Raw genomic sequence first — 56,865 nt, 5'->3', positions numbered from 1 at the left:
GAGAGATCTGTGGCCCCGCCAGGAGCCACACAGCTAGGCTTTACCACGGTCAAGCCACTCTTTACCTGGGTCACCTGTGCAGGAGCAGACTGGGATCTCTGTCACCAACCACCCAGCAGGGCCTGGCTCCGTGCACTTAGCCAGCTCAGGGTGAGATGGGTGGATCTGTCCCATGGCCCAGTAATCTGGTGAGGGGGCAAGTCTTGTTCATCCCAAGACCACCACACCTGGCCCATGGCTGGCAGCACAGTGGATGACGGCAAGGCTGGCTAGGCAATGTCCTCTCCTTACTGCCTGTCTCTGTCTTGGTCTCTTAAGGCTGCTGTAACAAAAGGCCAGGGTAAGTGGTTAAGTAACCTGAGCTGATCACTTCCAGTTCGGGGGCTGGAGTGCAAGTTGAAAGTGCTGGCAGATGAGGCATCAGGCAAGGCCTCTCAAGGGTGCAGATGGCAGGCTTTCTGCTGAACGCCCAGCTCTAATATTTTCTTGTAGGGGCTCTAATCTCCCACCTGTGACCTCATCTAAACCTCTCACCTCCTGGAAGCCACCTCTGACTGGGGGTTAGGGCTTCAACAGATAATTTGGGGGGACACAAAGATGCAGTCTGTAACATGGCTGTCATGGAGACAGGTCCCAGGGCTTTTTAAATTTTATGTATTTATTTGTTTATTTACTTCGGTACAGGGTCTGGCTATGCAATTCATTCAAAGTTATCTTCCTGTCTCAGCCTCCCCAGCACTGGGATTACAGGTGTGTGCCACCACAGCCATTTTGGTGGCTGGCACAGTCTGCCTGGGGCTCCGGGGCCAGCACAGCATGCAGTACTAGGGATTGAACTCAGGTCCTTGCACTCACCAGGCAGGCGCTTAGACCACTGAGCTACCTCCCAGCCCAGGTCACAGGTTTAACATCCCACTCCTGAGGGATCTGACAGGGACAGAGCCCTACCCAGAGCTGCTGTGGGGCAGAAGTTCTTAGCTCCACATCTCCACAGGGGCCTCTGGGCAGGGCCCAGGGATCCCTCCTCTCTTAATGCCACCACTGCACCCTCAGAGGCCTCTCTGCTTAAATAACAAAGACATCTACCCTGTCCACCCAGGTCGTGGTGCTTCTCACTGTCTGACCACTGACATTTAAGGCTTGAGAACCCTGTTCCCACTTCCAGGCCAGCGTGGTGAACATTGCGGGTGCTGAGCAAGTGGCTCTGCTTGCTATTCAGCCCTCCGCCTATCCCTCATGGATTCATGCTGAGCCACGCCAGAGGTCCATCTAATCCTGACACTTGTTCCCAGAAACCCCGCCTGTATCCCCCCGCCCCCCGACACACACACAAAGCTCTTTTGTGTATCAGGACACACAATGTGCCTGTGGCGTCTCAGAGCAGCCGGGTGCTCCCACAGATGTCCCAGGGGTGCACCTTGGTTTGGCCAAACTTGGCTGCCCTCCTCCATCCATGGGACAAGCACCGTGGTCTCCCACACTCCTTGCTACAGACAGTGGCTTGCCCTATGGAATGATGCGCCCTCATAGACGGCCCGCACCAGGGCATGTCTGCCGCTGTACCCAACAGGAACTCCAGGCTCCCTCAGGCATGGGGCATCTGCCTCCCACTAGCTGCCATCTGCAGAAGACCAGGCAGGCCAGGCAGAGTAGGCCCCAGTGCTCTAAACACTAACTCCCGGGCCAAAGACCCTCACAGCGCACCTACCTGTCCGACAGGTGAGTGGGTGCCTGGCCTCCGTGTTCCACCTGGCACTCCAGAGTTACAAGCTGCTTGTCCTACCTGAGAAGAGCCGCACTATGGAGTCCCAACCTCCCAGCACACTGAACCCCCTCCCTAGACTCTTGCGGCAGCACCGGCAGGTGCAACCCTCAGCCAGCTGACTAGAGAGCATACTGAGAACGGAGACTCCTTGAGACCCCAGAGAGCAGTGGCCAGCTCCACCCCGGCACTCCCGAGGACCCCCTCGGGGTGCTGCTATCCCAACCTTCAGGAAGCTGGGCTCAGCACTCGTACACAGATCTCTCAGGATGTGGCCTGCAGTATTCTCAATGACACTACAGCAGGTCTTTTACAAGTGCATGGGAAGTGTCTGTAGGGAGAAGGGACCATAGAATGTGGGCCACCTCCTAGGGCCTTCCACTAGCAGCAAACACACACCATGTCCTAGCTGCTGGGAGGCACCCAAAGGTGAGCAGGGTTGGGTTCTACAATTAGGGAGCAGCCAGGGATTCTAAGGGGACTGCATGCAGAACCTGCCAGTAGGATATGGGGTTTGCTTTAGGCCACTGTAAGCCGTGGGGCAACTCAGTTGGGCTCCCGGGTAAGAAGGGAAAGCATTTAAATGGGACCAGGCATCTCACTCTGCTCTAGGGAAGTCAGGGGCTTCCCGAAAGCCTTCCTTGCACTGTAGGCAAGGGGGAGACGGGGCCCCACCAGATGTCCCAGCACCTGGCACAGTAGGTCCATAACACTGGAGACTCTGAGGCTAACCCATCCTGCAGTTAAGAGCTTCTAGAAGCTGGTCACAAGGACAAATGTGTTTAGAGGGCACAGGAGGCTCTGGAAGGAACCTAGAAGGTAGCAGGGACAGGTGTGCTTGTGGGGCACCTGGGCCCAGGTGAGCAGCAGTTCTGGGCCTCCACAGTACACACACACCTGACGTCCTGTAGAGTACCCCCAGATACCCATTCAGTGTTGGGGAGGCAGGGTGTAGGGTCCGGGTCCTACTCCTCCAAGAAACCTCAGGAGAGCACAAAGGATCAGCTGGAGGGGCTGCTCCCCCAGCTGGTTCTGAAAGGAGGGGTGCTCTGAAGCCAGGCATGATTCTGACCAGTCAGAATACAGCCCACTAAACAGGAGCAAGTCATGAGGGAAAGAGCTGGTCCTCAGAGGGGCACAGACCATGCACAAGCGACCGGCAGCACTGCCAGAGCTCCAGCAGTCCCACCGCCCCCTTTCTGAGGGCACACATCCCATCTTGTGGGTATATCTGTCCTTCTGTGCTGCCAGCTATCAGTGACCCTGACCTCTGACCTCTGGCAGCACCTCAAGCAGCTGCAATTCACATCTGTGTTGAGAGCCACAAATGTCACAAAGTACAGTGTGTGGGGGTATGAGCTTGGACATGGGAAGCAAATGTTGGGGCAGCAGCACGACCTGAGGCAGCGAGGCCCAAAGAACCAGCACAAAATCTTTGAGATCGGATGTTTATAGTCTTCACACATGCCTTTAGAGCAAGAAACACACATGGCCACCAGTACTACGGAGGCGATGACCACGGCCTCAGTGTCTGGACACACGGAAAAGGCAAACATGCTCCCCTAAGGCCCCTTGGTTCTCACAGGATCCTGGGAGCAAAAGCCTTGGTGGAACAATTAGCAAATGCTGGAGAGAAAACCACGTGCCGATTCAGCTGCCATGACCTGAATCTAACAGGGAGTGGAGTTTGGGGAAACCAGTGAAAGAACATAGAAAAATACAACTATTTCGTGTACATTCAGAGATACTAATGACCATGGACAAAGGGCCTTCTGGAACCACAGGTACAGGTGCTAGGGAGCCTAAAATAGGAGGCTACAAATCAGCTACGTGGTCTGCGGGAATCGTTGACTGCATCCTTCCACAAAGGCCTCTGTAAAAACCAATGATGTGGACATGCCTTTCCTGGGAGTACCACTAACCTGTTACCAGCTGAGGATGAGTGCTCCGACACCGCTGGGGCAACCAGCAGCCTGTTTTAGCATGCTCAGTGCAAACTCAGGACTAACGTCTGAATGCCTCATCAAGCTCTCGCATCATGAAGGCTGCAACCAGGAAACGCGGTGAGAGTATATGAACTCTGTGCTGGCCTCTGAACCACAGGCTGAAAACACTGCAGTATCCATCATTTCTAGGAATGAGAGGACCTGGCCAACTAGCCATACAAGAAGTCACCTCACATCAGCGCAGTATGGCTTGGGCCTGAGCTGGGGGCCTGCTGGCCACAGGGGACACTAGTCTCTTTAGGACCATGGCTTACGTAGGCACCTGGAAGAGGGTGACTTGTCTATTGCTGTGCAGCCATGAGTGGGCTACATTGGGCATGATGAACTGAGTCATGGTCACTGGTAACTTGCTCTCATGTACCAGGCTCGGGGTCCACCCCACGCAGGAATGCCCACCCTCCCAATCCACCAACCTTTGGAGGCCTGCATGGTGTTCTTCTCTTGGGCAGACATACCCTGCCGTTGACACATATGGCCTAGCCTGGCTATAGCTACAGAAGATGGGGTGAGGGGGGTCTCCTTGCAGGTCTCCTCCCATTTAGGTCACATGGCCAGTTACACTGAAAAACCCTGGTCAGCTGGCACACATGGGGCCAGGCCCTCCTGAGTAACACAGCAGTTGGAGAAAGCTCTGGGTGTTGGAGCGTGCCCACCCTAGGGAGCCCAGAGCTGCAGGGTGTTATCACTGATCACCTGCTGCAGACGAGCAGGGCAAGGGGGAGCGGGTTGAGCGGGTTGGGGCTGCGCTCCCAGCAGGGCACTCCTGGAGAGCCTCAATTTTGACCACTGCTCTCAAAGCAATCTGCTGCTGCCTCAGCTGCCACTGTCGCCTGAATGCAAAGTGCAGCTGGTGCAGCTGCCCCACCTCCTGCACGGTGAAGCAGGGCTGCCATTCAGCAAAACGCACAACAGCCTCAAAGGACGCTGCCGCCTGCTCCCAGGCTGCCTCATCATTCTCGTCGCAGCCTCGCTTCCCTTCTTCTGCATGCCCATCTGCCCGGGCTAGTAACACAGCAGGGTGCGCCTCACCTAGCTCCCTCCCAGCTGTGCCCTGCTCCTCTGCCTCAAGGCTCTGAAGCCTGCTGCCTGGGCAGGAGGGGCCCTCTTTCACCAGCTCAAGGATGTGTGCGAAAGTCTTATGGTGAGGCTTAGAGGTGCAGTGCTCTGCTGCCACTTCCTCCTCTTCAGATGAGCCTTCAGTGAAGGCACCTGCAGGCCACAGCTTCCTCCAGGCCCGCCTGAACACCTGGCTGGGCACAGCATTCCATGCACAGGCCACGTTGAAAATGGTATCGTTCATGCTGTAGCGGGAATGGAAGCCCTGCAGGGAGACGGGAGGGCTAATGAAGTGCCTCATGAAGTCTCTTCGAATACCTTGCTCCATGGGCTGAATTAAGGAGGTCACACTGGCAGGCAGGAAAATGGTGAAGATGTTATCAGACACCAACTCAGACTCCTGAGGGTGAGCCCGGGAGCTGTCCAGCAACAGAATGGCCTTGCTGTCTTCCGGCAAGCCTATCGTTCTGAAGTGCTCTCGCACCGAGGGAACAAAGATGTGATGGAACCAATCTGAGAAAATTTCCTTGTCCACCCAGGCATTGCCCTGGGCCTTATAGGCAACAGGTAGGTGCTGGATGCCCCTGAAAGCCCTGGGGCCACACTTTCCAATGGCCAAGGGTTTGATTCTGTGGGAGCCTGCGGCATTGGCACACATCAGGACAGTCAGTCTGTCCTTGCCCTGCTTGAGGCTGGGCATGGCCCCACCATCTGGGGTGGGATTTGGCAAGCACCGCCAGAAAAGGCCAGTCTCATCGGCACTGTAAACCTGTTCAGGGGACAACCCATGCTCAGCAGTCAAGCTCCTAAAAAAGCCACAGAACTGCTCCGCTGCTTGGTGGTCGGCTACCTGCTTCTCACTGGATGCATCTAGCTTTTTAATGCCATGCCTGGCTTTAAAGCGCCAAAGCCATCCTCCAGAAAACACGCAGGGCTCAGTCAGCTGCATCTGCTCGTAGAAGTCCTTGGCCTTCTCAATAAGCATGGGGCCTGACACGGGGACACCCTCAGCGCGCTTTACCAGGAACCACTCATACAGCACCCGATCCAGGTGCTCGAGCTTTGGCGTGTGCAGAGTGCGCCGCTGCTCCAGCGCCTGTCTGGAGTCTGAGTTGGCAAAGAACCTGAGCAGCTGGGCCTTGTGAGCCTTGATGTCATACAGGGTGGACATGCCCACATTGTACTCCTGCATCAGGGCCTTCCTGCTCTCTCCCCGCTCTAGGCGCGTGCAGATGTCAATCTTCTCCTTCAGGGTCAGCACCACCCGCTTCCGCTTTTCCCCTCTGCCCTTTGCAGCATTCTGCTTGGAGGCCATGGGGCAGAGGGTGGCCTGATGTAGCAGTACTCCTTCCCTGCCTCACTCTTTCGCTCTCCCCTCTGTTCTGGCTGATCTGCTGATTCCAGGTTCAAGCCCAGTGCCTCATTGGCTCTGCCTTCCACTTGCGGCTCCGCTTGCCTCAGCCTTCCCTCAGTGTCTGGACTTCAGCAAGCTCAGGAGTTGGCTCTTAGCAACATGGTCTGTTACCAGGTCTCTGCAGGACAGGTGGCCTGTGTCAGGTGACCAGCGTCACACTGCATGGACTGCTCCACGGCTAGACCCTGGATCCTCTCTGCAGACAGCAACAAAGCTCCCTCAAACAGTGCCAGCTTTCAGGTTAATGGAGCTTTTGCAGTAAGAGCTGGGAATGCCTCTCCAGGGTCAACAATAGTGTCTCACCCACAGCCCTTCAGAAACTGGAAAGAAGAGAAAAAAAAAAAGTTACGAGAGGAGCCCACGATATTCCTACTAGAAAGCGTCACAAGGAACAAGAGATCTGTTCTGTGTGGTGGATAACTCAGAGACCACAGGGGCAGAATTCCACAGAAGCAGCAGTACCAGAGATCTTATCACATGTGCATTACATGCGCATCAGACGACTCTCAGCAGCTCAACCCCTCCTAAGCCTTATCTGGTTGATTCATCCAACTTCCAGCAGTCCTGAGGCCAGAGTGTTAGCTATATGTACAGCACATGGATGAGCACATCACAAGAGAAATGAGACATTTATTCACACATTGTAAGCGCTCCAAAGACATAAGCCAGGCTTGTCACCAGTCAGTTTAGTTGGGGAGGGTTCCTTCCTGAGTCAGCCTCCGTATCTGCAAAAGTCAGTGGTCCTGACGGACAAAATTCCATTTACTGAATGGGAAGGGTAGCGTATATACTGCCTAGCACTGAACACAGTATGGTATATGCACATCACTGTGGGGAACAGAAGGGAAGCCAAGGTTACACTGCACCCTTGAAGGGATTTTTCAAATGAAACAAGGGAGATAAGACATGGAATTCCACAGGACCTTGTGAGGCTGACAAGCTTCCTGGAGAGATCTGGCCCCAGAAATGGGCTCACTGTGGGCATCTCTTCATGCTTGGGATGCAGATAGGTGTCCGGTGACAGACATGGCTGAAAACCCTGTTGTTCGGCTTGCAAGACTACACATTTACTTCAGGAGTGAAATTCAGATGCTTAAAAACAAATCTCTCAGCAAATGGATAACATGGCGCAGTAAGTCAAGCGGTTTCTTGCCTGGCAGTTCCCAGGGAAGCACTGACACCCTAAGGCCATGCAACCACTACTGACTTAAAAGTATTATTTGCCTGTGTCCAAAGGGTAGGCAACAGACTGGGAGGACTAAGAGGTCAGAGTTGGGGCCAAAGCACTGGGGTTCTGGGAGAACGGTGGGAGTCCTTTTGCCCAGAGAGAAATATCGGGGTCAGCATGAGCCGGGCCAGACGAGGGTGTCAACGGGCAGTGGGAGTTTACATCCACCCGATTCCGGAAGGAGGGAATCCAAAGAGGGACTGACCGGTCCCCGCGGGGCTTGTGAAAGCAGCTCCCTTCTGGGACCACGATCGGTGCTGGACCTGGGAAAGCCAGACAGGAAAACTACAAGGGCGAAGCCTCATTTCTCCTCGGGGCTAGGCCCCCGGGGGACGAGACCCTGTGCAGGAGGAGGGAACCCCGGTCAGGGCCGGCGGATGCGCGCCTCCGGGAGGGCGCTGCAGACTGTTCGACGCGGAGCAGCGGGATCAGGGTCGTGGACCCGAGGCCGGGCCTGCAAGCCCGCGACACGCGCGGCTGCATCAACTTGGCCGGCCCGCGGGAGGCGTCGCCACCAGCCTACCTCGCACCAGCCTCCACTTACCTGAGTGCACCGGGCCGCCGCAGCCGGCCGGAAGTGCTGCCCTCCGCCGGTCCGCGCCTCCAGGGCTTCCCCAGGTCACTTCCGGGGCGCTCTAGGCAGGGCGGAGGACTCGGCCTCGATGGTGTGTGGGAGGGGCGCCCAGGCTCAGCCGGAGGGATCGGCGGGCGGGGTGGGACGTAGCGGCCTGGTCTTCCCTTCGGTGGGCCTTTATCCAGAACCCCGGTGTATAAGGAGTGGAAATCCTGTGCTGAGCGAGGTTCGCTAGCCAGAGAAGGGTCAGCGCGGAAGGCCAAGCGCGCCCAGGGCCGCGCCACCGCCGGGTTCCCGACCTCTCCTGCCTCCCCTTCCTCCATCCATTCTTCGCCTGGCTCCCAGAACCGTGCACTGCCTGCTTCTCTCTCCTCATTGCCTTGCAGGTGTCCGGCCAGGAGACCCGCGCCTGAGCTGCGTTTGCTCTGTGGCTGGCACCCTCGCCCTCCCTCCCCCTATGATCTTCAGTATCAGGGCTTTAGTACCAGGAAGGGTTCCTGGCCCCCAGATTCACATCTCCTGCCAGAAATCCAAAGTGCCGTCCCGTCCACACCCCACACAGCCTCCCAGCAGCACCCCAGAGGCGGGACAACGTTCCGCTCTCACGTCTGTTAGAGGTAACTCCACCTTCTCACTCTGTTGGGCCAGAAAAGCCAGAATCTCCCTGCGTGAGAGGAAGTAAATTTCCGCTGAAAAAGCCCTGAGGAATTTGAGAGAAGTATGCAAAAAGCGACCTTTCTGTTATTGGGTTTTGGCAGTCCATAGGAAAGGGAGGCATCAGGAAGAGAGTGAGGAGAGAGAGAGAGAGAGAGAGAGAGAGAGAGAGAGACAGAGACAGAGACAGAGAGACACAGACAGAGAGAGACACACAGAGTCAGAGAAAGAGACAGAAAGAGGGACAGACAGAGACTGAAACTGAGAGACTGGACAAAAGAATTGAAGAGCCCTGGGAGAGGATGGGAGGCCTTTTTCCCCCGGACAGAGATTTCGGGGTGAGCATGCACAGGGCTCCTGGACTCTTTCCCTCATATTCAATGTCCAGTCAGCCAGAAGCTCTGATTATCTGTCCATGAACCCCTTCTTTTTTGCCTCTCAAGCTGCTGACCCCTCATGCATACTCCCGGAATCTGACCCTTGGCTCTTTCCTGTCCCCCTTTTCTGTATTCTGGGGCTCAGCTGTCAGCTGTTGCATACCAAAGCACTCCAAAACTTATTGCTCTGAAGCATCCCCCACTGCATTTAACACGTGGTTTCAGGACTGCACACTAAAGCTGAATGTGTTTGGCAAAGGAGGAAACAGTTGAGAAGCACAGCAAGTGTGTGGAATCCAGAAGCCCTGGAGAAGCTTCTGCAGCTGGGACCCAGGTACAACCAGGTTCCCCAAGGCTGGCCTTACTCTGATGTCTGGCGCTGTGCTGCCGCCCTGTGGACCTGGAATTGAGTGCACCTTCCAGACAGGGCTGGTGATGGCAGGGGTTGGGGTCTGGCGTAGAACAAAGCCTCCAGCCTCACTCTGCAAAGCTCAGGCTTCCTCTTAAGGGTGATGTTCACCTCGGCAGTGCAGAGGAGGTCAGAAAGAGGGAAAGAAGGAAGAAATACAGAGGTGTCCCTTGGAGCCCGCCCCAGAGCTTCCCTCCTTAGCCATGCCCTAGTACACAGGGTCACAAGCCCAGACCAAACCTGTGCCACTCTAGCAGCCTCCTTGCTGAGCCGATCCCATGGCCACTGCCAGCAGTAGCCTTGGGAATGTCTGGGTGATCACTGTCATTCCCAAATAAAGCCCAGGTCTTCTCAGCTGTGAGGCCATGTACAGTGGGCCTCCTGCAGTCCATGGGCTGACCCTGCCATGTAGCTGTGCCCTCTGTCTGCATCTGTTTGCCTGGAAGGGGGCCTGAGCCCTGGTAGCACCCCTTGTCCAGGTTCTGGGCAGCCTAAGTGAGGAATTGTCAGCCATGCATCCTTCCAGAAGAATTTTGGGTGGCTATCCCAGGCAGAGCGGCTTTGGAAAGCCCACAGCCCAGTGATAGAGAGAGGAAATTGTCCAGGAGGCATCTGAGGTCCCTCTGGATCACCAGCCCCATCCAGGAGGGAGGACAGGGCGTGAAGAACATGGAAAGGCAGAGGAGCTGCTGGTGGAGCTGAGGGCTGGGTATGGGGGCACTGTGAGAAGCACAGGATCATGTGGTAGGATTAGAACCCAGGACCCTTGGGCTTGGGGCAGGATTACCCATAGTGCTTGGTGAGACCAGGAAGAGCTGTCTCTTCTGAGTAAATAGGGGTCTTGGGAGAATGAGAGGTGAGGTGGTAGTGTGCCCTGTTGAGATTCAGTCCTCTAGTGCAAACCTCCCCAAGTGTACACTGATAAAACCTGGTGGGGACAGCCCGCCTAAGACACAACTGGAAGGACAAGTGCCTGGCTATTCCTCTTTTGAGGCCACCAAAACCTGAGCAAGGCCTAGGCACCCTTCCAGGCAAAGGACTACAATTGGAGAGCTCAGCTACATGGCATGGTCGGCCCAGGGGCTTGGAAGAGGACTGCAGAAGGCCAGCCACACACACCCTTGTGACTGGGCAGACCTGGGCTTCACTTGGGAGGGCAGAGATCTGTGGAGAATGACGCACACTTGCCCTCACCCAACATCCACACCACACCCTCGTCCCTTTGCACTGATGCACACCTTCCCATGTGGCACATCTCAGCATCATGCACAGAGAGCCTGTAGAACATGACCTTGGGAGGCAGGCTCAGAGGGGGCCCCCAACACTCATGATCCGGCTACACAGGTGCCACGTGCTTCACCTGCCGGTGGTGCATCCTTCCGAAGGGAAATACGTACACCTGTGTAAACAGAAGTCAGTTGTGGTTTTGCATGGATGTGTTGTCTTACTTTTAAAAACTAGCTCTATATGAAAGAAAACATCCAGTCAAATGTGGTGTGTGTGGCCAAGCATGGGGCCTTGTGATCTGTTGGCAGGGACTTCCTGCCCGAGCTCTATACCCAGGGAGCAGCAGCTCCAGCGCTATGTGAACAGGCCGGATCTCCCAGGAGCCTGGCGGGTTTGGCTGAACTTCCAGGTGGGTGGGTAGAGAGCTGAGAGAACAGGAAAATCTGGAGTCTCAAGAGATGGCTGGGGTACAGGGTACCAAGGCTAAGGGTGAATCATGTGGATGCCACACCCACCCTGTCCTTGCCCAGGGACCGCCCGGTGCCCTGCCTCTTTGTGACAGGCCTTCCCAGGGACCTGGGCCAACAGAGGATCTAGGCTCAGTTTAGGCTCAGAGGCTGCATTCGGTGGTGCCTAAAGCATGCGTGATGAGAAAGTGGGGTCAGGGTGACCATGGTCAGCACCCCTGTATGGTCAAGATCAGGGCTCAGTGTGTGACCAGGGTCAGGGACCAGGCCTTGGCCATGATCTTGGCTTATTTGGGAGCCAGGGGTAGAGCTCAGAGTGACCAGAGTGTGGACTTCGTGTTGGGCTGACTCCAGGGTTCAGTCTGGTCAGGATGGGGCTGCGTGGCACTCACAGTCACGTCTCCAGTGTGTGTGCTGTGGCCAGTAGGACAGCTCCCACCCTTGGCTCTGCTGACCCTGGGCGCTGGGGATGCTGTGAGGGTTGCCCTGCGTGAGGCAGGGTGCCAAGTAGAACCTGGGCCTGGGCCTACTCCACCCAGGGCTAGTAGCACCTCAAGTTGGGACAACCAGAAATGGCCCCAGGGTTTGCCAAATACTCTGAGGAGGGGCGGAACTGCCTATTCAGGAGCCACTGCCCTGCAGTACTGACTTGCTATCAAATCAAATCGGCAAACACTTACACACCTGTAAATATTTGGAGAATGAATGTTCAGGCTGGTGCCGGGTGCTGGGTGCCTCCAGTACAGAGACAGATAAGGGTCCTGGATGGCGAGTCTCGGGGGATTGGGCTTGGGCAGGATGAGGGGTCAGACAGGCAGCAGCCACACGCACAAGCGGCCAAGCCTCAGCACCTGACTCTGGCTCGTGCAACCTGCCCTGGGCTGCAGGAGAACTTCAGAGAGAAGTTCTGGAGTGGAGAAAGGGCACGACAGTGTACTAGGGAGGCCACACTTACCCCATGTGACCTTCACTAAGGGCTTTCCTCCTCTGCAAAAGAAGAGGGCTTCCTGGGAAAGGAACGCAACCTGTGGAGTGCCAGGAAGCTGGGAAGGGGAGATCCCCAGGCTTGGAGCTGCCTGGCCCTAGGCGGAATCCCACAGGCTGGTTAGTGCCAGGGTTGGGATAGGGGTCTTATGTTACCCTTGACTCCCACCAGCCATGTTATCTCCATATGGGGACTCTTGGGAGCTGCTGTATCTCAGGCCCCAGGATACATGGGCCTCTTGGCCTTCCTGGACTGTCCAGAAGGCTGAAGTGGTGGGCTCCTGAGGCGCTCCCTCCCTGCCACCCCCTCATCACTAGAATGCCCCCAGAGCCCCTCTCAAGGGACACATGGGGGAGGAGGAATGTTTGGAAAACCAGCAGGGACAGGAGAGTCTCAGGACACCAGGGGATGTCCCTCAGCCGGAGCAAGCGTGCAGTGCTCTGGCTGGTGCTTCTGTCTATTGGCATCCAGCCATAGGGCTCAAAGGCAGAGTATGACAGAGGTGCACAGAGAAGCTCATGTTGATGCAGAAAACAGGGACAACAAATTGCCCCAAAGCCCGCAGCAGCAGGGAGCCACTGGTGTCCCCTGGGCCTGGCAGAAAAATGGAAGGAACTGTGACCTGAGGCTGGCTTGGGAAGACTAATCTGCAGGACCTGGTGGCCTTTTTGGAGAGACACAGCCACCACCACTATGGCCAGGCATCAGGGTGCTGGAGCCAGAGGTGGCTGGGCCTCGCCCTTTACTGCTGTGGCCAAGGAGGCCAGGTCAGCCTGCTGGGGCCCAGAACCAGGTGCAGAGTAGGGCTGGACAGTGGGGCACATCTGCAGGGCCAGGGCTCCTGCCTCCTCCTTCGGCTCAGCAGCTGTAGAAACTTGTACATTTCCATGGTGCTCTTGTGGCTAGTGTTCCAGGATTACTAAGGCCCTGCGGATAAAGCCTGAGGCCAGGATGGCGCCCACGGCTCCAGAAAGGTGAGCCTGCAGCTGTCCACCACATTCTGCATCAGGCCCCCAGGTCCCTCCCCAGGAAGGGCATCCCAGGACAGCCCCACCCTGGACCCCTCTAGGTGCCAAGGCAGCACCCATGACTGTCAGCTGGGATCCTCTCACGGAAGCCTGTCAGCCGATGGCCCAGGGGCCCCAGGAGAGCAGCACAGCACACGCGGAGCACAGAGGCCTGAGGAGGCCCCTGGTCCTCTGCTAAATGAGTGGGCGGGGTGCTGGAGAGGGTGGTCTCCCCCCTCCTGCCTCCCAAGGCAGGAGGCAAGAGCTATAATCCGAAGCCTGGGGACTTGCCAGTCCTCATCCTACAGGGGAAGTGCCCCACCCTAGGCAAGACCTGCCCTCCAGAGGCAGAGAAAGGACAAAGCAGGAAGGAGGGGCAGCCTGGGAGGGAAGGAGGGCTGAGTTTGAGATGTGGCCTGAGGAGCCTGTGCTGACTGGCCAGGGTGGCTTCCCCTCCCGGCTGCGGCTATATAAAGTCCTCCTGCATCCTGCTCCCTGCCCGCGACGTGCCACCATGAAGGCTGTCCTTGCGCTACTGGCCATTGCCTTGGCCCTGCAGCCAGGTGAGTCCTTGGCCACCGTGGACATGGGGCTGCAAGGGATAAGAGCAGGAGGCTAGAGGGGGCCTCACAGAGGGGGAAGAGGAAGGAGAGATTTGTCCCACCTGGTACCTTGGGGAAGCTGTTGACACACCCAGGATAACTGAACTTGTCCCCTGGTGTCGTAAGGCTCTGGGGGTGGCATGAGGCTACTTTCTACCCTTTGGCAGCACTGGCTCCCAGGGGGACAACCAGATGGACTGGATGCTACCAAATAGCCTAGGAGGTTGGGGCCAAGGGTCTCAAGCTCAAGCGCCCCAGAAGGAAGGTGGCAAGAAAGGAATGCGGGCCTGAAGGTCACCGAGCCCTTCCCTGGCTTCTGCTCCTCTAGCTGGGGCAGTGGCCCCCCAGCCTGTGACCTGCCTTGCTCTGTCTGGGCCCTCCTGCCAGATGTCCCTGGGCGCTTCACCAATGCCCTTAGAACCTCAGCTTAGTCTTCTGATTATGTGGATGGCCGCTGAGACCCTTGGAGACCTAAAGAGGGAGATGTTTGGGTGTAGTGAGGGCACAGCCCGAGGGATGCAAGGCATGTTTGCACAAGAGTGACTCGGATCCAGCTTTGTCCTTGTTTTGAAGGGAGATCACTTAATCAGGACACCCTGGCGGGTGGGGTGCCCACCACAGAGACAGTGGGACATGGCCTGGGGGCTCACGCACAGCATGTAGGAGGCCTAGAAGGGGCTGAGAAGCCAGCTGTGGCTAGGGGACAAGGACAGGTGAGCCCTGGTGGCAGGAGGGTCTCTTGACCCGCCAGCAGGCCTCTCCAGGTGCTATTGGTAAGTCCCCTGGAACTCTCACCCCTCCCTCCAGGGAGCACAGGGGCAGTGGTGCTTCAGTGCTGTGGGGCAGGCAGCAGTGAGGCTGGACAAGGAGGTACATGGACCTCTGTAAAGGTGGCCCGGCCTCAGAGGGCTCTCCTCCCCTCAGGTCTGGAGGGGCCTGGTGGAAGTGCTCTGAAAGAGGCGAGCAGCATCTGGGGACCCCTTGCCCAGCAGGGGTCAGCCCAGGGCATAGCTTGGCACCCTCTGAGTAGCTGCCTTCCACCCGCAGGGGCTGCTCTGCAGTGCTACTCCTGCACCGCCCAGGTGAGCAACCGGGACTGCCAGAACGTGGAGAACTGCAGCCAGACAGACACCTACTGCTGGACGTCGCGTGTCCGTGAGTCCTCTGCTGTGCTCCTCCCTTCCATGGGCAGCTGCTGTAGGACCTGGGCCTCGCGTCCACACCGTCCAGCCCCTGCCCTCTGCTCACCTGCCCCTCTGTCCCCATGTGCCTGCTCAGCTTCCTGTCACCTCCCCCTCCTGCACTCAGGCTCCTGGTCTTGGGCAGCTTGGGTCTCATGACCAGCCCAGGGGTGGGGGAGCTGGAGCTCCAGTTTAGAGGAGGAAGAGGCTAGGAGCAGGGGCATGCCTGGACCTGTCCTCAGCTCCTGGTCGCCATCCCTCCAGGTGCCATCGGAGTCCTGAAGCTCATCAGCAAGGGCTGCACCTCTGAGTGTGTGGATGACGCAGACAACTACTACGTGGGCAAGAAAAACATCACCTGCTGCTCCACCGACCTGTGCAATGTCAGCAGGGCCTATGGCCTGCAGCCGGCCACCACCCTAGGGCTGCTCACTGTACTCATTGGCCTGCTACTGTGGGGCTCTGGGCAGTTGTAGGCTCCAGGAACCGTGGGCCCCTAGTTCTGGCCTTCCTGGCTCAGGTCCTGAACACACTTCACACAGCTCTGCCCTGACCTGCCCCTCGGGGGACCCCCTCCAGGACTCCACTCAGTGTCCACCCATCCTAGAGACAGGAACAGTCTGCAGCTTCCCAGTGCCCCAATGGGCCCTTCATCTCTGGTCAGGTGTCTCCTTCCTCAGGATGCCTTTCTCCCCACCCTCTCCAGGAGCTGGAGCCAAGTCTGTGTGGGATGGTTGAGAAGAAAGAGGTTGGGCAGCAGTGGAGGCTGGGTGTGAGGTCCTGGAAGAGACCTGGGGGACAGCAGCCCCAACACAGTGGCCTTAATAAACACCTCTTGGGTAAGTGGGAGAGAGCCTCTGTTCTTCCCACAGGCCATGATAGGGGTCAGGTTGGGGCCGAGGCTGCGTCTGCTGTGGATGCACCTTTGATGTCAGAGCTGTAGTGCTGGCCTTGATGGAGCAAAGGTGTGGCTGGCAAAAGGAGAACGCCCACTGGAGACCAATGGGAGACCGGGGCTCCCAGCCCTTGGTATGCAGCCTTGAACGCAGTTCATCTGTGTTCTCCCTGCTGTGAAGTGGGTCCCAGAAATCTTCCTGGGTTGAGGAGCTTCTGTTAGGAGGTGAGTTGCTCGCTTTCCTGTGGGCAGCCGCTAGAGCTGAAATTGGTCCTGTGAGCACCTCATTCTGCCTCCCGACACCTCCCGTCACTAAGGCCCTGTACTTGACACCCTACAATGTAGAGGAGCAGAGGTCTAATCTGACTTAGCGTTTCCAAGAATGCAGTCCATGGCTGACTAGCCTCAATCCAGAAATACCTCAGCAGAGGTGCAGAGCAGAACAATGGCGTTCAGTTCACCATGGCCCAGAAGCAGAGCAAGGGGACAGCCCCAGAGAGGAATGGGCTCGCCCAGACACACCCAGCAGGGTGGCTCCCAACACAATCACGGTGACAGTTAAGCTTAGCCATCACTGCACTACTCCCTCAGACCTTGGTGAGCCTGTTTTTCAAAACTTTTGTTCTGAGAGCTGCGGATCCATAGTAAACACTCAGATGCTACAAAAGGACTCCCATAACAGGCTACCGCTCCCGCACTGACACCAGGGCCCAACCCTCAACCCTGCCTTAGGCTGCCTTGTTCCACCTCCTGGGTTCCTTTGGTTAAGTCTACCCATGTCCTTAGGCTCTGGAGGCCTGGGGGATGATGTGCCATGCCTTCCTTTCCTAGTCCTGGTACTTGGCCTGCCTGTGCTGGGGGCCGAATGGGGACCTGCAGCGCGGCCCCTCCAGGGAAATGGGGAACCACAGAGGCTCAGAGAAGGGAGGAGTTTGCTGTTTGTATCGTGAACTGAGCCAGGGTCAGAACTTGGTCCCGGGGGGGGGGGGGGGGGTTCTGGGGTGGTAGAGGGGAGCCCGGCAGCTGTGGAGCACAAGTCATGCTGCAGATGAGCCAAGCCAGGGGCCCCAAGGGTTTAAGCCAGTGCCCACCTGCGTGGGGATGGGGAGGGTAAGGCTTGCTCAGGCCAGTGTGAGAGTGACCCTGAATACTGACTACTCCCCCCTCCCAACACCCCTCCCATCTGCCTGACTCCCTCCTATGGGGGATCCCTGACTGACTGCAAGCCTCCTGAAGCCTGCCACCTCCCACTCCAGCCCAAGGCATGTTCTGCACACATCTCTGGCTTCCCAGGGCCTGGCATAGGCCTCTGCTCTTAAGAGTACATTGGAGAGTCAGGGGTCTGCCAGCCCTTCACACCCACTGGGACTGCTCAGACTGGTGCTGCCCGAGGCACTGTGTCTCTGCAAGCTGCTGGTCAAGGCTTGATCAGCTTCTCTGATGAGCCTCCCTGGCACAGCCTGGCACCCTAGTGCCCTGCTGTGTCTCCGCTGCTCAGAGTATAGACCCAAACACCTGTTAGGTTCCAGGTGCTGCCCTTGGTATTCCGCATAACAGGGAGTCACCCAGGCTTGGCTGGGTTCCGCCCAGCCCTCCTGGACACCCTACAGCAGTGATAGAAAACTTTTTAGTGACATGAACTTTTTAGTGTTTAGTGTCTGAAACTTTTTAGTTTCAGTGGTATAAACGTCCCACTGCCCACGTGCATCATAAGTTCACATCCACTTACCCCAAGCTGTGGAATTTACAGGGCAGTGCAGAAGACTGAGATAAAAAGGATAAATACATTAAAAAGAGGTGGGAGGACATCATCAAGCCAGGGAGGAGGATCCAAATGGTGGCACAGCCAGGAAGGTTTCCTGGAGAACTGGCACCCCAAAAGGATGGTCACCCTTGTTGAGGGTCCACATATAACTACACTCTGAAAGAGAATCCTTCTCCTTGGGGCTGACAGTGCACCCAGGGCTGAGCCCACCCAGGTCCTGCAGGGTGAGGAGCCCAGGGTGAGTGGGTGTTACCACATTGGGCATTACAGGGACAAGTGTGAGCAGTGTTTGGGGAAGGCCCTGGTAGGCCATGAGCTTTCTGTCCCTAGAGCTATCCAAGGAGACCCAGGGACTCAGGAAAGCCAGATCCTGCCCTGCCATAGCTGCAGGTCCCAGAAGTAGATGGACGAATGGTAGTAAAACCCCACCATAGGACATCGTTTGTTAGTTTTACACTGAATTGCAATTATCTTGAGCAGGGTGAGAGGAAGCAGGAAAGGCAGTCGGATCCTAAAAGTGGGAGGCCAGGTCGGGGGCCCAGGCTGGGGAGGAACATCCTTAGCTTCTAGGATCTTGCACCTCACCCAGCCCAGTGGGGTCCTGTGGCTGGCCGGGCCTCTGCTGCTCCACTGCCCAAGCTAGCTGGGTAGTCCCTGAACCTGTTCGACAGCCCCCTGGCCGAAGTGCCACTGTGTGCAGTGGGAAAGGCTCAGACACCCAGGCACAGGCCTTAGAAGGGGCTTCCAGGTCCAGGGACCAGGAGTCTCCCACCTGACTTAGACTCCTTCAAGTCCTCCAGTAAACTGCTGATAACCCAGCCCAAGGCGCCCTATCCTCCTGAGCAAGTAGCACGGCCATATTGACAGACAGAAAGGCAAAGGTCCCTCAAGCATTGAAGAGCATGGAGCCCCCGTGTAGTAAAGGCCTGGGCCCCTGCGATCAGCAGGTGCTGTGACTCTAAGGCCCAGCCGCGTAGAAGCAGGCTTGTGTAATCACACCTGCATCACCCAGACGTCAGCATGTCCAGGGCAAGGTGGGGGCTGGGGGGCTGGGGGAATTCCCAGGAGTGGAGGGCCAGAACCCGGCCAGGCTGGGGTCAGAGGGATCAGGAAGTGTGCTCAGGCAGCCTGCACTGGGGCAGTGGGATTGGACACGGTAGGCAGGCAGGCAGGCACACTGGGTAAAAGGAGGGGGCATTTGGAGCGGGTTCAAGGGCTCTAAGGACAAATCCTCAGTCCTCAGCCACCCTTTCCCAGATGGCTCTCAGAACGCAGCCAGGACTGGGTGAGTGTCACAGGAACCAATGAGTGCAATGTTCGGAGAAGGCGCTAATAGGCGTGCTAGGGATCCCGCCCTGTTACAGCCACACGGCCCAGAAGCAAAAGTGGGAAAGCCAAAAATCCAGGGTCTGCTGTTGAGGGAGACTGAGGCCAGAGGCGAAAGCCCCCCAGCAAAGCGTGGGGCTTCCCAGGCAGTCTGGCAGAACTGTGCCCTGGAGCACCTCTGTGAGGGCGCTCAGCAGTACTGCTGACTGGAGCCAGGCCAGGGCGTTGCTGCCGGCAGCCTCAGAGCCTCGGGTCAGGCTGAACGCCGCACTTGCTCCAGCTCCCCGCGTCCCGGGAGCAGCGCTTTCTCCGGGATCGGCTGCGCTGCCATCCAAGAAGACCCTCTCGGGTCGCCCCACCCCCACCCACCAGGGAAAGGGACCGTGTGAGGACCGAGCGTGTGGGATAACCCTGCGCCGCGGCCAGCGCCAAGGGCAGACACCTAAGGCTGGGCTGCTGAGTCATTTACTTTCACTCCGGTTTCTCCTTTGTCAACCGGCGCTATCGGCTCGGGGTTCCAAAGGGCGTGAAAGGGCAGCAATTCTTGGGATGGGCATGCCTGCGGTGCACTTAGGGTCCTCAGGACCTTGGGAATGAGGATGAGTGCCGGTGTGAGGGCTGTAATGAGGTTCAGGCTGGGACTGAGGTGTTGTGGGTGGGTGGTGGATCCGAGTCACCCTACTCTGCCAGGAATTCGCTGAGTCCCCAGGCCCTGCAGGATCAGGAGACCTAGATCAGGCGTCTCCGCCAGACGGCGGAAGCTCCCGACACCCGAGCCGACCAAGGCCCGCAGCGCCTGCAGTGTTGAGTGCAGCCGCGAGGTGCCGCTATGGCGCCCCGCGAGCTCCCTTCCCTACTTCCCCCTCCCGGAAGGGCGAAAGCTGCACCCGCAGGGAACGCGGGACAGACCACCACCTAGGGCGCAGGGGGGGCTCTGGGATCAGAAGGCGGAGTTGAGGCCCGCGGCGCGCGCCTTCGGCGTGCTTCCCCCTCTACCGGCGTAGTGAGGTGGTGCGCTCCAAACGGTGGCTGGCCTCGGCGCAGCGGCAGAGGTTGGGTTTAGCCAAGGAGCTGCACCGCCGCCGCGATGCTAGGGCTGCTGGTGTCTTCCATGGCCCTGGCGCTCGCCTTCTTCGCGCTGCTGGACGGCTGGTACCTGCTGCGCTTTCCGTGCGCGGTGCTCAGAGCGCGCCTGCTGGAGCCGCGCGTCCGCGATCTGCTGGCTGAGCAGCGCCGGGCGGGCCGCGTGCTACCCTCGGACCTGGACCTGCTGTTGCACATGAACAACGCGCGCTACCTGCGCGAAGCGGACGTGGCGCGCGTAGCGCACCTGACCCGCTGCGGCGTACTCGGGGCGCTTCGCGAGTTGGGGGCGCACGCGGTGCTGGCCGCTTCCTGCGCGCGCTACCGCCGCTCGCTGCACTTGTTCGAACCTTTCGAGGTGCGCACCCGCCTGCTGGGGTGGGACGACCGCGCCTTCTACCTGGAGGCACGCTTCGTCAGCCTTCGTGACGGCTTCTTGTGCGCGCTGCTGCGCTCCCGGCAGCATGTGCTGGGCACCTCGCCAGAGCGCATCGTACAGCACCTGTGCAAACGCAGGGTGAGCAGTCCCTTCCCCCAGAGGCCCTGCTGCCACCCTTTCCCTTGGTCCTAGGGCCTCCCTCAGTGGTGCCCTCGTGGGGGGCCATGGGTCCCTAAGTCAGCGCTGTGTGGACAGATTTAGCTAGCACAGTTGGTTCCCTGTTTCTCCTTCCCACCTTGCCAGAGATGCCCAGGCGAGGCCTTGCCCCTAGAAGGCCAAGTTCTGCTGTGTGGCCGGGAGTGCTAAACTGCCCTCTGCTCCTTAGTTCTAAACAAGAGATGGGTGCAGTCTGTTAGAGGAGGTTGTTGGGCACTCTGGGGAATCCAAGAACCCCATTGGCACAGTTTAGAGCAGGGGAACTGAGTCCTGGTACCTGAGTCCGGAGTCGGACCCTGGGAGATTTGAGCCTGTCTTTCCTTAGGCAGGAAGAGGAGGGCCTGTCTGCCTAGACCGAGGCCCTCCCCACGGGCTGCTTCGCACTGTTGATTCCAACTCTTGGCAACAGCAATGCAGCCCTGAGGACAGTGGTTGCCACTGGAGAGCTTCTGAAAGACGTCAGGACCTGCCTCATCCCTGGCCTCACTATCAGTCACAAGGGGCCATATCTGAGCTGGGAATCTGAGGCTCAGAGGTGATGACTGCCGCCCTGTGATCACAAGCACAGCTCCCAGGAGGCCTCTGAAGGGCCTGAATCTTTCCGTCCCCATAGGGCCAGGTGCTGGGCTCTGGGTGTTCTTCCCTGTGGCAGGAATACAGGAGGAGTGGCCGTCAAGGTCCTCAGTGCAGGGGCTAACGGAGCTCAGGACATCTTTCCTTTGAGCGAGGGTGACATGCCCTAGCAGGGACAGTATGGGTAAGGGACTGGCCAGGGGTGACATGGTCAGGGAGGCTGCTGGGAGTGGCCATGAAAACTGGGCTGGAAGGGTTGGTTCTGAGGTCAGAGAGCTAGACCCAGGAACCAGCCTGGACTGGGCTAGCGCTGGAAGCATGCATGTCTTGGTTATGTCTTAGTTACTTCCCTCATTGCTGAGACAAAACACTCACATCCAAAGTTAAAGAGTAAAAAGGTTTATTCAGGTCACAGTCTGTAGAGGCTTCAGTCTGTAGTTGGCCCACTCCAAGGCGGAGTGGAGCGGTAGACAAGCGTTGTAGAGGAGAAACAGTTCGACGAGGGCAGAAGGTAGTAGAGCAAGCGAGGGGCCCTGATGGCTTCTTCCTGCCTCTTTTACACGCTCTCCAGGCTGCTCGGGTTAGGGTGGTGCTAAGCAGTTGTGGTCTGATTAGTGATCACACACCCTTAATCGCAGTAGCACATACTCTAGATTCGGCCACCTCTGAAAAAACCCCATCTATGACCTTGTGAAGGTTTGCGGGGACATCTAGACACAAAACATGCAGTGCAGTTCTTCCTCAGTCCAGTCTGACATGTGGCCTCCGGCTGAGGTGGGGTGGCCATCTGCATGGCCTCCTCTCATCTCGTGGTTTGCAAAGCTGTGAAGCCTCTAGCCCCCTAGGGTGTGTGGGGTCTTGAGTGCAGGGAGGATGGGGTGGGGTGGCTCCCATACCCTTCCTTCTGCCCATAGCCCTGCCCCACCCAAGGCAGCAGGGGCCCTCTCACCTCTTCAGCAGGCTTTGGCCTGGTACTGCGTATCCAGAGACCCCCATACGGTGTGCCTTGGGGAGGCAGGGCCGGGACAGACACAATGTGAGTTCACAGGACCTGAGAAGCATGGGGCAGGCAGCCGGGAGGGGTTCCCTGAAGGAACTGGGGCTGGGGAGTGGTGTGGGCAGAGGCCTTGCTGTGTGCCTCTTGCGGTTCCCTCACTCATCCCACAGCAGGTGCCCGACAGAGCCTTACCCTCCTGCCCCCTGCAGGTGGAGCCCCCTGAGCTGCCAGAAGATGTGAAGCACTGGATCTCCTACAATGAGGCCAGCAGTCAGCTGCTCCGGGCTGAGAGCGGGCTCAACGAGGATGTCAAGGCCCAGTGACTGCTGCCTCCGCCCCACCCCACCCCACCTCTCACCTCAGCCTGTCAGCCGGCTGTCCTGCAGAACCCCTGTGTTAGGCCAGACTCCTAGCCGCAGTGGCCTTGTGACAGTCCAGCAACCTTCACCTGCTTGGCCCTCTCCAGGGTGGGGCCCTAGGCTGGCTGGGGAGGGGTAGCATGGACCCCTCAACCCAGCTCTGTCCCTGGCTGGGGCTAGATGGACAGAAAGCGATGAACCTGACTCAGGGACAGCAGGGCTTCTGAATGCTCAGAGCCAATGCCACATAGTTCCCTGTGGCCTCTGCTGTGGGCAGGAAGCCTAGAGTGGAATCAGATGGCAGGGGTTGAGACTAGGGGGCAGAGGGACAGAGGCACTTGGAAGGACTGACCTGCGTGCACCCCAGCACAGGTCTGCAAGGTTCCCTAGTACAGAGTTGACCTCTGCTGCCTCTTCTGTTGGGCTAGGCAAGACAGTAGACCCCTGGGACCTTTGGCTGGGAGGGGGCCACCTGGCACAGGGGGTCCTGGAAAGACAGGAGGCTTCTGCTAGCAGTGCCCAAGTCAGGAAGGGCATAGTGCTGGAGGGGGGCTCTTAGCTGCCTGTGCCCATCAGGACTTCTGTGTGACCTCAGGCTGGACCCTGCCCTCGCTGGGCACCTCAGGGCTTTCATCCCTAGCAGCTGTGTTTCCCCCACACATAATTCTGCTCTGAGGGCTCCTCCTTGAATGGGCAGCGTCTTTTTGGTGTCTGTGTTTTACAGGCCCCTTGCCATTGCCTGGCCAGCCTCTGCCTGCTTCAAGGGTCTGCTCTAGCAGCAGATCTCAGGACTCCCTGAAGAGGTTGCTGCTGCCAGTACCCCGCTTTACTGCTGGGGAAGCCAGGCCTGGAGCAGCCCACAGCCGCTGTGAACTGAAGGCCAAGTGGGGCTAGCCTCAGGCTCTCAGAGGCGCACTCTCAGCCGGGAGCCCTGCCTGGGGGTGCTTGCCTGCTTGGGCCATTGCCTGCCTGTGCCCCTCTTGTGCCCACTGCAGTGACTGCCCTGTAGCTTAGACCAGACCATCAGGGATGCCAGCTCCTCACTCCCACCCTGCTCTTGCTTTAAGTCCACATGGGAAAGTTGCAATTTTTGTTTTAAAGCACACGATTAAAGAATTCCGAGGTGCACATGTGAGCGGAGGTCCTCATTTCTGAGCCCCCACCCCCAGCAGGAGCTCATACCCAGGAATGTTTTCTGTCCGAGCTTGTTGGGCTTCCTTGAACCTGGAACTTCATCCCAAAGAACGAGGTTTGGAGCCTGGAAAGGAGTGGTCCAAAGCCCTTGGCCATCTGGTCCCTGCCCAGGATCCCCCTTTCTTGGGAGTTGGGCCCCAGCTCCTAGAGTCCTGGGGCAGGGTGGAGTGGCAGTTAGGACAGAGGCTGATGACCTTGGTGACAAGAGGGACTGAAAACGGGACATAATACAGACCCCTCCAAGGTGGGGAAGTGGGACAAAGTGATGCATTTGGTCACATAGCATAGGGGTTCCAGGCAGGGACCCTAAGCTTTCCTGCCCAGGCTCCACCCACTCAGCCCCAGGGAACTGGAAAAGGCCTTAGGTAAGGCAAAGCAAGACAATTTCTTTTTTTAACCTGAGGGCTGGGCTGGTGTGGCATATGTTGCCAGGGATCGATCCTTGGTCCCCTGCGCTTGCCTAAGCAGGTGCTTTAGACCACTGAGCTGTCTTATTGCCCCCCTTTTTAATTATTTATTTATGTTGTACAGGGTCTCGCTATGTAGCTTGGACTCATAGTGATCTTCCTGTCTCAGCTTTCCCAGAGCTGGGATAACAGGTGAGCACCACCATGCCCAGTTTCGGTGGCTGGAACGGCATGCGGTACTGGGGATTGAACCGGGGTCCTTGCGCTTGCCAGACAGGTGCACTTAGACCACCGAGCTATCTCCCCAACCCACAAGGCAGGACAATTTCGAGGGCGAGCGGGGTTCAGCATCTGGACAAGGATATGCTTCCTATTGGGACTGCAGCGGCTCCAAACGGCAGGGGAGACCTGGACAACGGGGCGGGGCTGCAAGGCTGCAGAATGAGGACCTTGGGTCCTGCCAGGCACCACGCGAAGGTGCGTGGGTGTGCAAGGGCGTGACACCGAGACAAGGATTCTGGGTTTAGCCGCAGGATTCAGATAAATGTGTCCTCGCACATGCATAAGGCAAAGATAGGAGTCTCTGAGCCCAACCACGGGGCAAAACTCTCCTGAATCCCTGCAGTCCGCGAGGGCCAGGAGGCTAGGCCTTGCTCGGGGTAGAGGTCGCCGCTTGGAGGGGCAACCGGGGATCCTTGGGCGCCTGCAGCGTGCGGCTGGGGAGGGCTCCGGGCGGCGGCGGATCCGCTGGTCGGGCGCGCGCCCTCTGCTGGCCGCATCGATGCATTGCGGAGGCCCCTAGCGCTGCGCCGCTGCCTCAGCAACTTAGCAACGTTCCCCTCCCTGTGGTGACATCTGCTTGCTTACTGCTTCCTCACTGCCGTGAGGCCGCGACCCTAACCTCTCAACTCCAAAACGAGACCCCAGTGATCTCCCCGGAAGTCCAGTCATAAGCCAGAAGACCTTGTCTGGGGGAACTGCAGGCGGGGTGTCCTATGGGACAGCACTGCTCCGGAGGATGCCGATTCCTGGGAAAGGAGCGCACTGCGCTCTGGTGGCCTCTGGGCTTCAGGGAAGGAGGGGCTCTCACAGGGTCCAGAGGGATCCTCGCCACCGTGCTGGCTACTCTCTGTGTCCAGCGGGTCTCCCAGCTGACCGGCCACTGCCAGAGGCACATCGCTGTCGCCTGGCGGCAGCTAGTGTAAGAGAACCACTGGCCTCTGGAGCTTGAGGCTCCAAGATCTGCTGTCCAGATTTCAGACTGTGCCCAGCTCCCTGCTAGGAACTTGAGCCATGGGAGGGGCCTTGGGGTCCCCCAACTGTTGCCACCTGTCTCATGGCAGTTAAAGCATGTGTGGAGGGGGAAGACGGGGTCTGAAGACCAGATCTCAAGGACCTAAGGACCCTGGGCTCCTTCCTGCATGGGCTAAGCCCCTGCAGACACTGCTCCTTCCATCCCCTGCCTTTGGGGACAGCCCTGGACAGTGCCACTGAGTGTTGTGGGTCCAGCATGGCAGGGAGCCAGCCCTGGCTGTGGGGTCTGGGAGACAAGTTGGCAGTGGCCATGGACCCACCTAATCTCCTCAGCTATCCCAAGAGCACAGGAAAGTGATTGCCACAGGGGTGACTGCAGTTGGTGGAGGCGCCTGCACCCCGGGCAGACACAGGCAAGGGGCAGCCAACTTGAGCTGCACATGCCTCCTGCTCTCCCACCTCCTTGCCGCAGCTTCATGGACACTGCCAGTCCCGGCCGAAGCAGACCACCCACTCCTGGAAGAAACCAGGTCCCAGCTCTGAGCCTCCTCTCTCCTCAAGGGTGGGGTAACTTCCAGGGTTTCGGGAGAGGTTCTTGGAGCTAACAACAGGTTCTGGCCAGAGACATGGGCTGTGCTGCAGGAAAGGCAGCCCAGATCGCATTGGTGCCCCTGTCTGTCCACCTGGGAAGTGGTTCCCTAAGGCCCTGAATGACAAGGAGGCTCAGGTGCCTGGAACATTCCAGGGTTCAGCCCAGCTGTCCTGAAGGCCAGCTCCCTGGGCTCTCAGTGACCAGAAAGGACAGACGTTGTCCCTACTCATGGTTGGTTTATTTTTTACAAGCTTGGGGGTAGAGTAAGTGGCCTGAGGCCCAAGGAGGTCCAGTTATAGAGACAGGCAGAGGTGACCACAGGCAGTGCCAGGCCCTGTTGCAAAAGGGGTCCGATGGGCATGGCCCCCAGAACAGCTAAATCCCAGATACCTCCCCTGTGTTGCAGAGGTCACGGAAGCAGCAGAAGACAGGATGGGCAACCCCAATGCTGTCAGGGTCAGTGGCCAGGCAGGAGGTGGAGCAGGAGCGGGTCACCATGGGGCTCTGGTTGAAGGGGTATTCTGCAGGGTGGGTGGGCATCAGTGCCTGCTTTGCAGTCCTCGTCCCAACCCTTTTGACCTCTTACGCTTCAGTTCTGCCCCTCTTGCCCCCTCCAGCACCACCTGCACTTCCCACCCCAGTTCTTGTCCACACCTGTGCCCCCCACCTGTGACATAAGTACTAGCAATAGCAGCAGTGCCTCCTGGAACAGGGCGGTGCTGGGCCTGAGGTAGCAGCCCCTGCCACCAGGCTGTGGTAGCAGGCCCCTACCCTTCCCCTGCTAGTCTGGGGCAGTGCTGGGTCTCCAGCCATTCCCGGTTCTGTGCAGGATCCCCGAGGTGCTTGGCCTCCTACATGCAGGCTCCCCCTCTGAACTTGGGAAACCCCAACCCCCCCTTTCAGGTCCCACCACCTCCAAGGCAAGGGGGGGCGATGGTGGCATGCCCAGCCTCACCTGCCTCCACCTTCTCCAGGGTGGTCTTGCAGGCTGTGTCCTCCAGAGTGCAGTAACTGATGTTCTTGCACAAATGAACGGGTGTGGGCCGGTCGCAGGAGTAGCACCTGAAGCTCTCACCTGGACCAGGGGTAGGGGCAAAGCCTCATCACCTGGCCCCAGAGCATCCCGCAGTGGAATTACGGGGCTGGGGGTGATCTGCTGAGGTTCTTCAAGGTACAGTTGGCTGGCTGGCACCCCAGTGCCTAAGTCTCAGTCTTACTTTCTGAAGGATAAAATCATGAGTGCTGCCCTAGGATGCAGTTCATCTCTAGAACCCAGGAAGCTCAAGAAGAGGCTGAAGGGTGCGCTCCACCAATGACTCCAGCAGCCCTCCCTCTAGGGGCTGGTGCACCAGGGCCCAAGGCAGGTTCCCCCCTTCCTGCCACTCACCAGAGCCCACACTCCAGGCTGCCAAGAGCAGTAACTGCATGACCCAGCGGGAGGTCATTCCTGATGCGCAGGACTTGGGAGCAGCTGGCTCCATTTGAGGATTTGCCCCAGCCCTTGTAGCTCCGTTCCTGGGCGTTGGTGGCAGAACTTGCGTGACTCAGTAGGGCAGCCTGGAGCAGAAGGGTGAGGGCCATCGGGACTGGGTGGTGCCATGTCATGCTGAGAACTGTGTCACTCAAAGACTCTCAGGAGCAAGACCCTTCTGCAACCTCCCTGGTACCCCAGTGTGAGGGGCAAGCTCTCCTCTCTGCTGGTGTACATCCATCACAGGGGCCTGCCTCCTCCCCAGACACCCTGTCATCCTGGGATGGCTCTGATAAAAGTGACTCCAGTCTTGAGCTCTCAAGACCCAAGTAGAGGGGGTCAGTGGTTGGCCAGGGATCAAGAATGTTCTCCTGCATGCTAAGACTGTCTACCTGGTCTTCATGCAGATAGACCATCCAAAATGAGGCCAGGCCAATGTGGAAAAGGGTTAGCCTGAGGAATTAGGGCAGCTGGGGATGCTGTGGCCTTGTCATGGCCAGTCCCCTCCCTGCTAATGGCTTTCAGCATCAGCTGCTTGGTTTTCGGCCCCTAATGACAGGGCTCCTCCTACCCTCTGGCCCCAAGGCCTGACAGTGTTCTCTGACCTTCTGTCTCACTGCACACCCTCCTACACACGGGCCTTTTCCTCTCACAGTGTAGACATACCATCTTGTCTCCAGTGCCATCAGATCTCCCCCATTCAGATGATCCTTTTCCATAGGCCTTCCCAGATCAGCCCTGGGTGCCTTATTTTCCAGTGTTCTATTAGGTAGTTCTGTGGCTGGATAAATGGGTAGGTTGGATGAATGGTTGGATTGATGGGCAGAGGGGTAGATGGATGGGTAGATGGATAAACAATGATGTTTGGATGGACAATGAGAGGGTGATGAGTGTGGCAAGGGATGAGTGAATGGGAGAACTTATAAATGGATGGATGATGAATGAATGACTAGATAGCTGAAGAGGGGATAAATGGTAAAGGTAGATGCATAGAAGAATAGATCAGCGGATGGGCTGGTGGGCTCTGCAGGGCTGGTGAATGGGCCCAGCTCTGGAATAGAGGAGGCACACTCTGGAAGCTGGATGAGCTGCTGGCAGGAGCTGTGGGCTGGCACCTCGGAGGCCCACGTTCTTCTCTTATCCTTGCCGCTCTCCATGTATGACCTTGGAGTGGCCTCCATGTCCCTCCAGACTTTTCCTGTTAGTAGGTTGCAAAGGTGGAAGGGACCTGGCTTGTGGGCTGAGGCGAGTTTTACAAGTCTTCTCAAGAAAGGAAAAGAAGGGCATGGTTTGCAAAGGGAGAGGTCGTTACTACAAATCAAACAATTGGGCCATCCATGGGGCAGTACAACTGCAGGGTGGTTCATCCCTCGGGCTTAGTCCACAGACATGCCCAGGCAGTAGAGAGGAGGCGGGGAATGCTTGTTTTTGGAACATGGCAGACTGAGCCCAGTTGTGGCTACACCTGGCCTCCCATGTGACTTGGGTGTACCCATGAGGCACTTGGGTTTCCTTTTCTGTCTCTGTACCCTGGGCAGAGGATCATCTGCCCTACTGGGAAAACTAGTAAGCCCCCTGCAGGTCACAGAGCAAGTGCACTTGAAGCACAGCGCCAGTGGTGGCACTCCTGAGCGTGCAGGTCACACACACTGGTGTGTTGCTACGTGAGACTGTCTGGATGGAAGAGGCCACTTGCCCCAAAGTCCTCAGAGTCCAGGTGGCAGGGAGGGTGTGGGATGGAGGGGCAACCAGGAGAGGGTGTACACAGCCAGCCCTTTTGCAGGCAGAGCGGGCACCACCTCTGAGCCCAGCATGCTGTCACCAGGTGTGAGAGCAGCACATCGCCAGCTGTCTGGGGCAGAGAGCACCTGTCAGTGCAGGTGTTAGGGCCCAGTTGGACAGCTGTCCTCCTATCCTCCCACCTCTGTGAGTCCATACCCTTCCCACAGGACCCATGTGTGAAGCAGGAGCCCAGGTTTGAGCCCAGTCTGTGTGCCACAGGGAGGCAGCCCACATCACCGAGTCTGAGAGTCCTGTCCCAAGCCCCAATCCCTGCAGCTGGAGACGGGGCCATTCCACAGACCTTGGTGAGCTCTGGCCCTTCCAGTTGCTTGTGGTATGGCTGTTGGCAGACATTTCTCCTTTGTGAGCCTGAGTCTAATCTTTAAACTGGGATGATGGTTGTTTCTATTCCTCAGGGATATTGGGCACTGGAAATGAGGGGATACATGCAAACAATGCCCATGCCATGCAAGACTGACAGTGGAACTGGACAGAGGCTCCAATGGGTGCCCTCAAGTCCTGTCTCCCACTGCCTGACCATCACGGGGACAGAGAAATTCCAAGGCCCTCCAAGCCTGGCCAAGTACTGAAACAATCCTCAAGATGAAGCCGAGCCTGCTTCTGCCTACCTAGCCAGTCATTGCCCAATTCCCAGGAGCCCCAGTCTTCTACCAGGTCAACTTGTCAGTCTCTGGGAACCTGTTTCCTCTTCCATGGTCACCCAGGAGGGCCACCACTTAGAAGCACTGGATAAAATGCAAATAGAATCAGGAAGTGCTCTTCCCAGAAACCTTCCCTGGCTTGCAGCTGCTTTCAGGAATCAAAGCCCCAGCCCTACCATGGCACTAAATGCCTGCTCCACCCTTCCTGGACTAATGCCTGGGTCAGACATTCCCTGGAATTCTTCTGAGAATCCTTCACCTAGGCCTGGATGTACTAACTGTTAGAAGCACTTACTGGTAGATGTAAGGAGGGATGGGTGGATAGATGCGTGGATGGCTAATGAATAGAGGATGGGTGGGATGGGTGGGTAGATGAATGGGTGACAGATTGGATGCGATGGGTGGGGATATGGTTGGATGGACACAAGGGTAAATGGGATGATAGGCGGATGGATGAAAGGATGGAGGATACATTGAATGGGTGGATAGACAGATGGATAATAGGGTGGGTGGATGAATGGAAGAAAGAATGGGCAGATGGGTGGGTGAAAAGATGAGTGCAAGGTGAAGGACAAAAGGGCAGATGGATGGGTGGGATCAGAGGGATCTGGGTAGTTGAAGACCTGCGGTTGATGTTTTCTTTCAAGGAGATCTAGGACAGTGCTATCTACAGCCCAGCCTCACTCAGTCATACAACTCGAGTTGATCTTTCCCTGGGGTAAAAATAGGTAGGTCAGGACTCAAAGTTTCATGGGACCTTGCCCCAAACATTCCCTCCCTTGGTTTCCTAGGTAACCTACACCAACCCCAATCCCAACCCTGCCCCACGTTGTACTCTGGTTTCAGCTGACTTCCACTGACCCATGTTGGTCTCAGCTCACTCCCTTCTGACAGAAACAAAATTAAACCACAAGGAAGATAAATGATGTCCACCTGCGACCTGGCTGTTCCAACCCACAATCACCCACCTTGAAAGATCCTATAAAGTCTCCTGTCCCCCTTTTATTCACTGCTGTCTTGGTCCACTAGACAGCCAGCCTGCTTGATGCCTCCAATAAATGTACTTGTGTCAGAATGTCTGGTCTGGTTAATTGCATGGGTTCGTACCTAACAAAAATGTTCTGTGAACTCTGACAGATCTACTTAGAGCAAGCTTGGATACCCCTGTGGTTTGGGAGCTCATTTCCTTCTCGGGGAATCCCTGGCTCTTCTGGAACAGATCTTTTTCACCCATTGGTCTTTTGAGGTCAGATGTGCCCATGACACCCCTGCCTTCTGGTCCTGGACACAGGCTCCACAGAGCCAGACACACACTGCCACTAGCAACAACTGACTGGGCGAAGTTCTGGTGTGACCTGACCCATGGGGCTTGAGGTTTTGGGGCCATACGCAGATACTCAGTGAACTTTTGTAGACCTGGCTGTTGATTGGATAATGCACTGGGGTGGGGAGTCAAGAGTCGGGGAGATAGGAGGTAACTGGCCAAGCCACCCAGGAGACTGGATGGGGGCTTGGTGGACAGGACACGGGCAGGAGGAATCCTGCCGCAGGCAGTAAAGCACTCTCAGAGGAGCACTGGCTATGGTGAGCTCTGGAAGCCCCTCTCATCATCCTCAGCAGGAGGGCTGCCTCCTCCTGCCCTCACTGGGGCAGAATGCAAGGCCCCCCGACAGGCAGAGAGTGGTGGAGGCTGTAGGGACAGCAAGGCGGATCCTTGTTGCCCCTGGAGGCCAGTGCCACTTCCAGCCTCACCCTGACCCGTGTCCAGCCTTGCCGCTCAGGCTTAGGGCTCCCTCCTCGGGTGCTGAGGCAGGGAGCTTATCCCTGAGCTGGGAGCACATCATGGTTGCCACCCGAGTGAGGATCTGTTTGCTGCTCAGGGCAAAAATAATGCAGAGACCAGAGACACCAAGCCTGATTTTCAAAACAGATGAAGGGGGCTGGAGCTGGCAGGTTCCAGGAAAAGGACAGCCCACCCCTAAAACCGGCCAGGGGGTTTGAGAGGCCTGGGCCACAAGATCCCTGACTCAGCTCTTCCTTTCACCACCTGTCCTGGCTCCATTTCCAGCCCAAATTTGGGGCAATGTGCTTTTTTCTTCCCCCAACAGACTAGGTCCTGTCTTTCCTCCTACAGGTCATGGAACTACTTGGACCTCCACGTAGGTGGGGCCCTGGTTCAGGTTGGGACCTAAGCCAAGCACCCTGTCTGTGTCACTTCTCTACCACGAAGCTCAAGGACCCAGGCTGAAGCAAATCCAGAACAGGATCAGTTCCCCAAAGGGCAGCCCATCACCCATGAGGCTGAGATCAAGGACAGAGCTCTAAAGCTTGGTCCTAAAGCCTCACATATAGCCTGTATCAAGTACATGCCATGAACTGAACCCCTTCCCTTGTCACACACTGAGCCTTCACTCTGGTTACAGATTAAACCTGACCTTAGTGCTGGACAGAGCCCCATGCCCTTGCATAGACTGGGTCTGGATCTTGATCATAGGATGAGGTTTGATTAGAAGTCCCAGACAGGCCTGGACTCCAGCGCCTGTGAAGTGCAGGCCTTTCTAGAGTGTGACGTGATGACAGGTCTACTTCTCCCTTGTGACAAAGTCAAAGCTCAAAGCCACAGCTCCACATGGGAGCACTTGAGTCAGCACTAGACACCTCAGCTTCCTATTCTGGGAGGATACTGCTATTCTGACCCCCAGACAGATCGTGGCCACCCTTGTGGCCACCAGGGCTGGTGGTGGCACTCACTGGGCTGTGGGAACCCTGCCCCTCTCCAGCTGGTCCAAGACTGCAGAGTCATGCAGGTAGTAGGTCTTGTCCATAGGAGGCAAAAGAGGGGAGCTCCTGGGCCCCAGGGACTGGGGGTTCCCGGTCTCTTCCTCCAAGCAAAGGAGTATTTCTTGTGGTGCCTGGCATGGGACCCTCTCCCCAGGACAGAGCCTCCTCTATCCAAGAGCAAGAAACCCTCGAAGGGGGGCTATGGCTGAGGAGCAGGGCACCCTAACCTCAGGTTTTGGGCTGGAACTGTACATAAAGGAAGTGGCCCAGCCTATCTCACCTGGGCTGGAGGTCACCTCACCCAGGGGGCAGAACAGGACAGGAGGGGAGGACAGGGTCAGCTAGGGTCTGCAAGGTTACAGAGAAGAGGCAGAAGCCAGGGGGGGGGGCCCGGAAGTGGCTTTCTCCTTGGGTCCAACCTATGCCCACCTAGGCCAGATTCCCTGTAACCCCTCATGCTCTGAGGCCAGAGATCTGCCTGGTCTGGGTGGCTGTGTAGCCCTGGTGACATAGTTGTCTTTGTTACTGGGGTGGAGCTTAAACTCATTACAGGAGACAGGAGACACAGAGGAAGGAGACAGGGCTGAAATCAGACAGGCAGGAGGCCCTTCCCTGCCCCAAGGCAGACCCGTGGCCCGAAAGGAGACTCCAGAGAAGGCCGGTGTAAGAGGTCCTGCTTTTCTTCAAGGCATCTGGGGATGGGGTGGGAGGAAGTGAGGCAGGCTAGAGCCCAAGGTCCACGAGGTGGGCCAGGGCCAGGGCCAGGGCCAGGCTGTGGGTGCCGCCCAGGGCAAGTGCCCTGTCCGTGTTGCACAGGTCAGTGTTGCAGCAGGAAACGGGTCGAGTCTGGCCGATGCCGTCCACATCTGAAGGCTGGCATTTGCTGGCGCAGGACTTGGTCACCGTGGAGTCCCCCAGAAAGGGGAACACTGCGGGCACAGGAGCGCCAGCTATAAGGGCTGGTCCTTTTCGGCCTCCAAGCCCCCACCCTGGACCTACTTGCTTTGGGTCACCCATCCCAGTGGCCTCAGTTTCCTCATGCTGAAAGCCTGTCATGGGCCAAGGACGTGTGAGGCTTCTTGCCCTGGGCTCCCTCCCACGGAGGTGATTTCCACCCAGGGCAGGTAAAGCCAAGCTGCAAGGAAGCCACCCTTCCTAGTGACTCCCAGCCAGCCTGGAGGGCCCTCCTGTTAAGACAAAGGAAGGAGGGAGGGAGGCAGAAGGGACGGGGTGGGGAGGCTAACCACTGACCCTGACCCTGGTCACCCAGGTCCTACTGACCAATCTCCAAAGAGTAGAGTGTGGTCTTGCACATGGTCTCGTTGGCACCACATTTGGTGATGGTGATGCAGGTGGATACGGCCGTGGGTTCAGGACAGGCATAGCACTGCAAGGCTGTGACTGAGAGAAGGATGAGGGGTTGGTGGGTCAGGCACCCCTGCCCCATCCAGAGACAGTCTATGCATGATCATGACCCTGTCCCAGAGTCCCCAGGCTGAAAAGACCATGACACTTGGCCAGTTTTTAAAAAGCATCATTTTCGCAGGTGTGGGGTGCTGTTGGGCAGAGCCCCAGCTGCAAAAACCGGGGGTACTGACTCCTGCTAGCCCAAGCAGTTCAGGTATCAATGTTTGAATGCAGGCTGGGAAATGTAGTGAGTTAGTGAAGCTGTTTCAAAATTAAAATAAAGGGGTGGTGAATGAAAGCAAGAGACAGGAAAAGGAATATTGTAGGACTGTCCTGCTTCAAGGTTGTATATGGTGAGATTTTTGGACTTATGTGCAAACATGAGAAGTATAGAATTCTTTATGCCTGTTTTTAAAATATATTCTAATTGTTAAATGTTTTTTTATCATATTCTGTAGGGACTTAAAGTTCAATATATCAACACTTGATGAAAAATACCTGTTCCATGTTATGCCTAAGATGTTTGATATGCAAACAGATAGTGAGGTTAAGCTTAACAGCCTAGGTTGTATGGTAATAACAATAAGCTGGTCTTCTGGATGGTTAACAACCTAAGTTTGCAGACCAAAATTAGAGAAAAAGGAGGCTGCAAGGAAAGCCAACATTTTGGCCCTAGCCTTCTAAGGTCAATTAAGACTCAGGACATATGAGAACTTGTACTGTAACATCATGTAACTTGGTAGTGTCCCAAATTTTCTGATCAAGGAGATTATGGGGCCAAAGAGGAAAGTGATCGATGATGTAGAGTGTGCCTAAGGAGAGTCACATGGAGAGAAAACATTCTCTCAGGTTTTCACAGAAAGCACACTGGCCAAGCAATGGCCGTGACTCATCCACATGGCTGACACTGACAAAGGTTCTACAATCTGAGGTACAGGATCTCAGGATAAATCCTGAGGGAATTTCACTGACCTTATCAGACCCAAAAGCTACAACTCTTGTTGCATAGGTCCTGCTTTACCTTGGTCTTAACCATCCAGCAGAAAAGTATAAAAATGAAATAGAAGAAGTAAACCCATGCTGTTATGTTGAGCTGTAGGGGACTCAGGTCAACAATTTCTGACATTGCCAGTCAAGCAGAAGACCCAATACTATTATGGGCTACTGGACTCTCTTAGAATATTTTGCTGAGTTTACATACCTATAATATTCAAATAACAGAACTTAACAAAACAAGGGTATACAGATGAATGTCCATTTTGTATCTGGGTATTCAAAGTGGTTAGGATAGATATATAGCTACATTCTCTTAATGAATAGAGTGATTTGTTCTAATGGTGTTTGTAAATAGGATATCATGTCCGCATCTTGTATAGCAGTTAACCACTAGGAAGAATGTATGCAATGTGTTAATTATTGAAACTGCCCTACCAATTTGATTTGAAACTGTCTCATTGCTATTTGTTTATCAATAAAATTATGAGAAAAAAAGAATAAAAAAAAATTAAAGTAAAGCAGAGTAGTGGTGCTAGAGAGGTAGCTCAGTGTGAAAGCCCCGGCTTCAAGCCCCAGTACCTCCTAAACACACACCAGAAATTCTTGCAGTCTCGCCTGGAGGTGGCTGCCTTCCGTTCTCACAGAACCCCAGCCTGTCCTTCAGTGCTGGCTACACCACTCCCCCTTTCTTCTCATCTTAGGCCAGGCTGATGGGGGGCTGCTCCCCCAGGTCGACCCTCTCCCATTTCAGCCTTTCCCTGTGAACAGGTGGCAGTGTCAGCAGCTGGGGCTCTCTGGGGAGGGGGCAGACCCAGCGCACAACACAAGGCCCTTCCATCCCCCACACCCCACCGTCCCTTGCCCCTCAGCCCTCACCGGGTTTCCCACGAGCAGCCAGGGCCAGAACCAGCAACGCCAACCACATCCCCTGCATGGATCCTCCTCTGCTGCCCGGTTGATGGCTGAGTGTGGTGGTCCGACAGGTCTAATGAGCCGATTAGTGGAATCTGGCTTCCCTAGGGCGGAGACAGAGACCCCGCCCAGCCCCAGGACCCCTCCCCTCCTCTTAAACACTCTGGCTTCCAGGCACTCCTGCCATCTCCTGACCCACTCAGGTCCACCCCTCCTCCCTGCCCTTCCTCGCTGCTCTTCTGGCTGGGGCCTGTCCCTTCCTCCAGGGCCTGGTGGTGACCTGCATCCCCTCCTACCGGAGCCCTCCTCTCTGCAACTCCCTGCTGGGGACCCTCCCTGACTCCTTGACCCCTTCCATTCAGCTTCCTCTTTACTCTGCCTAGACAGGTCCTGGCTGCCGAGAAATTAGCAGTGGAGACCTCCACCGTGGGCCTCTATCAGGCAGATTCACAGGGACTGGAATCTCCCCAGAATGAACTTGCTGACCCAGTTGGTTGGAAATACTTAGTGGGGAGTGGGAAGGTGGTGGGCTGAATTACTCCTCCCTGGCAGCCCAGAGTTTGTTCAGAGGCTTAAGGAACAAAGAGAAAAAACTGCTAGGCCCACAGGGAAGTTAAGGTGTGGAGAGCCCCGGGTCTCCTTGGGAACACTAATCCTTTGGACGCTAGCCCCGCCCTGGCCATCAGCACACCTCAGACTCCAGTGGTTCTGAAGTGGCCTCAGGCAGAATTTTTCTGGCCCCATTGCTGGTAAGAAAATTGAAGGCGCTCCTTGCTTTTGAGAAACAGCTGAATTTGGGTGCTAATGACTGATCAGTCCTGGCTTCCCACTGCCCCCACCCCCTGCAAACCCCATGCTACCTGATCACCCCTGCTCAGGTCTGTCCTAATGGTCAGGCCACAGTCTCACTGGGCTGGCTCAACTCCCATGGGGCCCAGGCATCCTACTCTCATTGCTGGGTTTTGCTCTTGCTCCCCAGCTGCTGGGAAATGCCCCTCTCTCCTGCCCCTCCAATGATGTGGGAACCCTAGGCTTCTTTGCTGAGACTTTACCACAGGCACGGGTTGAACTCTTGTCTTCCTGGTGCCAAGCAGGACCCAAGGTGCTTGGGGCTGACATGCGGGGTCTGGGGCTCCTCCATACCCAGTGCGTGTCACAGACAGTGACTGATCTTATTTTTCTACACAACTCTGGAGGGTCACAAACCAATGAGTTTTAGTTTGGATGAAGAAACAGGAACTGGCTTAGGCAGGTCACCCAGCTAGGCGGCAGGGGCCCCAGCCTGTCTGATTTTGCACATCCATCACCAGGCACCCATGCCGCAATGCTGCAGCCAGCAGGATGGACTGCAGGTAGCTGACTGAACGCCCCGCACGCCCAGGTGTCTCAGGGCTAGCCAGCTTTCCTGTATGGCTGCTGGGCTCCTTCCTGTCCTCAGGCCCAGGCTTCCACCCATGACTTTCACCCAAATATGTGCCCTGCCTCTGGGTGTGGGATCCTCCTGGAGTTTCCACTTGACCCTCCCTGGGGAGAGCCAGGATGGATGCTTTTTGCCAAAGTGGCATCTGCCTGATTAGGGTGGGAGGAATGTAGCCCCAATAAAGTCTGGACTGCCTCCGTCTGGGAAGCCCAGGCCCCGCCCTGTGCAGTTCCTCAGGGATCTGTGAGTCAGGGCTCAGAGCTGGTACCAGGGTCAGGGCCCAGAGTGTGTCAGGATCAAGGTGTAGCCTGTGGCCAGGGAGGACCTCTACTGGTTACCTCAGAGAGGCTGCACCAGCCTGGGACATGCTGACCTCAGAACTGAACCTTGAACTGTGACGCAGGAATCAGATATCACTGTCATGCTGCATACTGGGAATTTGTCCTAGAGTCTCTATCCAGACCTTGGCCAGGGTGAAGGCTCGACTCTGTCAGGGAGGACAGTAGGCTCGCAGGGAAGCCACCCCCTGCTCCAGGGCTATTTCTGCTGATAATCCAGTGAGTCACATAGCGCCCAGTGGGGAGTGGGCCCAGGTGCATGGTCTTCAGTGTCCTCTGCCACCTGGGGTCCTGGGGTCTGTGGTCATCCAGTGTCCCAAGATCTCTCTTATCCCCACTGCCATTCAATGTCCTGTGGTCGCTCAGTATGCTCCATTACCCGTGCATGTCACATTCTGTGGGCTAGAGTCTGGGCAAAGCGAAGCCATGTTGTTCAGCTCATGTCATGGGGGGGGGGCGGCATGAGAGGGCCACAGTCAAGGCAGGGGTAGTTTCTGCCTACATCTGGGTACTCATCCTATTCTGACTGGAGTACACTGACTCCATGGTGGGAACTAGAGGCCTCCACCCAGCGCTCAAGATTTACATTGGCCACAATCACCCTCAACCTGAGCAATGCCTGCTGGGAGTGCTGCTGCGCTGCTGCCTGCACCCTCCTCCCCAGCTGGCTCTGAGATGCCTCCTCCTGTGGCTGTTTGTCCCATCATCTGGCACGTGGGTACCCCACACAGCCTAGCCACTGTATCAGGTACACACACCGTCACGCATCTTCTGAGAACCTGCTGTTTGCACCCTCCAACCAAGTACCCAGAGACACCTCTGGAAGGGTAAGCACGGTAAGCAGAAGCATCCCCCTGGGGCTCACTGCCCCCCACCACCACCACCCCCGCCACCCACATAACCAATGCTTCACTTACAGTGACAAACACATAACCCTGTCTCGTTGCAGATCTTCCCTGGATACCCAGCACTCTTCAACAGTAACCAGCTCTCATGCCCTGGCCTCAGAATCCTAAGCCCTTTCAGCAGTGCTCCACTGACCCCCAGGTTCCTAGGGCCCACCAGCCACAGGCATCTGGGGCACACTTGGGGAGCCAGTGCTGGACCTGACACTAGGTGAGTGTCAGAACTCTGCTGATGGCCCTCCAGGGGGCAGTGCCCTGAGCCAGCATGGAAGTGGCACCTGTCCCTTCTCAGCACTGTCTCTGTGGTGTGTGGATCTAGAGAGTGCTTGCTGTCGCTGACCCTGAGCACTATGATTTTACTCCGTTTGTACGCCCACCCAGGGGTCTTCATCTTTGACCTCCCTCTGTGGGTCTTGGCCGGGTCCTGTAGGTGCCACCTTCTGGGGGTGTCCGCTACACTAGGAGGGTGCAACCTTCTCAACATATGACAGTTATTCCCTACACTGTCAACTGCCTTTTAGTTCTATGTATGGTATTATTTTTCTTTCTTTTTGTTTTGTTTGTGTTTGTGTGAGATGGGGTTTGCTATGTAGTCCAGGACAGTCTTGAACTCACTAGGAAGCCCTGGGCTGGCCTCAAATTCACAGCAATCCTCTTGCCTTGGCCTCCTGAGTGCTGGGATGACTCTTCATGTGTGTCTCAATTAGTATTTTTATGTAGTCATTTACGAATCTTTCTCAATCTGAGTTTTGTACCTTATTTATACTTTTCTTTTACATTTTTATAGCTCCGCTAAATGTACTTCAGATGTTGCACAGCTCGTTCACTTAAAAGAGCGTAACCTGGTACTTTTTTTTTCCCCGCGGTACTGGGGATTGAACTCGGAACCCTGTGCTTGCCAGGCAAGCACTTATTCTACTGAGCTATCTCCCCAAGCCCAACCTGGCACTTTTAGTGCATTCACAGACACATAGAAACATCTCCAGTCAGTGGTGCACGTTTTCATCATCTCAGAAAACCCCTGTGCCTTTTAGCCATTACCCCGTCCCTCCAGTCCTGTGGTGTTGTGAAATATACATTGAGTCATCCTCTCAGTCTCTTGGCACACAAGGGCCGGGGAGATAGCTCAGAGGCATAAGCACCTGCCTCACAAGGGCAAGGTCCCAAGTTCGATCCCTGGTACCACAAAAAAAGGATGGTTTCTTGGCACATAACTCTTAAAATTCTTGGAATAGAGGAGGGCATGGGGACTCCCATCTGTAATCCCAGCACTCTGGGAGGCTGAAGTAGGAGGATTGGAAATTCGAGCCAGTCACATAGCAATTTAGAATGACTCTGCCTCCAAATGGAAAATAAAACTGATCTGGGGATGTAGTTCAGGCCCTGGTTTCAACCTCCAGTATTGGAAAAACAAAGTGAAAATGAAAACACAACAGAACTCTTGGAATCTCTAGAAGTGTCTTTTGTAAGCTAAGGGCTTAGAAGAGATCACTGCACAGAGGATGGGGCTTTCTGCTTGCCCCTGGGCTAGGGGTGTGGTGTGGTGGGGTGGGGCTGAACGCTGACCTGATTCCTAGTGACTATCCGGTCCGCATAACAAAACCTCCATAAAGACCCCAAAGAACAGGGTTGAAGGAGCTGCCTTCCAGTGGTGGGGGGGAGGGAGTTCCTGGAGGGTTGCCCCCCATCTCATCCCCACACCGTGCCTGCTGATGGCCCCTTCCCATCCTTTGTCACTTCCCAGAGAATAAGTGTGAAACATAAGTAAAGCACATCTTGAGTTCTGCAAACCATCCCACCTAAGGAGACCCCAGGAGGGGGCCATGGGAGGCATGGGCTACACTGGGGCTGGGGCTGGCATCCGAGTGGGGCCACCTGTGGGTCTCCCACCTTCTGCAGGTGAGCAGAGAAGCCTTGGAGGAGGCCCAGTGGGTGTGTGCTGCAGGATTGCTTGGGTGCTGGTGTGAAAGTTGATCCCAAGAGGAAACGGTTCTTGTCAGGCCTGGGCAAAGACAGAGCCTGGAAGTAGTGAAGGGAGGCCACCTGTGTGCCTGAGATGACCACTATGTCACGGACTTTCCAAGGGCCACCAGAGATTCTTTGCTGTATACACACCACACCCTTTGTATGCCTGGCACTTGCCTGCACAGATTTCTGTAACGAAGTTTATCTTCCACATTCCTCAGGACTGCAACAATTCCAACAACTTGCTCTGGATGGGAAGATACCTATGCCACTCACGGGACACCAGGTCCTGCCTCACCGGTATCTGGAATACCAGGAGCTGGTATCTAAGCCACTGACATGAATGTATCTATGTTGCCTTTTAAAACTCATCTGGCCAGGCTGGAGAGATAGTTTGGCAGAATAAGCGACTGCCTGGCAAATGCAAGGTCCCGAGTTCGATCCCCGGTACCGCATGCCATGCCAGCCACAGAACCAGGTGTCATGGTGCACGCCTATAATCCCAGCACTGGAGAGGCTGAGACAGGAGGATCACTATGCGTCTGATCTTCATAATGAGACCTTGTATCAGCTAAATAAATAAAAATAAAACTCATCTGTCCTTGGTACTCTCAAATAAATGTCACACAGGGTTGCAGGGTTTCTCTTTGTGATTTAGATGAAGAAGGGGCGCTCCACTTGTGTTGTGGCGTTTGGAAGTACACGTCATTTCCCCATCTCTTAGAAGGGGCTGGGGAGATAGCTCAGTAGAATAAGCACCTGCCTGGCAAGCACAAGGGCCTGATTCAATCCCTGATACTGCAAAAAAAAAAAAAAAAGTTTAAAAAAAAAATCCTTCCCCATCTCTTAGGACCGACCCCATCAATCCCGGAAGCCACTACTATTTTTGCAGATTATTGCTCATAGGACGCTTGCTCTTTTGTGTCTGGCTTCTTTCAGGTGGCAAGACATTTTCAAGCAACACCCATGTGGTGGGCGTGTTAGCTCCTCGTTTCTTTGTACAGCTGATTAACACCCTGTGGCCTGGCTAGATCACATTTTGCCTGTCCATTCATCCGCTGATGAACATCCGGCTTTTTCCACCTTTTGGCTGGTGTGAATATCTTTACTGTGAACATTCGAGAACCAGTTTCAGCTTGGGCAAGTTTCTACTTTACTTGGGCGTATGTGCCCAGCGGCACTGGGGCTGGGTCATATGGTAACATGAGGCCTAATGGGCTGAATAAGCCACGGATTGTTTATGAGACTAGACAAGCAAGCTTGAGGAGTGAGTCTTGTTTTTCCTCTTCTGAACTGTCTGGCATTTAAGCCGTGTCTTTCTTTTTGCACTTGGATCTTTGATTGCACTAAAATGCCTTGTGACTCAGTGACAGAAGTCAGAGCAGGTTGGGCGTTAACCTGGCCCATGTGGCTACTGTCTTGAGTGCCAGCAAGGGCATCTCCATGCTCTGCTGCGTCACCCATGCCCGCAGCTGTCTCTGACTCTCTCTGTGCAGGACGACGCTACTTGTTGCACCACACACTGCTTGTGGCACCCCCTCCTCCAGGCATTGGCTTTTTTTTTTAATTTTATTTGTGTGTGTGTGTGTGTGTGTGTGTGTGTGTGTGTGTGGCCAGCTCAGCTCACCAGGGGGCGGGGCTGGCTGGCTTGTGGTGCTGGGGGATTGAACCGCGGTCCCTGTGCTTTGCGAAGCTTGTTCTAAGTAGGTGCTTTAGACCACTGAGCCATCTCACCAGCCCCAGGCATTGGCTTTTCTGTATGTATTTTCACATGAACTTGGTCCAGGAGGAATCAGAAAGCCCCTGGAGGAGCCCGTGTACTGCAGTTGCTGGTGTGCCTCAGTGTGTCCAAAACCAGGAGCCAGAAACAGCCCAGGGCACGGCTGGGAGCCAGTGAGCAAATATTTGCCCAGTAAGGGAGTAACCTCCACAAACCTCAGCTTGCGCAGCTCCTGCGCTCACCCCGAGATGAGTGATCACAGCTGTCACGGCAGCTCTGTCATCTGTCCTACAGCGTACGGTCCAGCACTGGGCCATGGGCTGGCACGAGTGACTGAAAGAGCTGGAGGCAGCATGCATGCCCACTGTGGGCACACAGGGTAAGGGGGGAATGGGCCGGGCTCCCTGGAAAACAGGTGAGAGGAGCAGGGCAAACACACAGGCGGGCTGGCACCGAAGGAGAGGCAAGGAGGTGGCTGGTCAGGGAGGGGGCAGGTTTCCTGCAGCCCACCCTCCCTCTCCAGCTCGCAACCCTCCTCTCCCTGGCTGGTTTGAGCTGAGGGTCCTGACCCCAGTTGTGACCCCTAAGCTTTTCTGGCCTTGTGCCTGGCTGGATGCAGGTGGGGTGAGGGTAGCTGTTTGGGACAGGCTGGGGTGAGGAAGCCACAACTGAGAAAGAAGTGGCAAGAGACAAGGCGTTGCCTGAAGTGGCTTCCTGTGGCTCTCTGCTCTCACTGGGAAGCTCATGCCATTTGATATGGTGACGTTTTATTGGGGGGGGGTTGTCAGGTGTGGGAAGTGTCACATAGGGAAGGCTTCCAGCCTATATTGACATAGATTTAGGCGAGAATCCAGAAGGACTTCTCAGGGAAGACAAGGTTTGGAGTGAAGAAGACTGGCCTGGCTGAGAGGGACCTCAGGGCAGGTCTGGCTGGGGGAGAGATTGGTCAGGCCGGCAGCATCGGGGGAGGTACTCAGTCACGGTTGCAGAGGCTGAACTGGCAGCAGGCGACAGACACGTGGGGACCCAAGCCCAAGCTGGAGACTTCAGGGCAGCCCTTGTCGCACATCTTGGTGACCAAAGGCAGGTCTGTAAAGCTGATAGGGGTCCCTTGGGGGTAGGAGAGAAACCTCAGATGTTCCTGGGACCCTGAGCTGCCCAAAACCTCTTGTCCCACCTGCCACTGAGCTGAAGAACACCCCCAGGAAATCAGGCACGTGGGCCCCCAAGGGTCATTTGCTGGTTCCCACAGGGACACTGCCTAGGGTGAAAGGTGATGACCACTACCACCACCACCCAGAATGCCAGGCTGAAACAGAACAAAGTCACCCAGGCCACCAGAGGGCATGTGCTCCCTGGCCCTGATCTGGCCAGGTGTCCCTGCTCTGCCCCTGACCTGCCGGGCCCCTGGACTGGGACCCCTCTGAGCCCAGGTTTCCCAACCAGGGCAAGAATGGCATGGCCAGTCCATCTGCCCACCCAACTCACGTGTGGCAATGATGACGCAGTGGGTGGAGCCTCTTGGACAGCTGAATGGCTGGGAACACCCTCCAAAGCCTTTGCAGCGGTGGCATCTCAGGCCCTGGGCTGTAGCTGCAGGTTGGGACAGACGATGGCATGGAGGAAGCAGGTGGCAGCTGCTGCAAGCCCAGTGCCCCCTCTACCCAGCATCTACTCCTGTCTGTAGCCTCTGCTCCGTGAGCCCCTGGACCTCGGTGTGTGGGGTCAAGGGTGTCCACCACGCACCAAGCTTCAGCTAAGGGCTGGGCCAGATCCTGGCATTCAGCCCTGCTGTCACGGGGCACAAGTGACCGTGTTGGGGCCAGCTGGGTTGCTTCCCTTTGCTCAGGATGACACACACTGGAAAGAGCTGGTGAGATCTCCTCAGGGAGTGGAGGGTCCAGCCTCAGCTTTGGGTGGGGCTTGGGTGGCAGAGGGCGGGGCAGTGGTCGTGCCTACTTCCACCTGTAGGCCCTGCAGATCCACAGGACCTCCATACTGGGGCTGAGTCAGACGGGGCCTTTCCCTCCTTCGCAGAAACCAAGGCCAGGTTGACCAAAAGGAATGTAGGATGCAGGATATGTTCTATTTGTCTTTTTCTTGGAAAATAAGTGACTCTGTCCCAGTGCGGTCCTCTGCCTCAGTGCCCTAGGGGACACTGTCCTGCTCTTCCCCACTCCCTCTGCTGCTCCCTGGCCTTCTTTCCCTGGTGCTCAGCCTCAACTCCTACCAAGTTCCGTGAAGGGAAGAGCCGCTGGCCCCTCCCATCCTGCTGCTCCCAGGTACTCTAGAACCTGCAGGGGACACAGGCCCCACCTGTCCTCCTCAAGCTGCGCTAAGGAAACTGACTCAGGTCTTTCCAGTGGGCCAGTGAGTGGAATCCTATTTGGGAGCTGGGCTTCCCCTAGCTCCTGGGGGCCTCAGCAGCTCACCACCCCCACACCTCCATCTCCACTCCCCTCCCCCACAGCATCCAAGTGCAGAGTCCTCATCAGCCCTGAAGCTACACATTTTGCAGCAGATGACAGGAAACCCTGCCATGACCCTTGATTGTCTGCCACCTTGTGGAGGGAACTGGGGCCACTGTTCAGCAACCACAGACTCCGGGTGCCTCACCCCACTACAACTGCCAGGCCACCATGGCTTGACAGGCTGGACACATCATTCTGGACACTGATGAATGAGCACAGCATGCTTGGGGGCAGTGGTAGTGCAGGGCATGGGTTGGGGGTGAGGGGGTCACCACAGAGATGCTGCCCCAACTTCCTACTACCCTGCTCTTGGAATCCTCCCAGTGCCCCCTGGTTTTGCACTGGCTGTTCCTTCCAACCTCCTTCAGCACAGGCTTCAGCTCAAAAGCTACCTCCTCCACCTCAATAAAATCAGAAAAAAAAAAAAAAGAATAAAAATAAAAAAGCTACCTCCTCCAGGTAGGCCTCTGCTGTATCTTGGCCTCTTTGACATACCCCCTCTGGCTGCAGGATCCCTACCCTAGTGATGGTGTCACCCTGTCCAGGGTTCCCTCTCCACCCACACCCCACACTGAGGCCCCTGAGTGGGTAGAGTTCTGTTCCTACTCTTGGGATCCTTTCAAAGCATCCATCAATCCAGAATCCTCCCCTGCACATAATGAGGCTTGTGGGAAGAATGAACGAGGGAATTCTATGGCTGGGGCTGAGGGCAATGGCTGGATTATCAATCAAGGAAAGGACGACTTCTGCTCCTTATCCTGCGCTTTTGCTTTTTTATTGATGAGGTGGAGGAAAATTTAGCTCGCAGAAGTCAGCCACTCGGGGCAGTGTTGGGCCAACAGGAGAGCACTGAGTAGTCCCTGTAGCCCTGAATGGGCTCTACAGTAGTGGGGACCAAGGGGTGGGCTCTGAGGGCAGCAGATAAGGGACGGAGGGTCCTGCGGGCTGTGGGGCTCTTAGGGGAGATGCCCTGTGGTTTCCCTTGGGTGTGAGCCCAGGAAGATGGTGCTACCCATGGATGGCAGGGCCGGCATGTGTCATGAGGCACTCCTGGGAGAGGCTACAGGCCCGACTCCACCATCCTCCAACTGGAAGAGTCATGGCCCGGTATGTCCCAGAGGCAGGTGAGATTGCTGCAGAAGGAGGTGCTGGGGGGCTGCTCTTATGGGGAGAGATCTCTAGGTCAAAGATCTTCCTGCCATGCACTGGCCTTGGTGCAGACCGAGAGGAAGGAGGGCTGGTAGTGGCACAGCCCTGTCTTGATGGGGATTAGGCCTCTCTTACTCAGAGCTCAGGATTCCACTGAACCCAGAGGGCCTCTGGCCCTTAAGGCAGAGCTGGTCCTCCTCGAAGAGCCTCACTTCTCGGAGGACAGGGCCACCATGGTGTCTTTGGTAGGCGGGGTTGTCCCTGGGCATGGAAACTCCAAAGTTGGCACCAAGGATGCACATGTGGGCCTTGTGCCCATCTCAGGTGGGTCCCTGGGCATCCCCACCCACAGATGGGGAAACTGAGGCTTTGCCAGGCGAGGCCTAGGAGATCTGGGGCTGACTGGGTATGCAGAGTGAGGCAGGTGGTCTTGCTCAGACATCAGGTGAGCTAGGGCTCGGTTGGGAGATGTCTAGGCCAGGCGCGGGCAGCAGCGTTTGAGGGGTGCTCTTGTGCAAGGACCAGGGCCAAAGTGCCAAAGCCAGAGCAGATGGGGCCAGCTTACAGATGAGGATAGTCACAGGGTGCGGAGGACAGGAGCAGAGCCCACCCTACCCCCACCCCCTGCCAAGGCAGAAAAGGACCAGAGAAGGAAATGAGGAGGGTGCCAGGAGAGGGTGACTGCATGTGGCAGCCAGCGGGGACTTCTGCCTAGAGGCCTGGAGGAGGGCACCCAGAGCTGCTGCATGTGTGTGCATGTGCTGGTGTTCAGGGGGTGGATCTGTGTGGAGTTGGGGTGGCCCAGGGGTGTGCATGCACCCAGGACATGAGAGGTCGGCATTAAGGCTATGCTGGGGGCTGTGGGGAGCAGAGACACAATGTTAGGTGAGGAAGAGCAGAAGACAGGCTGGTGGGCAGGGAGACCTGGGGCCCGGATGGGGTAGTGATAGGAAAGAGGCTTCCCTAGGGGTACAGTCACAGCCTGGAGCCATGGATGGCCTGGATGGAGGGATGGATGAGAGCAGTAGGGGTGGAGGAGCAGCCCAACCCCTGGACTCACCCAGCACCAGGCTCAAAACCACGGCCATCACGAGTCCTCTGAGAAGCCGCATGTTGTCAAGGTGAGGGCGAGTATGGTGCCCTGGGTTTTGCTTATACCCACGGCTGCTCCCACCCCCACCCTTCTGAGTCACCGGCAGCCTGGTTGAGCTAGGAGATGGGCCAGGCTCAGGTCACCCCAGAGACCAACCTGGCCCTGGGGTTGTGGCACTGTGCCTTCAAGGTCTTCTGCTCCATCCACAAAGAGATGTCCCAGTTGTCAGAACCAGAGTTCTCATGAGGGGTGAGGCCTAGGATGGTCCCCTCAGTGGCTGGGAGGAGCACAAGCAAGGAGCCCAGCCCTTGCCCTGCAAGATGCAAATGGAGCCTCCCATGTGTGGAAACCCAAAACCTTCAGCACCTCACCCTAGAGGGAGTCAGGAGACCAGACCTCCTCTGGAGAGGCTGAAGGAAGGATGGGGCTGCTGTCCAAGAGAGGGACCAGGCTGGTATGGCACCCAGGGGCCCAGAATCCAGGAGTGTTTGCCCAGTGGGGCAAGGGCCAACAAGGCTTTGGGGCTAAAGGGCCCCCAAAGGGGCCAAGTGGGGGTAAGAGTAGGACGGGATTTGGGTAAAAGGCTCAGAGAGTCAGCTTGCCACCCAGAAGACCCTTGTGCCCTCCCCCAATACCATGACATCTGTCTAGTGGGCTCCCCAGGGAGAGGGAGGTGGTGGTGGATGAAAGGGAAGGAGATCCTGAGAGGCTCTCAGACTGACACCCCTCTTCCTAGGAGCAGCTGGGAAAACGGGCTCAGGAACCTGAAAGTGAGGGGACAGGCTGGAAGCACCCTTCTTTGTCATCCTGACTCCTCTACTCCCAACCTTCCCCAGGGCTGTCTGGCCCTCAGGGGAAGATCTACTTCTCTCACATCAAACTGAGTGACTCTCAGAAATCCTTTTTGTCTCTTGTGCCTGGGCTGGCTCTGAGATCAGATAGCACCAGGGGAGGTGAAAGAGCCAGAGATCTAGAAGGGATGGGGTGAATAGGAGTCCAGGGCCCATGGGGCCAGGAGGTTCTACCAAACGAGACTGAGTGGGTGGGGCCAGAGCACATACCAGGCAATAGATAGCGAGGAGCAGACACGTGCATCTGTCCATTTATTCACCCCTCCCACAGGGAATGCTGTTGGGAGCTCTCTGGGGTGCTGGGTATACAATGTGGATCAAAGGGTGGAACACGTTATGGCCTAACGGTGAAATTTCAGGTCCAGATCAGGGTAAGGGTTGGGACTTAGTGTTGGCATTGGCTGCTGCAGCAAGGAGATGGGTTAGGAAGCACCTGGACCCCAGAAAATCAGCTGAACACCGGCTCCCGGGACCAGCTGGATGGGCACTTTCATTCCTATTTAGTCAACGCAGTGGCCAGGCCCAGGGCACCCTGGGCTGTGGGACTCACAAAGCACCCTCAGAAAAGAATGGTGTGGGAAGGGCCGTTTCATTTCTGCTTCTCAAGAGTTTTTAAATGAGACATATGTTCCCTACAATAAATCAGAAACTGTAAAGGGAGACAAAGAAGCCATCGGCGGGCTTTCCCTTCTCAGGGCCTGGGGAAACTGGCCACAGGTGTCTCCAGAGGATAGGGACCTATCCCAGTGCTGAGCTAACACCCCTGACAAGGCAACCACAACTGGCTGCATCTCCAGGTCACCAGCTTAGTGCCAGCTTCTTCTTTCTGTCTCCATGACACCCACAGAAACCAGGTACCACTCCATGGTGCCCAGAGCACTGGGAAGCTCCCCTGAGAGCTCCCGCTGCTTCTCTACATGGACAACAGACTTGGACTGGGACAGGCCAGCCACACCTCTGCCTCAGTTTCCCCAAAATGCAGTGCCTTTGTGAACAGCCCTGGATGACTGACCATGTTGAAGGATTCTTGCTGCCCCAAGAATAGAACGGCCAAAGTCCTGGGCCCCTACAGAAAGGCGAGCCCTGTGGTCCCTGATATTCCATTGCCTTTCTGTCCCTCTACTCTGTGTCTCTTCCGTCTGCATCCAGACACAGGGCTGGATGCCCCACTCTTGACCCTTGTCCTGGGCTCCCCAGCCTCTGGCTTGGATTTCCTCCCTAAACTTTCCAGTTCTAGAAGAACCTAATATGTTAAGATTTTCTGAAGGTTAGAAAACCACTGTACCCCTCCCTGGGATGGGGATGCAGCACCCCAGTGAATCCCACTGGTGGGAAAAAAGGGCATAGTAAGTGAGGTGAGAGTATGCAGGGAGCCAGGTGGCCTGGGGGCAGCCAATGGCTTCATCTGCCTGTGCCTTGGTTTTGCCACTGTCCAAGGATCATGACTGTTCCCCAGCTTGCAGGCTGCCCTGCAGCACTTGAGCCATGAGTCAAGGGAGTAGATGGGTGTTGATCACAACACCCTACGTACGACCAGGACAGGCCAGCCACTACCACTGCCTCAGTTTCCCCAAAATGCAGTGCCATCACCTCCCATTGATTGGGAACCTCCTGTGTTGGGCACGTGACAGGACCAAGGACAGGCCAGATAAGCAGGATATTGGTCTTGGGGAACTCAGGCTGGTGACAGCATGGTCACTGTGGCACTTGGACAGGTGCTCCCAACACCCTGAGCCCACAGGTGACATGGCATTCCATGGAGACAAAAGGAAGACCCATTTGGGGCCCTCCCAGCTCTGGCTGAGGACACCACTTGTGCAATGGACTTGCACAAGTAAGGTGATAACAGTTCCTTGGGACCTCCCACTGACTCAGGGCCTCACCTGGCTCTTCCCAGCAGGCCCTGGGCCTGCAATGGTCACCATGCCAAGGCTGCTGCTTGCTGATGGGATACTCAGGGAAGGAGGCTGTAGACCACAGCACTTCTCTGGGCTCAGCCCTCTACCCCCACGTGTGTGTGTGTGTGTGTGTGTGTGTGTGTGTGTGTGTCTATCTACCAAGCCTGTATTTGTCCCTTCCCATCTCCTTTCCTTGAATGAAGTTCACAATTCCTCTGGAAAGTGAAATGTCCCCCCACCAAGGCCCTTCAGCTCCACCTTCTACCCCTAAATCTGTCCTTTACAGGAAAAACTGAGGCAGAAAATTACCCCCAGCCCCAGGTCTAGAGCTCCAGACCTGTAAAAGGTTAGAGAGCAGAGCCCACAGGCGGGAGACCTGGGTCCTGAGCCCACTCTGGGAACAGGTGCAAGCAGCTCTCAGGCTGCATGCAGCACAACAGGGGTCTTACAAGAGGGCTGCGTTTGGGGCTAGGGACAGGAGACTATTGCTCACCTGTCCTCCTGGGCTGGGCCACTGGAGGGGTCCCTCAGCTACACCTGAGCAGGAGTACCATGGATGAGGATGGCTGCACCACTCCCTCAGGAGGAGGCAGGTGCTCCTCAGGCCACCCACATTCAGATCATGGTGTCAGGCAAAACTGGATCTCCCAATTCTGTTCTGCAGTTGTATTCTTAGGGAACAACCAATCGTGCTTAGAGAAGTGGGGTGCTTCAGCCCAGGGTAGACTGCAAACTCTCCCCATGGACTTCAGGATGGAAGGGGCCCACAGGATCCCCAAGCACCTGGTGCAGACCTGGGCTGGACCTTGTTCTGCTGGGGGTGACCTAGGGATCTATGAATAGAGATGAGCCAGCCTGTAGGAAGTAGGCAGTGGGCTTGGACTGGTGTGCTGTTCCCTCGCCCCACCCCTGTTGGCCAGCCAGCCTCACCCTGTCCCTCTTCCAGCCACTTGTCACATGGGTACACTCCTCCCCTTTCCCTGCAGAACTTGCAGTGCTGTTCTGCCCAGAATAGTCTGGCTTTCAGGGGCCAAATATAGCAGGGCCACTGGCTTGAACTCAGGGTGGGGGCAGAGGTGGAGAGGTCAAGGCATCTGGCTGTACAAGATGCCACCCACCCTGCACCTAGGATGGCTTCTGGGGATGGAGGGGCCTCAGAGCCCTGCTGAGGCAGAGCCATTTTCTCCTAAGCCAAGAGCTGCTCTGACACCAGGTCTGGCACACTTCCTGGGACAGCTGTAGGGTGATAAAGGCCTCACATGTGGCCTCATCCCATACCTGCCCTGGACAGCTGCTGACCTCAGGAGGAAGCAGAGAAATCTCTGCTGGATCCTACCCGCCCCTCAGCAGGTTCCTAATCTTCCCTCCCCCTCCAGCACACTTATCACCTACTTTGTAGATCGTGGCAGGGTCTTGCTGCACAGAAGTTTCCCATTAAATAAGAGTTCCCAGGCTAATTGACTCCCCCTGCCCCTGAAGCAGGAGGACCCTCCCCAGTCTGCCCACCAAGGCCTGACCCTTTGGGGAGGTCCAGTCCCACACACCAGCCCTCTGACAATGATAGGTCTCAGCCTGGAAATGAGGCCTGGTGTGGCTGCAAGATAGGAGTCCTCTTCCAGTGAGTCATGAGATCTGGTGCAGTTGAGGGGTCTCAGATGGTGGACAGCAGGGCAGGGTATGTATGCAGTGTGAGAGGGTGCAACTGTCCAATCCAAGGCTTGTCCTTGAGTGGGCCTGCTGGGGAAAGCAGGGCTTAGAGAAGACGCCATACGGTGGTCAGAAGAATAGGAGCCAAGCCCAGGGTCCCTGGGGCAGCAAGGCCAGCACCATTGCAGAGGTCATACTGGCAGCAGGAGCTGGTGGATGCATGCTTGGAGTAGCCATCATACACGGTCTCGAAGCATTGTGGCACACAGGACTTGCTCACCTTCATTCTGTATGGAGTATAGTCTGCAGAAGACAGACGAGGGGCCCGAAGGCTGCCCTCAGAGGGATGGGGACCCAACTGGCCTAGAGCCAGCATGATGGGGCAAGTAGGGCTCACCCCCTTTCCAAGCGCTCCCAGGAAGGACCCTGGGGCAGGTGGGAGCCTCCCTCCTGTACCCACCACATTCCCAGGGCCTAGGGGTACCAGACTCACAGGTACGTGTGGTCATGCAGTATCTAACCATGGCCGGGCAACGTATGGGGTTGAAGCAGTTGTCTCCATTGTAGCTACACACGTGGCACTCCAGGGCTTGGGCTGAGAGCAGGGTGTGGGGTCACAGAAAAGGGAGAAACCCTTCAGCGGATGACCCTCCCCAGGCAGGGAAGTGAAGAGGGGAGGTGTTCTCTGGGAACTCTGGTCAGCCTCCCCACTCTAAGGCCTCCCCACATTGGGCCTGTGCACCCCTCTGGCTTCTGTCCACTCACCCAGAGGCAGGCCCACCAGGGCCACCAGGAACAGGGCAAGCAGGGCCGCCATGAGGCAAGGGAGCTTGTGGATAGGTGGATCCAATTCAGCCCAGCGAGGGACAGTCGCGCCTCTCTCCAGAGCTCCTGATTTGCAGGAGGTTCAGCAGTCCTGCAAAGGGTGACAAAGGCAGGTGCTCAGTGCTTAGCCCAAACAGGCAGAGGGTTCAGTTGGGCCACCAACTCAGTGTCAGCGAAAGTGTCCTGGAGACGAGGGGAGGAGGAAGCAGGGGCCAGAGCCTCCAACAAGGGCCCAGCATGGACAAAAGCCCAGAGGCCAGTGCAGACTGAAGGGTGGGGTGCAGTGCTATGGGGGGGAGACCCAGGAACCGGCCCATGGCAGGATGGAGATGGAGGTAGGATGGGGTGGAGGAGTGAGGGGGCTGTTGCTCAGTGCAGAGACGACAAAAATGGACATACACTCCTCCCCTCACAGCTGTGGGTGAGGACCGCTAGACAGAGCCCGACTCTTCTGGCTGCTCTGGGGTGTCCTGTCTAGGGACCATCTCCCACCCAGAAAGACTTCCGGGGTACCTTGGCTCCTCTGGCCTGCACCCTACCTACTCTTGCGGCGAGGAGAGGAGACGCTGGACGCCAGGACAAGAATGAAGGAGGCGCTCTAGGCAGGGTTTGGCGTTTGCAATAGAGAAGTCTGGTCTTTGGGGATCTAGGCCACGGACTTCCTCTGCCCAGCCGCCATGCTCGGGTTTGTCCTTGCTGGGGGGACTAAATTAGACTCCCTAGAAAACAATCGGTCTTGCATGACCCATTTCCCCAGGTGCTATCCCGGGATCCCGAGTCTGACTCAGGGCTGGACCGCGGCTCCGGTGCTTCCCGCCCCCCACCCCCACCCCCACCCCCAAAGCTCCGCCCCAGAAACTGCGGTCTTGGCCCAAGAAGGGCTCCGGACGCCAGCCGGGTGACCTTCACGACCACCGCTCCTGCGCTCCTCTCAGGTACTCACCGCAGCCGTTCCCCAGGTCCACTAAGGGTCCAGCTGTACATCAGTCCGCGATTCCCGCAGCACCCACACGCATCGCTGCGGCCAGCACTGCGGGGCTCACGACAGTCACGGCTCGCTCTCGGCTCCACCCCCACCAATAAAGCTCACTGCAGGCCCCGCCTCTCCCCGCCCCCAACCTCGCTTCAGTGCCCCCACTTAAGCCTCGCCCAGGTCGCCCCCGCCCCGAGTTCCCCGAAGCTCGGTCACTGTCCTGCCCCCGCCCTTCCACGCTCCAGTCCAGGCGCTCTCTGAGGCCGTTCCGTCCCCCTACCGTCGAGAGCCTGAGGTGACTACCCAGTAGTCACTGCCTGGACCTCCAGGGTGCGTGGGGATTGTGACAGTAGCTGGGGCATAAGCCCCCCTCCCCCAGCCCAGCTTAACATCCTATCCATCCTCAGACTCTCGTGTACAGCCAGAACACTTGTCACCTGGACCCGCCGCTGTCCGCCCGCTCAGGCTTCTCCGCAACACTCAGACCTCCGAGCCCACTGGGCGTCCGTAGTGACTGCTCTGTGTGCCACGGTGTCCGTCCCGGGCAGCACTCTGAAGCCTCCCAGGAGGCTTCCCGGCTGGTCTCATGCCCTTCCCAGCTTTGAGATTCCAATTTTAAATAATTATTTTTATATAACTTTAAATATTTTGCCTTATTTTTAAATTCCGTTTTAGGTAAAATTTAATTAATTTTCCTGGACCCTAAAATTTTCTTCTTTTCAAATGTGAGGAAAAAATAATAATAAAAACATTCCTTCAATCTTGAAAGCTCATTTTACCCTCAATAACGATCAGTCCTTGTTACTGGCTCTGAGTAGTAAAATCCTTCAGTCTGGACAAACCGGACTGGTCGAGGTCTGTCAAATGGTCCTGTCCCCGAGTTCCAGGAGTCATTACAGGACAAGGGGCAGAACCTATTGACTGAGAGTGGCGGTTACCCGGCCCTCTGGGAGTCACATGTGTTGGAGGTGTTCACTCAAGAGAAATCAACCTGCGCCCCAGCTTCAATATCTCTTGAGAGGAAGCTCTAGAACTGGATTTAGTGTTTTGTCTTTAAAAGCTGAAAAGCACACAAAGTATACAAAAAACTATATTATCATATTCATTGTATTTATTCACTGCACCTGTTATTATACAATTTGGTTAGTACTGTATGTGTTATTATAAAAGGCAGACATGGCTCCACAGGCAACACAGGGCAGCGATCCCTGGGTGACCAGAACAGAGGAAGGGAGCTACAGGATGTAGCACGGACAGGAACCCCGCAGTGTCCTCTACGAACCCTCCTCCAGCTACCCACAGCCGCCTTGAGTCATAACTGCCAGGACCACCCTGTGTGGCTCTGGTGGGTTTCCTGCATGGTTTCCTTGCAAGCCATAACTACATAAACCCACCAGCGTGGTGTACAGAGCTTTACAGCTGGAACCTGGCTCCCTTGGTGCCAGGAATTTGCCTGCTGTCCTTGAGATTATCCTGGGCTAAACTAGGTATGTCAGGCTCCAAGTCACTTTTCTCCTGACCAGGACTTATGTGCTCCATCTGACCCAAATCGTGGATAGACTGACTTCTGCTACCCAGGAGCAGGCTCCCATCACTGAGTTACCGGTAAGTCGCTCTCTGTGACGCTGGATCTGTCTGTCTGCCTTTTCTCAGTCTCTATTACTTCCGTGGCCTCATTCACATGGTTGGACTCTTTCTGGAACAGTGTAAGTCTCAAGGAGACTGGGGAGCCCAGGCAGGCCACGACACTGGAATCCACGGGGCAAGAGTGTGGGACAGAAGATACAAGGGAACTGGGTAGAGTTTCCCTGAATCGTCAGCTTTGTTCCTATTAGTGCCAGAGTTTGGAGACCTCTTGGAAGGCAGGCCGGCTCCAAAAGGAGCTGGTACACCATGCATAGTGCAAGCCTAGGGCAGGGGACCAACCTGTGTGCCTGGGGGACAGACCTCGTAATCTCGGGCACCCCTGTGCTGGGGTTAAATCAGAGCTACACTAAAGGCCACACAAACTCTAAATAATAGTTAAAAGTAAGCCTCCAACTATCTGATTGCCTGAAGTAATTTAATTGTGTCCTGGAACAAAACTGAAAATTATTTTTAAAAGTCCACGGCACAACAACATACAATCGGCCTGATGGCAAGCCTGACGTCAATTAAATGCCACTAGCCCAGCAGGGAAGCAGAATCACTCTTTCGATCCACAGTATGTGTGTGTGTGGGGGGGTACTATTAAAACCCAGATGTGACCCAGCTAAAATGTTAGTAGGCCAGGACATTTTGTATGTTCAAGAAGGGACAGCATGAACATAGGTTTTCTGATATTTACCCCTCCCCCCCCCCTTTTTTTTTTGGTCCTTTTGAGACAGGGTCTCACTATGTAGTTCAGGCTGGCCTTCAGCTCACTTTGTAATCCAGGCTGGTCTTGAATTTACAACAGCTCTCCTGCTTCAGCTTCAAGTGGTGGGATTATAGGCGTGCATCACTGTGCCTGGCCAAAATTTAGTTTTCTTTTCTTTTTTTTCCCGGAACCGGGGATTGAACTCAGGCCCTTGAGCTTGCCAGGCAAGCTCTCATTCTACTGAGCCACCTCCCTGGCTTTGATTTTTTTAAAGATGAAAATAGAGCTTCTGAACATGTAAGATAAAATAAAGGAAAATACACACTGGAAAAAAAGGAACTCTACGACATTGTTGGTAGGCATGTAATCTAATGCAACCACTATGGAAATCATTACAACAATCCCTCAAAAAACTAAAACTAGGAATTCCACTTGACCCAGCTGTCCCTCTGCCAGGTGTCTTCCCCATTGAGTGAAAACCACATCACAGGGATTCATGGATATCCACACTTCTAATGACACAATCTATAACAGTTAGAACTTGGAAATAGCATATTCGCCCATCAATAGATGTGACATTTATACATGGTGGAGTACTATGCTGCCATAAAGAAAGATAAACTTTGGAAGGCATTTGCAGATAAATGGAAGTAACCTGAGAATGTAATGCTAAGAAAAATAAGTCAGGCACACAGCTCAAATATTATATAGTTTCTCTTATGTGAAAAACTAAGTATATGTATATTCAAATAAATAGCAAAATAGAAGAGAGATAAATAGAATAATAATAAATAGAATAAATAGGGAGAAATTAAAATACTTCCCCAAATTACATACTCCATATATTTAAATTTTTTTTGATATATATGCTAATTTGTTTTTTATATGAAATTTATCTTGTTGCAAAGAAAGTTATGTTTTTGTTTGTTTGTTTGTGGTACCGGGGATTGAACTCAGGACCCTGCACTTGCCAGGCAAGTGCTTATTCTACTGAGCTATTTCCTCAACTTCTACAAAGAAAGTTTGTGCTGTTATGTTTCTTTTTTGTAAGAATCTTTTTGGCTTATGTCTTGTCTTAAATAACTGTTTTGAAGATAATGATACTGGAATACCCATTATTATTTTATTTGCTTATGAAATTTTATTCTTTTTTATAAAATATAAAAGAAATAAACACTGAGTGGGATTAACAACAGATTAGATTGCAGAAGAATGTCCTGTGAATGTGAACATTTAGGGCCTACTAAAAAAGAATTACAGGGACCGGGGGGG

General features: G+C 55.9%; 7 protein-coding genes across 9 annotated transcripts; 2 read left to right on the top strand and 5 right to left on the bottom strand.

The window, feature by feature from the left end:
* Positions 1-3,202: 3,202 nt before the first annotated feature.
* Jrk (Jrk helix-turn-helix protein) lies at positions 3,203-8,105 on the bottom strand. Of its 3 annotated transcripts, none has more exons than XM_004638981.2 (2): positions 8,011-8,105; positions 3,203-6,558 (listed from the first exon to the last, which is right to left on the bottom strand). In XM_004638981.2, exon 2 carries the CDS (start codon positions 6,137-6,139, stop codon positions 4,451-4,453), a length of 1,689 nt encoding a protein of 562 aa, XP_004639038.1. In that variant the 5' UTR covers positions 6,140-6,558; positions 8,011-8,105; the 3' UTR covers positions 3,203-4,450. The 3 variants fall into 3 exon arrangements, with proteins under 3 accessions (XP_004639038.1, XP_023579770.1, XP_023579771.1); XM_023724002.1 differs by lacking the exon at positions 8,011-8,105 and adding an exon at positions 7,162-7,314; XM_023724003.1 differs by lacking the exon at positions 8,011-8,105 and adding an exon at positions 6,740-6,797.
* A 5,506-nt stretch (positions 8,106-13,611) lies between these two features.
* Positions 13,612-15,798, top strand: Psca (prostate stem cell antigen). The gene is made up of 3 exons (XM_004638919.2): positions 13,612-13,729; positions 14,816-14,923; positions 15,214-15,798. The coding sequence occupies exons 1-3, from the start codon at positions 13,681-13,683 to the stop codon at positions 15,423-15,425; spliced, it is 369 nt and encodes a 122-aa protein (XP_004638976.1). The 5' UTR covers positions 13,612-13,680; the 3' UTR covers positions 15,426-15,798.
* A 3,453-nt stretch (positions 15,799-19,251) lies between these two features.
* Positions 19,252-23,670, top strand: Them6 (thioesterase superfamily member 6). The gene is made up of 2 exons (XM_004638918.2): positions 19,252-20,535; positions 22,393-23,670. The coding sequence occupies exons 1-2, from the start codon at positions 20,023-20,025 to the stop codon at positions 22,504-22,506; spliced, it is 627 nt and encodes a 208-aa protein (XP_004638975.1). The 5' UTR covers positions 19,252-20,022; the 3' UTR covers positions 22,507-23,670.
* A 2,535-nt stretch (positions 23,671-26,205) lies between these two features.
* On the bottom strand, positions 26,206-27,501 carry Slurp1 (secreted LY6/PLAUR domain containing 1). Its single transcript, XM_004638917.2, has 3 exons — positions 27,377-27,501; positions 26,945-27,064; positions 26,206-26,510 (listed from the first exon to the last, which is right to left on the bottom strand). Exons 1-3 carry the CDS (start codon positions 27,468-27,470, stop codon positions 26,365-26,367), a joined length of 360 nt encoding a protein of 119 aa, XP_004638974.2. The 5' UTR covers positions 27,471-27,501; the 3' UTR covers positions 26,206-26,364.
* Positions 27,502-33,302: 5,801 nt separating this feature from the next.
* On the bottom strand, positions 33,303-36,065 carry LOC101590511 (ly6/PLAUR domain-containing protein 2). Its single transcript, XM_004638980.2, has 3 exons — positions 35,965-36,065; positions 33,967-34,086; positions 33,303-33,614 (listed from the first exon to the last, which is right to left on the bottom strand). Exons 1-3 carry the CDS (start codon positions 36,020-36,022, stop codon positions 33,409-33,411), a joined length of 384 nt encoding a protein of 127 aa, XP_004639037.1. The 5' UTR covers positions 36,023-36,065; the 3' UTR covers positions 33,303-33,408.
* Positions 36,066-43,095: 7,030 nt separating this feature from the next.
* On the bottom strand, positions 43,096-47,094 carry LOC101590624 (secreted Ly-6/uPAR domain-containing protein 2-like). The gene is made up of 3 exons (XM_004638915.2): positions 47,029-47,094; positions 43,837-43,941; positions 43,096-43,458 (listed from the first exon to the last, which is right to left on the bottom strand). The coding sequence occupies exons 1-3, from the start codon at positions 47,078-47,080 to the stop codon at positions 43,322-43,324; spliced, it is 294 nt and encodes a 97-aa protein (XP_004638972.1). The 5' UTR covers positions 47,081-47,094; the 3' UTR covers positions 43,096-43,321.
* Positions 47,095-48,147: 1,053 nt separating this feature from the next.
* On the bottom strand, positions 48,148-53,348 carry Lynx1 (Ly6/neurotoxin 1). Its single transcript, XM_004638916.2, has 4 exons — positions 53,226-53,348; positions 52,223-52,373; positions 51,951-52,052; positions 48,148-51,760 (listed from the first exon to the last, which is right to left on the bottom strand). The coding sequence occupies exons 2-4, from the start codon at positions 52,272-52,274 to the stop codon at positions 51,564-51,566; spliced, it is 351 nt and encodes a 116-aa protein (XP_004638973.1). The 5' UTR covers positions 52,275-52,373; positions 53,226-53,348; the 3' UTR covers positions 48,148-51,563.
* Between the last annotated feature and the right edge of the window lie 3,517 nt (positions 53,349-56,865).

This window comes from Octodon degus, unplaced genomic scaffold (genome assembly GCF_000260255.1).
Source record: "Octodon degus isolate 3935 unplaced genomic scaffold, OctDeg1.0 scaffold00104, whole genome shotgun sequence".
Lineage (NCBI taxonomy): Eukaryota > Metazoa > Chordata > Mammalia > Rodentia > Octodontidae > Octodon > Octodon degus.
Note: the sequence above shows the minus strand (reverse complement) of the source record. Positions and strands in the feature narration are given on the sequence as shown.

Bases quoted from the DNA above. Each gene is read 5' to 3' on its own strand.
- Them6 (XM_004638918.2), top strand. From the start codon at position 20,023: ATGCTAGGGCTGCTGGTGTCTTCCATGGCCCTGGCGCTCGCCTTCTTC. The intron at 20,536-22,392 runs GTGAGCAGTCCC...TGCCCCCTGCAG, and splicing joins AGCACCTGTGCAAACGCAGG to GTGGAGCCCCCTGAGCTGCC.
- LOC101590624 (XM_004638915.2), bottom strand. From the start codon at position 47,080: ATGCGGCTTCTCAGAGGACTCGTGATGGCCGTGGTTTTGAGCCTGGTG. The intron at 43,942-47,028 runs GTGAGTCCAGGG...CCCAACCTGCAG, and splicing joins GGTTTTGAGCCTGGTGCTGG to CTACAGCCCAGGGCCTGAGA. The intron at 43,459-43,836 runs GTGAGTTGGGTG...CCTACCCCCAAG, and splicing joins CTGCGTCATCATTGCCACAC to GGACCCCTATCAGCTTTACA.
- Lynx1 (XM_004638916.2), bottom strand. From the start codon at position 52,274: ATGGCGGCCCTGCTTGCCCTGTTCCTGGTGGCCCTGGTGGGCCTGCCT. The intron at 52,053-52,222 runs GTGAGTGGACAG...CCCTGCTCTCAG, and splicing joins CCTGGTGGGCCTGCCTCTGG to CCCAAGCCCTGGAGTGCCAC. The intron at 51,761-51,950 runs GTGAGTCTGGTA...TGTCTTCTGCAG, and splicing joins CTGCATGACCACACGTACCT to ACTATACTCCATACAGAATG.
- Psca (XM_004638919.2), top strand. From the start codon at position 13,681: ATGAAGGCTGTCCTTGCGCTACTGGCCATTGCCTTGGCCCTGCAGCCA. The intron at 13,730-14,815 runs GTGAGTCCTTGG...TTCCACCCGCAG, and splicing joins TGCCTTGGCCCTGCAGCCAG to GGGCTGCTCTGCAGTGCTAC. The intron at 14,924-15,213 runs GTGAGTCCTCTG...CCATCCCTCCAG, and splicing joins CTGCTGGACGTCGCGTGTCC to GTGCCATCGGAGTCCTGAAG.
- Slurp1 (XM_004638917.2), bottom strand. From the start codon at position 27,470: ATGGAGCCAGCTGCTCCCAAGTCCTGCGCATCAGGAATGACCTCCCGC. The intron at 27,065-27,376 runs GTGAGTGGCAGG...CCCCTGGTCCAG, and splicing joins AGCCTGGAGTGTGGGCTCTG to GTGAGAGCTTCAGGTGCTAC. The intron at 26,511-26,944 runs GTGAGGCTGGGC...CCCACCCTGCAG, and splicing joins CCTGGAGAAGGTGGAGGCAG to AATACCCCTTCAACCAGAGC.
- LOC101590511 (XM_004638980.2), bottom strand. From the start codon at position 36,022: ATGCAGGGGATGTGGTTGGCGTTGCTGGTTCTGGCCCTGGCTGCTCGT. The intron at 34,087-35,964 runs GTGAGGGCTGAG...TCCTTCTCTCAG, and splicing joins GGCTGCTCGTGGGAAACCCG to TCACAGCCTTGCAGTGCTAT. The intron at 33,615-33,966 runs GTCAGTAGGACC...CTGTGCCCGCAG, and splicing joins ACTCTACTCTTTGGAGATTG to TGTTCCCCTTTCTGGGGGAC.
- Jrk (XM_004638981.2), bottom strand. From the start codon at position 6,139: ATGGCCTCCAAGCAGAATGCTGCAAAGGGCAGAGGGGAAAAGCGGAAG.